Source organism: Xenopus tropicalis, chromosome 6, assembly GCF_000004195.4.
Source record: "Xenopus tropicalis strain Nigerian chromosome 6, UCB_Xtro_10.0, whole genome shotgun sequence".
Classification (NCBI taxonomy): Eukaryota; Metazoa; Chordata; class Amphibia; order Anura; family Pipidae; genus Xenopus; species Xenopus tropicalis.
Window position 1 is genome coordinate 114,250,499 of NC_030682.2, and position 72,089 is coordinate 114,322,587.

At 38.2% G+C, this 72,089-nt stretch overlaps 1 protein-coding gene across 1 annotated transcript; it reads right to left on the bottom strand.

Annotated features, from left to right (window-relative positions):
- Nucleotides 1–15,838: 15,838 nt before the first annotated feature.
- On the bottom strand, nucleotides 15,839–58,498 carry alkal1 (ALK and LTK ligand 1). The gene is made up of 6 exons (XM_031904549.1): nucleotides 58,413–58,498; nucleotides 57,210–57,478; nucleotides 24,595–24,648; nucleotides 18,337–18,417; nucleotides 17,544–17,620; nucleotides 15,839–16,410 (listed from the first exon to the last, which is right to left on the bottom strand). Exons 2-5 carry the CDS (start codon nucleotides 57,460–57,462, stop codon nucleotides 17,556–17,558), a joined length of 453 nt encoding a protein of 150 aa, XP_031760409.1. The 5' UTR covers nucleotides 57,463–57,478; nucleotides 58,413–58,498; the 3' UTR covers nucleotides 15,839–16,410; nucleotides 17,544–17,555.
- Between the last annotated feature and the right edge of the window lie 13,591 nt (nucleotides 58,499–72,089).

Below are 72,089 nucleotides of genomic sequence, written 5' to 3' on the forward strand. Positions count from 1 at the left end.
ATGAAAAGAACGTGGGTGAGTTTTTATGTATTGAGCTCTAAACTCACATATTGATACATCTGCTCCAAAGGGTTACTGTTTTTGGAACTGACCACATATTAAATTCTTTCAGATTCCGGACTGAATATGGGAACCAGGTAATTGAAAATCTGGTTAACAGTTCTTGCAGTGGTTGCAAAGAAATACTATTCTGCAAAAATGGCTCCACACTCACCTCCTACGTTAGCACTCTAAAAATATGGTGTTTTCAAATGTTTCTCTGCCCCCAGAAATATGCACTTTACTTTTACATTTGCCTAACATGTTTGCTACATAGTCATCTAACCATCAGCGGGAAACTTAATCTAGTTAACTAGATGATAAACTGACAACTGGGGTCAAAATTTTCAGCAGTCCTCTCTTCTCCTTTCTGGTATGGTCATGCAGCTCTTAGCCACAATTACAATACTTTAAAGTTGCTTTTATCCTAAAATACTTGTTAACAATTGAGTGCTGCTGCTGAGCTTTGCCGAGTACTGATACCTACAGAGAATGCATAGTAATGTAATTATGTCACATGACTTACTAAAACATGTGCTTTGTAAAAAATAATGCACCCCATAATGTAAAATATTAGGACTAATCCACTGAGGAGTTTCATGAGCTCCGGCCTCGTGCCTTTATACGGTCATGAAATTCCTTGGTGACCTGTTATATCCTTTTTTTATATTATACTTGAGAGTACATTATTCCATATATAAATAAGGAAATTATAATACATACATTAATGAACGCAAATAGTTTTGCATCTATTAAAGACATATGTGTTCTAGTGATAAAATGGTATGTTATTTAGATACAGCATATTGAATCCTATACTGATAATGTCAGATTCAAGAGGAAGCTAATGATTTATATCAAGAGGCTAAAGGGCAATTACTGGGGTCAAATTCAGTCTCCCTGTAAAAATGCAAAACATATGCACAAAGACAAGGCAATCCATTAATAGATATAGCAGCTAATACGCATATGCTATGTGAGGAATGTGTTCAAGAAAACAGTTATATAAAATAACCATTTAGCATTCCCCACCACGCATGTAGCCAGGTGCCTTAGCCCTTTGAGTCCAACCCTGTAGAATTACTGGCTGCTGTTACAAAATGACTGTTGAATTCTGTGTGTAGTACATGGTGGTTATTTGGTATTCCTACTCTGCTGCTACTATTATTACTACTACTACTACAGATATTGGACCTGTTATCCATAATGCTCTGGACATGAGGGTCTTTCTGTATTTTAGTTTTCCATACTTTAAGGGGAATTTATTAAGATTGAGATGTTCGTCTTTCAAAAAATCCAAATTGAAAAAGCGTGAACTAAAAATGCCAGTGTCAAACCCCCCTGAAAACCTCCAAAACCACAAAGCAAAGAAAGATCTTCCAGTTGTAAAGGGGACATCTACCATTGGCTTCTACATGATCTGGACAGGTTTTAGTTGGAGTATTTTAGCATTCAGAATTATCACAGTTTTTTTGCACAATAAATTATGCAAAGATTGTGGAGTTTTTGTCTGCATTAAAATCAGGTTTTCAGCATCAACAAACCCAAACTGAAAACAATAAGAAATAGTAAATGCCCCCCTAAGTCTACTAAAAAATCATTTAAACATTAAATAAACCCAATCGGATTGTGTAGCCACCAATGTAGATTAGTGCAGCTTAGTTTCCATCAAATACACAGTACTGTTTTATTATTACAGAGAAAAAGGAAATCCTTTTAAACATATAAATTACTTGATTAAATTGAGTCTATGGGAGATGGCTTTGCCGTAATTCCGAATTTTCTGGATAACAGATCCCATACTAATCCCGTACTATTACTACTGTTCTTCAGGAAGAGCATCTAAGCTCTAATAAGTGCAATAAAGGCATTTTAAAAGAACAAAAGCGGTGCTGGTCCAACCTGTTCTTGGTAGGATATACCGATGAGAAGTGGCCATTGGAGAACCTGCACTGTTCTAAAACAAATTCAAGTTGCTGTGCTGACTGCTATCTACATAAATGAGCATCTAAGTGAGACAAACTTAGGTTAAGTAGAACTTAACCCGAGAGAATCCTTTGAAAGCTTGCCATATTATCAGTACTAGAGCACTTAATCTAGAATGCACCCATGTATGACTGATGTTCCGGCTGTAGTTCATTTACAAACACAAGTGAGTATTGATGGTATTCTGAAAAGTATTAGTGCCCTTCATGCTCCTATGTGACTTGCAGTTAGGGTCAACGCACCATTTTTAGTGCACGTTTATGAATTATGTGCAAACACTGATGGAAGCTAATTCTGGACGTATCAGTAGTTTAGACCGTCTGATAATTCCAAGGTATCCTCAGTGGGTTGTATTAACAGCCTTGTGTCCTCGGATGCTAATGCCAGAAATAACATGATCCCAACACAAATGTAGAGAAAAGCATGGGCCACAACTTGCATGTAATTAAGAAAAAAATCATGCTAATTTGTAATTATACATTTTCATAATTTAAAGAAGACTTAGGGACCGATTCATTAAAACACGAGTTCGAATCCCGAATGGGAAAAATTCTGATTGGATATGATAATTTCTGAAGATCGCAAACATCACGAAAATGCTAAAATCGTATTAGTCACGATAATATCGTATTGGCGATCCGAAAGTCCCGAAATTTTCGTACGGAACGATTGTAAAAAGCGGCAGAACCTTTACGAATTTTTTGCGCAAGCGTCTGAAAAAGTCACGCGGGCGTACAAAAAAGAATAAATCGGCGAAAATACCCTCGAAGTGTTTGAATGAACGCTCCGAGTGTTCGTGTCTTAATAAATCTCCCCCTTAATCTCCCAACCAATGTGCTCTAGAAATAAAACTGTTTTTGTAACGGAGCCACACACACAGATATATGCAGTCGGGGAGCTTCCCCCCGAAACGTAGATCAAGGTGGTCACAATAAATGGGGTAAGCTCCCCGACTGCATATATCTGTGTGTGCGGCTCTGTTACAAAAACAGTTTTATTTCTAGAGCACATTGGTTGGGAGATTAAGGAGGAGATTTATTAAGACATGAACGCTCCGAGCGTATTTTCGCGCTTGCTCAACTTTTTCGTACTTCCGAAATAAAACCACAAATGATAATTAATAGACAAAGAAAGAGACCATCTAATGTCTATATTTCACTGTTAAGGTTCTGAATATAAATATAAATTAATGAACAACACATTTAACAGTAAAACATGGAAACATGATCTCCTCTAATGAAGCACCCAATTGTGCAAAAGGAGGGCGGAGTATAGGGACCATGTGGCACTGGGATGCACCTGTATGTCGTTTGGTATAGTATGGTTTGTTTTTTAAATTTTTGTAAATAATTAGAACCATTAAATGTTTGCATGTTTTACTCTAGAAATTAATGCTACATGGCCCATTAATGGAACTGTAGATAGCCTTTCTATATTTTCAAGTACAGTATGTTTGAAGCTCATATTCCAACTTCCCACCGCCAAACCATTTCAGAATTATTATTGCTCCTTGACTTTGTATATCATATTTTCAATGTGTTTTCTTCAATATCCTTTAATCCCCCGCCAAAACTTGACCTCTCAACATCAAAGGCCCCAAATCATGTGAGGTAAACTAAAGGAAAATGTTTTAGAAATCTGTAGTAAAGCTGCAAATCTCATTATATCATTACCTTGTTATTCAGACACTACTGAGCACTTCAATGATCCATAATACACAAAGTAATTAGCTTTCACTGCTCTGGATTCTATATTTAAGATCTAGGAGAAATATCTGCATGGTTGAGAACAGATTTGTGAGCATTTGAAAAAAAAAAAATTAGGAATTTAAGAAAAAAAACATTGGAAAAATGTTCAGATTCTGTACTCCACGTAAGATACCTTGGTTAACACTAGGGAAAAGAACAAACTACATGTAGGCAATAAAATATATTATACTTTGTCATGTTTCTACTATATCGATCAGATGGCTGCTTCATCTCGGGGGCAGGGTAGCCTAAGCAACCTAAGATGGTGCTGTTGGGGGTCAGAAGGGACTTAGCCCCATTCTCTAGCAGTCATCTTTCTAGGCTCCCCATACTAGCTCAAGACATCCTAAGTGATGTCAGCTGGCACAATTATTGGTGGGGAAGCAATAAGAATGTCCATGGGGTGGCTGCTGTGCCTGACGGATGCTGAGAGCACCATATGATGTCAGAAAAAGAAAGAAGACCCATAAGGAATTTGATCTTGGTACCCAAAATTGAGGGAGGGCTACAAGCTCCAACTGGCTGTAAGAATGTAGCATTGTCCTGGGTACTATGAGCTCTTGGGAAGTGGCTAAATAGCAGGACTGTTAGGGCCGTGACAGATGGGGAGATTAATTGCCCACGGGTGACTAATCTCCCTGATATGCCATCCCACCGGCATATGCGGCACGGAGATTTGCCACAATCACCAAAGTTGCCTCGAGAGGTAACTTCGGCGATCGTGGCACCGCGTTTGCCATCCCACCGGCGATTTATGGGATGGCATATTGGGGAGATTAGTCGCCCGCCACAAGAGAGATTTGTCGTGCAGCAACTAATCTAGAGTTTTGGTAAATCTGCCCCTATGTGTCGCTTCCCCTTATCAAGGTTATAACAGTAAGGGTAATACAGGTATAGCATCTGTTATATGAAATGCCTGGGGCCTGGGGTTTTCCAGATAAGGGATCTTTCCATAATTTTTAGTCTGCTAAAAATCATTTGAACATTAAATAAACCCAAGATAGTTCTACCATTGATATGGCTTCATTCAATTTAGTAAGGATTAAGTACAAGGTACTGTTTTATTAATACAGAAAAAAAATCATTTTTAAAAATTATTATTGTTGTTTAAAATGGACTCTATTGGAAATGGATTCCTATAATTCAAAGCTTTCTGGATAATGGTTCCGAAAAAAGGGATCCCATACCTGTATATTCATTGTATGTTTCGGAGATAATTTGGATCTCCATACCTTAAGTCTACTAAAAAATCAATAAAACATTAATTAAACCCAATAGGATTGTTTTGCATCCAATAAGGATTAATTATATCTTAGTTGGGATCAATTACAAGGTACTGTTTTATTACTACAGAGAAAAAGGAAATCAGTTTTAAAATTCTGAATTATTTGATGGAGTCTATGGGAGACGGGCTTTCCGTAATTCGGAACTTTCTGGATAATGGGTTTCCAGATAAGGGATCCCATACCTGTATTAAATAGTAAAACTTTGTTCCCATGTAACCTAAGAAACCACTGCCAAATTACTAAGATTATAATATGTTAGACATAATGAAATATTATAACTATAAATATAATAACTTATATTTATTTATAAACAAACCATGGTAACACAGTATGTGTGTGTTTCTAACAGACTACACTTTTTTTGGCTATACCTGATAATAAGATAGCTGAGGTTGCAGGGGAATTGGATTAATGAGGTGTCGTATGACGTGGATGAAACCAAAAGTTGTGGTAGGAGTGTCTGCTGTGCTGCTGTAGGAAAATCATACTGCAAGAACAGGATGTGATGCACTGGGAATACAAATGTGTAATGTATTTCCAGTGAGATTGAGATATACCATTGCAAAATGTGCATAAAAGGTCAAAAAAGCAAGAATGAATAACTGAGCAGGGGCTCGGTATTAATTATACAACTCGCTGACATTCTACCTGGAATGGTATGTTAATCACTTACCTTGGGGTAGGGGAAAATAGAAATAACTGCCATCATTTGTACAACATAGCAGTTAGTGATGCCAGGTAACAGGCTTTTTTAAGATAGCAGTACTTAGTTGTGTTTAATAGAAACAAAAGACCCTCTTGTCATTTGATTGGTTTCTGTAGTGCCATTCCAAGAAATCAAGTGAACTTATGTGTTTTTCCTTTTTGGCCTTTATATTTTATATAATTTATATGTTTGGTGGGCAAACATTGGCCATGTACTTCCGGAAAGTGGTAAGAACAGGACTGCATTGCGACTTAAAGCTACTGCCACTCCCTAACTTGTGTATCTGAATGATACTCGGGCAGAGGAGGGACACCTATATCTCTCTTCATGCATGCCTCTCATTAATCCTGCCGACTGCAGTCATTGTTGTATTCATGGGGGAAGCCAGAGGTCTGTGTTCTGCAAGTCTGTATGCTCCCAAGTGGACTACAGACAACTGCAGCAATTCATCAAGGAAAGAAGGCTGGGTGCAAAGTGGAAAAACTAGGATTGCCATTTTGCTTTGCACTTGCACCCTGCCTTCCCATTGGTAAATTACCTCTTCTACTTGCAGATCTTTGAAGTGTGTGTATATCAGGTTTCCTCAAGTTCTACAACAATGGCATCTGAACTGACTAACCAAATGTTTGACTTCATGAAATGTGATGGGATTGGCAACCGCAAATGTGTACAGTGTATGTTTCATTTATGTTGCACTATCCTGTCTTTAACCTATTGCGTGGTCTCTCTACATACTGTATGCAAGGCCACATGGGCACTCGATCCAGTACTGAGTCATGTATGTAATATTGTTCAGTTGGACTGCTGCTTCCGGTGTGGGGATGTGTAAAAGAAGCACTCCTTGTGATTTTATTACAATGCTCATAACAGACATAGAAATGTTTCCATTTTAGTGGCACTTGTGTATGGATTTCTTCTATGAACCAATGTTGCCTTCATCGAAAAATCTTTAAAGTTTTTGTTATGCTTATAGGCCACAAGTGGTGGCAATCTAAATTAATGTAATGCCTATTGTATCTACCAATGCTTCCCCAAGGAATCTTTACATGCACTGGCCCTAGAGCAGGGGTGGGCAAACTACGGCCCGCAGGCCACATCCGGCCCTTTGGCCTTTTTAATCTGGCTCGACGACGCCAAGTCTCATCACGTGAGACTTGGTGTCATTGACGGGCCGGAATTAAAGAGACGAAGGGGCATAACGCTGGCCTGGCCCTGCCCGCCCTGGCCCGGTCCGGCCCGGGGGTGAGTAAATGCAAAAGCAAACCTATTCCTTTTCCTCTGATCTCATTAATCTCTGGGTCTAAATTCCTCTATAGTAACATCTTTAACTTTCTCCAAACTTTCCTGAAGGCCCTTTTTCCCATACTTGCATTAAGGGCCTATACTGTATATAAGCATTTCACTTGCATGCGTTCATTTTACATATTTACAAAGGGATGTTTTATCTGACACTTTACATTCCCAATTTCATGATGCACTTCTGTTTCATAACAGAAATCTCATAAAATACTCTAGGAGAAAACCTGAGTTATTTTAAAAGCCTCATATATGTTATCCAGAAACCTGTTATCCAGAAAGCTCTGAATTACAGGTAGACCATCTTCCATACACTCCATTTTTAATCAAATAATTCAAATTTTTACAAAGTATTTCCTTTTTCTCTGTAATAATAAAACTGTACATTGAACTTGATCCCAGCTAAGCTACAAATAATCCTTTTTGATGGCAAACAATACTATTGGGGTTCATTGATGTTTAAATGATTTTTCAGTAGACTTAAGGTATGGAGATCCAAATTACAGAAAGACAACCTTATCAGGAAAACCCCAGGTCCCAAGCATTCTGCATAACAGATCCTCTATGTATTGGTATCAAGTGCTTTGCCCAAATACATGAGAAGGATCTCCATAAAAATTCAATTTACTTTTCAATAGATTTAAGCTAAACCTGGACCACACTATTTATTATGTTTTATCTCCAAACCACATTTGTAATAAAAGGCACTAAGTTTGCCCAGGTGCAGTAACCCATAGCAACCAATAATATATTTGCTTTTTAACAGATGACCAGTAAATTCTACCTGCTGATTGGTCACTATGGGTTACTGCTCCTGGGCAAACTCAGTGCCTTTTACTACATAACCCCTCAAATGTGCTAACTGCATGTTTGGTACATTTACCACAAAATATAATAAAAGGCACAAAGTTAGCCCTGGTGCAGTATCCCATAGCAACTGATACATTTTTGCTTTTATAAAAGTGACAACTAAATGCTAACTACTGATTGGTTTAGATGGCTAAACCTATAGAAAGCATGCCAGTTTTCATTACATATCCCCATTCTGTACCAGTATGGATGCCCTGTAGGTATTGAATACACCAAAGTGTTATGTGCTGTGCTGTAAGACTTTTGAAAAATCACCACCACCACTTCTAAATTGGGGGAGATTTCTCACCATAGTGGGTTAATATAAATCAACAAAAATGCACTGAGGATATAAACCCCTGTAACTATGTCAAAAAATCTACATTGGGCCCTGCCATTTGCTGTATTCATGTTTAAAAAAAATCATTTCTAGCTCTGTTTTTTCTTTGGTGTGCCTAGGATGAGTTGCAGACCCTTTTGTGCTGTTGACAGAGTAGCATCTGTATGCCAGAATTAAAATTATGGGGCTAATAAACATTGATTTACACTCAGCAAATTAACGGTTTTTATCCTCAACACAAGCAGAAATGGAGAAATGGGAAAGACAGGAAAATCGTGAGCATGGTGGAGATGCAGCAGCAGTATCGGCTTATGTTGCAATATTGTAATATCTTATTAAGAGTGTTTAATTGATCTGCTGTGATATAGAAAAAGGCAGATACAAAATTATTTGAAGATTAAATACACACAGAGTACATTTGAGATTGAACTGATGAATTATCATAAGTTTGAAATCAACAATCTTTGGAATGTGGGTTCCAAGCTAAAACAGAAGCATATGTTTTAAAAGAAGATAGATTAGATATCTGTGAATTATATAAATGTAAAAACTTGATACTGATATGCAATTTTTATGTAAGGTAGGGATATAGTTTTTCCCTCCAGAATTTTAGTTTCCATTTGGATAAAAAGCCTAGAAGAAGAAATGGTTTAAAAAGGCATATATATATATAAATATATACTACAGCAAAAAAAGGGAAAGTTGTGCTCAACCACTAAATTTTAAACCATTAGGCGGGGGTGCAATGAGGTTGTGACCACAAAATACATACAAACAACAACAAGAGATCCTCTGCACTCACCCATTATTAATATATATAGGACATTAAGACATTCGGTGCATTTAAGCTACTAAGAAATGCCCTTCCCTAAGCAAAACAGGGATTGTTTGTCCATATATTGCAATATACTTCAAGCTGGCCAACTACGTCAAAGTCATCCCCGGTCTGGCCAGTCCTACACTGACTTAAGCGATTCATTAAGAATTCTACTGCTTCAATATATATTTAGAAAAGATACTAAGTTTTACCTGCAACTTACTTGCTTTCAAGGTTAAAACCCCCATATGGTTCTCCTTTTATTGGCTCCACTGTGATCACCTGACTGCAGCAGTGGAGCCAATAAAAGGGCAACCATATGGGGGTTTTAACCTTGAAAGCAAGTAAGTTGCAGGTAAAACTTAGTATCTTTGCAAAAAAAGGCTTGGGAGCGGCTGTGGAAGTTAAGCACCCTTTGAGAACATGTATGTAAGTGGTGTGCTGAAGATTTTTGTTTAGGTAAAACTTAGTCCCTTTGCTAAATGTATATTGACGCAGTAGAATTCTTAATGAATCGCTTAAGTCAGTGTAGGATAGAGATGTAGCGAACTGTTCGCCGGCGAACTAATTCGCGCGAACATCGGGTGTTCGCAAGTCCACAAATTCGCGAACTTTTCGTGATGTTCGCAAGTTGGGTTCGCCGGCACCGAAAAAATCGCAAAACTTACGATAACGGTACGAATGCTCCGAAAAAATCGCAAAACTTACGATAACGTTACGAAAAAATCGCAAAACTTACGATAACGGTACGAATGCTCCGAAAAAGTCGCAAAACTTACGATAACGGTACGAATGATCCGAAAAAGTCGCAAAACTTACGATAACGTTACGAAAGCTCCGAAAAAGTCGCAAAACTTACGATAACGGTACGAATGATCCGAAAAAGTCGCAAAACTTACGATAACGTTACGAAAGCTCCGAAAAAGTCGCAAAACTTACGATAACGGTACGAATGATCCGAAAAAGTCGCAAAACTTACGATAACGTTACGAAAGCTCCGAAAAAGTCGCAAAACTTACGATAACGGTACGAAAGCTCCGAAAAAGTCGCAAAACTTACGATAACTTTACGAAAGCGCCGGAAAATACGAAAAAGTCGCAAAATTACCGATCATTTCGAAAAACGGCGTGTGTGTCAATTTTTCAGAGGTTTTTGCCCTTGATCCCCCTCCTGCATGCCACTGTCCAGGTCGTGGCACCCTTTAAACAACTTTAAAATCAGTTTTCTGGGCAGAAATGGCTTTTCTATTTTTTAAAGTTCGCCTTCCCATTGAAGTCTATGGGGTTCGCAAAGTTCGCGAATATTCACAATTTTCGGCGGAAGTTCGCGAACAGGTTCGCGAACTTTTTTTTTGAGGTTCGCTACATCCCTAGTGTAGGACTGGCCAGACCAGGGATGACTTTGACGTAGTTGGCCAGCTTGAAGTATATTGCAATGTATGGACAAACAATCCCTGTTTTGCTTAAAGGGGAGGGCATTTCTTAGTAGCTTAATGCACAGAATGTCTTAATGTCCTATATATATTGATAATGGGTGAGTGCAGAGGACCTCTTGTTGTTGTTTTTATATATATATATATATATATGTAGGGATCTCCAAAATTGGGCTCCCTAGTATGGTTCCCCTGGTACAGGCTCCCAAGGGTGTTTTGGGAGGTAGTTGGTTAATGGGGAGTATCCCTGCAGTTTTAGTTAGCAGCCACTGGGTGGTGCATTAGATTATATAAGGGAATTCAGCCATGCGCTGCCAGGTCTTTCTGCCTGGGACCCCCTCTGGACAGAGGTTAATGGCAGGCTGGTGCTTAGACAGCAGATTGAGGTAATAGCTCACTCTAGGAGTGGGAGATAGGTCATCTAGTTGGGCAGACGTCCCCCCTACAGGAGATTTAACGGGATTAAGATCCCCCAGCACTCATAGCTGGAGTCAGACCACTAAGTGTTAAGATCAGGAGGATCCTTATCTGGTGGGTGCTCGGGCGAGAGTACCGAGGTGAGGTCTCAAGGGAGTGTCTGCCTGGCGGGAGTACCAGGGAGAGCGCTAGAGAGGCTCTCCTGGCGTGAGTACCGGGGGGAGCTCCCAAGGAGGGTCACCTGGTGGGGAGTACCACGAGTAGGCCACAGGAGAGGGGATCTCCATAGGAACTGAGTGTCACCTGATTCACCATTGTAATCCTGTAGAGCCTGCCTGTCTGTCTGCAAATAAACATAATCACCTGGTTCATCATTATACCAGTGTGCTGTCTCTTACTCCAAGGAGGATCCTCACTGCCTGGTAAGCAGCTACCCCAAAGGGAAGGGGCAAGGTACCGGGAGTGTTGGGAGGCCCTAAGCAGAAGTACAATATCAAGTTTTCAGGGAGGGTTACAGTCTAATCTGTCCCTGTCCTGGGTGGAGGCACGCCAGTAAGCAAAGTAACATCTGTTCCCCAAAGTAAGCGGGGCTCAGGATCCCTGTTAGCGCCATAAGCTCTCAGCAGGTAGCAGCACTGACACTAAAGTGGGCTACATATATATATATTAGGGATGCACCGAACCCACTTTTATGGGTTCTGCCGAACCCCCGAACCTACCCTGATGGATTCTGCCGAATCCAGAACCGAATCCTAATTAGCATATGCTAATTAGGATCGTGAAGGGTTAAACCCCTAAATTTTAACCCTTTCCAAATGCTAATTAGCATTTGATAATTTATGCTAATTCGGATTCGGTTCGCCCGGGACCGTGGATTCGGCCAAAACCGAATCCATCAAAAAAGGCTGGATTTGGCCCAAATCCCGAACCGAATCCGGGAATCGGTGCATCCCTAATATATATATACTGTATATATTTATGGAGGAGCACTCATAAACAAAAACACAGCATGCCTGGGTACAGGTAAAATTTATATGCAGTACATAATTACATGATTGTAGTGCTAACCCTTAAGAACACTCTCCCTGTAAAAAAATGTTGCCAAAACATGGATCTCATTAATTATTATAGCAAAAAGAAGTGGATGTGAAAAGAAAGGAAACATTTTTGTTGCTCTCTCTCTCTAATATATATATAATATAATATACACAGTGGTAATATGTCAGTTGCCTTTACCTTGTTCATTTTTATCAGGCTATTATAAATATTATTATGCCCAATATCTTTAAATACTTGTCCAGAGGAGGCCACTTTTCCCACACCGTTTCCCCCTCTAGCCCCCACCCCCCACACGTGCACAAATGCTCGCACATGCGGGGATGCAGTAGAGGGGGGCGCACAGACACCGTGCAGGGAGGGAGTGCCAGAAAATAATCGGGGGGGGGGGCAAGAGATTCCAGACTAGGGGTTGCCAACAGTTACCCGCCTAGTGCCTCCTCACTGTTGCCCCTAGGCAGGTGCCTCTTCTGCCTACCCCTAGTTCCGGGCCTATACTTGTCCTAGAGGGTTCAATACCTTGTAGCACTGACATGGAATTATTATAAAGTGGCATTATACAAACCATATATGCACAGTGATTAGAAAAGCAATCATTCTTTTTTTTTTCTTGAAAATAAGAAATCAGTTCACCTTTACCAGCATCAAAACTATTCTTACATAATGAAGAAATGTATTTCTGTCCAAAACACTAAGTTATGATTGTAAAGGAAATATACAGGGCAAGTAAATGCAGGTACTTAAATATTACTGGGTTACTGGGCCTGGGTGCAGTCTACTTGTCAAGAAGTATCCAAAAAGAAGAGAGAACAGCATTTCCCATCACATTTAAAGATAAAATACATTTCAGTGCAAGGGCCAAGATCTTGGTTTTTCCACCAGCCACTCTAAGGGGGCCATTTACTAACTGTCTGCTTTTTTTTTTCAATTTAGATTTTTAGTGCTAAAAGTCCCATACAACAAACCAGTTAAACATCCAAATCCAACAATCACCAGCTTAAACTTGCTGAGATCATTTAGAAGTCAATGGCAGATGTTTCTTCCCTGGAGGATCCTTCTTTGCATCAAAAGTTTAAAGATTTTTGAAACTATATTTTTGTGTGATAATTCAAAAAATTAGAGGTTTTGGAATTAGAAAAAGTTGCACTTTTGTGACATTTCTGCAACTTTTTCCCACACAGACTTTTTGGTTCAGAGTTTTTTGTAAATGTGAGGCATTTGTGGGAATTAATTCATTAATTTTTTTAAAAAGAAAACTTTTCATAAATCTGCCCCTATGGGTATAAATGGTAAAGTACCCACAATTAACACCTTGGAGATCCATAATTTGTATGAATGCAACTGTTCTGTGACCTCTTTCTGTTATGTAGGGCTCTTGTATTTCTGTTATACAGGACACTTTGCTGACTTTTTATATCCTTATGAAAGGCAGTTTAATATGTGATGTGCTGTTTATATATTTATCAGATGTGTGTGTTTAAATAATGTTGCTAATTATATCGGCAGAGTCTATTAACGTAGAATCAAGATAGGCTGGTGGAGGTCGGATGGGGGAAGAAATCAAGCAGAGGCAAGGCAGAGCATTGAATTACAGAAAGAGAAAGCACAGGGCATATAAAATGGGAGAAGCTGCTTAATGAAAGAGAATTTCCAAGGAAAAAATGAATCTTGGAGCCACAGTAGAAGTAAGCAGGTAACTCAGCACTGCTTTTTAGGATTCATGATGAGACACTCTTTGGTATGAAAATGATTAACTGTGGTCAAGCGAAGCCATACTGTATAGAGCAGTTTGTTCCTTTATATGTTACAAGGAACAAACACCAAAAAATGCAATCTAGAAACCTAGAAAAGCCATTTCTGGATATTTCCCACTTCCTAGCAGTTCTCCCATTTTATTCTCACAGGTAATTGTTTCTTCTCATAAGCACCCCATCTCCAGATAAAACAAACCCAACCTTGATAGTCATTCATTATAGTTTATCTCTTCAGTTTCCATTAACATATCCCTTCTTTTTTTGCTCATTAATATTAATAAAACTACAGAGGATCTATAAAAATGCAAAACATTGCTTTCCTCTCTTGAGTCAGTGTCCTTAGAGCCTATAGTTTGCACAATTTAGTAAAAACAGACAGAATTTATCATGGCAACTTCAAAGTCATTTATGAATAAATTAGTTTGGATAACAATTTAAATAACTATATACAATTACATTTTACAATGTAGTAAGCCATGAACAGACAATACATACATATAAAGAATACATATTTTTGCAATGTTATATTCTTCATTTGGCTGCTATTACATTGGAATATTTATTGCCCTTGCTGTAGCAGGCATATAAGGTGTAGGCACACATATGATGACTTTTTCAGTAGGAAGTATTATTACATACACTGCCTACTGGTGCAAACCTCACTATTTGTTTCTAAAAGAGGATGCTAAATACTTTCCTGGGTTCATAAAAACTATATTCACAATTTTTTTTCAATTTTTTTCACTAACGAACTTACGTTCCCTCATTAGTGCTAAGTTTTAGGAGATAATAGGCAGGATGTCCCTGGCCATCAAACTTGTTATATAAGTGATTAAGAGAGTTGATGATTTATTTCTTTTTTTTTACACAAATTAGATAATGATTTTTTGATATACATATTGCAATATTTTAGCAGAATTTGGTACGATGACTGATATAGAGCATGACATATTAAGGTTCAATGTTCAATGTATGGATTAGTGAATATGCTCAGCATAATGTAAGAACCATTTGCTGAAGCTGATTGTATTTTATCTATTGCAAAAGACATATCAATAAAGAACAATACACATGACAACCATATGCAAGCTGATAAATGGAAAGTCAGTAAATGACAATCATATGGCCACGGTATAGTCTTAATTAAAGCATAAATGAACTCCGAAGTATAGGTTCTGCCATCAGCTAGTTTCATCTTAGTCCCTGTTATTTATCTAGTTTGCAAAGAGATGTAAAAAGGAAATAATGGAAAGCCCCGCTGGTGGCAACTACATAGCCACAGGAAACGCTTCCAATTTACCCCAAAGGAAAAGTTCTTGAGGACATTCTCTCTCAATGTTCCTGACATAACCCTTAAACCTCCGCAGCATTCACAATCACTTTATTGTGATGAAGACTTCAAAAGAACCCACAGATTGATAGGATAGATGGTTAGGATAAATGTTGACTTTATCCCATTTGGCATGCATCTTTTTTTGTAGAGTAGATCACCTGGAACATGTATGTTTTGTGAGCAGCTGATTTCACCCAGCAATAAAACCACGTGCATGTTCTTTTCTGTGTGGATAAACTGGGGGGATATTATTTCACTTTTTCTTCCTTTTAAAGAAGGAGTAAGTGGTTCTGGACAATCCTTCAGAAATTACAGATCAATTTTAGTTACAGTGCTGTAAAGTTCTAACATGAAAACTGAAGAACGTAAGACTGAGATCTTTGGCATTTTTTAATGGCACTTTTGTGTCCAGTAATACACAGGATTTTTTCCAAGAAGCAATGCTCAGCAGAACACCGTATTGGTACAGGCCATTTTCCCCTTCATTCCCAAATTATCCTAAATATCACTACAGTTCCAAAGTAATAATGTAGAATATGTCTGTATGTGTAACAGGATATCCATCAGTACTTGTGGTGTTGTGAATTTCTGTTGCATTTTCTATGTAAAAATGAACAATAAAGGAAAATAAAAAGACTTGCCGTATCTTTTTGTTGTCGCATGTAACAAAATCTGGATTTTGTATTTAAATTTATTAGTTTTTATATGGTTTTGGCATTGTCTGCTAATGTTAGATCAAATGTATTTCATTATTCATTAAGTAAAAATACAACTAGCGATACAATTTGACATGTTTTATTCCACTCAAACTGCATTGCAGTTTTCCAGTAATATATTTAAAACTTTATTTGCTTCTGTTACACATTTGCCAGTACAATGTGCATTTATTCTGATGTGCAATATTTAGATAAAGCTTTATAATACAATATCAGATATTTACATCTGAAAATAAAACATCTCCCTTAAAGCTTACTCAGAATTATTCAATTACATAGATTTTTTTTTTCTCCGTTTTAAGTTAGTGCAAATAAAAACATTTGAGCCTGAGCAACATATTTTAATTACAATGGAAAACAATGCAAGTGATTATGACATATATTTAGTGTATCATTAGTAAATATTATATACAATGTATTTAAATAAATAGTTGTATTTATCAGCTCTGGGCAATATATTCAAAAATGAAAAATGTTATATTCACATGACTATGGAATGTTCAACATAAAGTAAAAGATGCATTCAAGAAGAAAACAGTAACTCAGATCATCGTGGGATAAAACATCTGTACTCTCTCGGAGTAGAATCAAGGCACATTCTTGGCAGATCAGAGTTCTGTTTTAGTAAATGAGATCTGAAAATATAAAATTTTTTTTAGGACATTTCATTCAAAGTCTGCAATATCAGCCCTAGAAAACAATGCCAATTTTAACCATTTATGTGTTATTGATCATACAATCTATGTGGCCCTGGGGCCAAACGATCGAATTATATTGGCGGCAATGGGGCAGTCAGTTCGGGGACCACATCAACGATCCGATGCGGTCCCCGATCCGACTGAATTTTCTAAACTGGCCGATCCATATCTGGCCAATTTCAGGCCAGATATCGGTCAGCCAGGCCCCTCGTTTCTGCCCCTACATGGGCAGATAAGCTGCCGATATCGGCAGCTACAATCTGCCGTGTATGTTAAGTTCACTCTCCCTTGTCATTGCCACCACCGGTTGTCATTACGTGGTGGGGGTTATGGTGCAGGGACGAGGTGGCTGTCTAGGTTGCCTAGAGTGCCCGGTCGGCTTGGCCCGCCCCTGGTGCTGGCACTCGAAATACAAAGTATGTGCGCTGTAGATGCCATGTTTCCATGTCCTTGTTTTATTCCACAAGGGCTTGTGTGTTGCATTAAATTAACTGAAAAGGAAGGGTTAAACTACAGCAGTTGATTAGTGATGAGCGTCCCGTTTCGATGAAAAATTCGCAAATCTTTTAAAAGATGGCCAAAACATCACGTGTCAAAAAAAATCATCAATTTTATTTCATGTGCCTGACAATTTTTTTTTTTAACATGGTCAACAATTTTTGGTTGCGCTGTGAATTTTTCCACAGCAAATCTTGTTGACCGTTTTGCAAAAAAAAATCAGCAATGGCGAAACTCAGAAATTCGCAGCAAATCCTGGCGAAATATTTGGACCATTACTATAGTTGACAAGTTAATATTAATAAAAGTGGAGCCATTATGTAAAGTACCAGTTGCCCATAATTTGATTAAGTAAAGATACTTCATATTGCTTTCTCCTCATACAATTACACATTTATACAATGCATTTTGTACTACTACCCTCGTTCACATTACGTTCACATTCAGCACATTTAGCAGTTGGTAGGTGGATCTTTTCCACCAGCTTTCACCCACATTTCTGTAATGACTTAAATGAATATTTTTAAAAAACAATTTATGAAGCAAGAAAAACATTACAAGAATATACTTACACCAGTATCTTTTTATGGTCGTGAACACAATGAGCTCTTTGCTAACCGTGTCAGCAGCCTTGCACATCTTTTGTAATCTAGAACAGATGCAAGAATTTTCAAGAACAATGTTTTAAATCTACATAAATTTAAATAAATCCAAAACACACAAAATATGCATGTTCTTAATTTTGGAAGACATTTTAATAGTCAGATTTTATTGTTCAGATTAATAAATTAAACAAAACCCAATGACTTTTAGCCCTTAGGGGCCTTCTTCAGGAGAACATGAAAATAAAGGGGGAATTGCAGGCCTGCAATTCTAAGAAGTGCCCTGTTGAGTGTATTTATTCTTTATTAATATGGAGACATTTAAGTAGTCTCCTACAGTGAGCACCCTTGAACATTTTTGTTTTTTGGTGTGCCATCTTAAAATCTCTGTCTTTCCTAAGAGTTTGTAGTCTGTAGGAAAGCAAAAGCAAGGACAGGGCTGAGAGATCCATGGCCATTTGAAGTCATGAAACCCACATGTAACTTGCAAGACATTATATAGATATTATGGACCTAGTCCACAGTGACAAAGAAGTGCAAGTTAATTATGTGATTAAAACTAGACAATTTTATAAATAAAGATGTTTTTCAACTGAACTCAAACCTAATAGCAACACAATTTGTCATCATTCTCACACAGCCAGCTAAATATGCATTTCTCGGAAAGTAATAACGAGTGTGAAAAGCACAGGTCTACACTATTTACTAAATCCTACATGATATGTGTGCGTTAGATAATAAAGTTTTTTTAAATGCTACTTACAAAGTGGTGTTGAACAGTCCTTTGTGTTGTGATAAACCCGAATAAAATGTTTGTTGCATTCAGGTGAAAATGTCACTGGACCTAAACAAGAAAACATACATACAGATAAGAAAAAACATTCCCATAATCAAAATATTATTTGTATGCTTATTCTTCAACACTTCGGACTGGTACATGACACTTGAATGTGCTATTGCAAAGCTTTTCATCTAACCTACTGGCTGTTAATGCAGTTATTAAAAAAACTGACTTATAATTAAAGCCTGTACTAATATCCTTTTAGATTGTATATACAAGGCTTATTAGTAAATAATACAGATTATTTGTGCATGGTAGCTCTGAAACCAGTGCAATTAGCATCATTCTTTGTTTGATAATTTACGAAACCCCTAAGCTTAGCCGCTGCTCAGAGCACATTGAGCATGTGCAGTGTCACTGACACTCCTAACAGAATCCAAAATGGGGAGCACCTGTGACAACTTTGAAGGCCTGGATGATAGAGATGTTGAACCTTTAGTCTGATGCAATAAGTTAAGTACATAAAATATGGCATTTATACCTACACTCATTTTGTGGGTTCTAGTTCTTTAAGTTCCAACAAACTCTGTAGTGCTGTCCAGTAGAAGGACATGTGTCACACACGTGTATGCTTTCATACAAATGAAAGCTGGAATGGCACAACATATATACTGGTAGATCAGAGAGAAGTGTTTTGAGCAATAAATTAGGAAGTTAAAGATAGATAGAGATAACTTGTGAAGATAATAAAAGTAATTAATGTTTATTAGGATGGGTGATAAATAGTCCAGGGGTCTGGATACAGTCAGATCAGATAGTGTGGCATAAAAACCTTCACCAGTCTTTCACCAGTGTTTTGTTCTTCACATGGGATGGATGCTATATATTGCATAAAAGCCCAATCTTTTTCAGTCTGTTTATTCACTGACCAGACTTTTATGCAACATATTGTATAGCAACCCACAGTGAATCCATCCCATGTGAAGAACAAAGCACTGGTGAACATTTCTATTATTCATCTTACAAGGAGAGAATGTTATAAAAGGAGACAACATTTCTGTCCAAGCTAGTATGATCTGATTTTAAATAAAAACATTGTCCTGTGAGCTTGCCAGCATTTTGAAACATCTGCCATTAACAATGAATGTCAATAATTGTGTTAGAGCCAGTTAAATAAAGCTCATCTGTATATTATCTGATATTGAGTTGCTCAATATCCTTTAGAGCTAAGTACAATTACATTTTTTTCCTAAATATATTCCTTATGACACATATTTAACCCATTAGTTTATTTGCAGCCGTCAATAAAAAAAGCATGTTCTGAAAAATATGATTTAATTTGAAGCTTCCACTCGTGAAACTGGTCACCCTGCGCTATTTTTTTATAAAGTAAAAGTCTTCTGGTGACAATAATCTGCCATCTCTGGTTTAAAGGGGACAAATGTGAAAGAAAATACAAATTTTAACCTCTAGCTTTTTGGGAAACTTGTTACAAAAGAAGCCACGCAACAAGGACAACATTTCCAATTGCGCTACTTGCAATGTTCACTGCTTTTCCACTTTTATCCCAGATTCATATTGATGAGAAAAATTTATCTGCTAACTCAATTCCAGATTTTCCCATAGAGCCAGATGCAATTCAATGAGGAAAACTTAGCAAACTGTTTTTCACAGTTGAATGTAAGCTATACTGTAAGTTTTCATGTGATGGACCATAAAAATGTCATTTCCTCATGGAATTGAGATTGGCCCTTTATATTAGCATGAGATAGATGCAGATACCATGAGATACCCTTACACATTCACACATTGTCTGTTTGGAATCTGGCTTTGCAGATAAACATAAGAAATAGTCTGGTTATACCCAAATAATAAACATATTGGTCCCTTGTATAAATATGTAATTTTAATAGTGATATTGAAGGCCAAATCCCACTTTAGATGGTTCTTCATACTCCAATAAATGCTGCACAGCTGCCAAACCTCACCCAATGGAAATCCCCATGAAATACCAACATTAAAGAAGATTAATAAAATCACTAGATTAAAAAAATAAACTATCCACACATAGGTAAACCGTATGGGACCAGATGTTATGTGTTTCAGAATTATGTAAAAAATACCTATGGGCAGATATAATAAAAGTAAAGTCAAAAACCAATGGCGTTTTTGCCACAAATTGGGACAAAATCATAATATTGTGCACTATGAATGTATTTCTTTATAAATATGCACACTTTAATTGCAGCAGTCGTGATTTTTTTTCTGCAATTTTTGATAAACATGCCCCCTGTATACTACTGTGTCTTTCACTATGTTTCTTGATAAGAACGATGACTGACGGCCTGGTGATTCCCCTTCCCTTGCTTCCCAAACCACCCCATAATTGCCTCTTCCTTCCCCACTTATCACATGTGCTGTTGTGGTTTTGTTTTGATAGTGATACAAGGATTACTTGCTACCCTGAAAATACCTTGTATGGATGACAGTTTTTCCTATATAAGCAACTTGTGTCATATTAAAAAGGTTCAAAAATAAAAGCTGGTTGGTGCTATTTCTGGTGGATGCCTCATCAAAATTGTATTGTAGTCATAAACACCTGTTTGCTGAGAACCAATTCTTCCCATACTGGGTACATAACACTACCACCAAGAACTTGAATGAAGGGAATACATAAATAAATGCCAATGCCCTATTTTACTCAGCTTGAGGAGATGAAATAATTATTTTTATACAAAAAGTCCATTAAAGAACAGTATTTTGGGCAAAGCTACTGTACATAAAATGGAAAATAGTCAGGAGAGGGTCTACTACAAAAATATGTAAAATATTTAATAACTATAATCATTTTGGATTCCAGTCACTTTGCTATCTACAGGATAGGTCTCAGAGAAGGGAAACATGCACACAGATTATGAGAGCCAAAGTTTATAAAGTTATTGGGATAAAACATATGACTGCCATCTACAACATGCTAATAGATACTTGAAAGGAGATCTTCCTTGCTGAATTCCTTTCATTGAAATGATAAATTATAGATTGCCAGAGAAGGGAAACATGCAAAGAGCTTATAGGAGCCAAAGGTCATTGAGATATGGGATTAACCAGATAACTGCAATCTATGACACATGAGTGCAAACTGCACTCCACACAGATACAACAGTATTTTATCTTTTATCCCAAACTAACACCATGATTTATATCACTATTTTACCCTACCACAAACCAGGTGTAACTCAATAGAATCAATGAGACAAATTTAGTTTAAATTCTGGCATAAAAAGTTGTATTAAAAGTACCAATAACATGTTTATGTGACTTTTGTCAAACTAGCACTTATTTTTTACAACAAACATTTACATTCAGCTACATATACTCACAGCACACATAAATATATATAGGTACGGGACCTGTTATTCAGAATGCTCTGGACTGGGGGTTTCCAGATAAGGGGTTTGTGGATCTCTATACATTAAGGGGCACATTTACTTATCCACGAACGTCCGAAAAGCGCCCGAATGCGTTTTTTTCGTAATGATCGGTACTTTGCGACTTTTTCGCGAATTGTCGCCACTTTTTCGAGCTCTCAATACGAAAGTCGCGACAATTGACGAAAGTCATAATGGCAATGAAAAAGTCGCGACAATTCACGAAATTTGTAATGGCTATGAAAAAGTCGCGACAATTTACGGAAAAGTCGTAACGGCGACGAAAAAAATCGCAAAAAATACGTAAAAGTCGCAAAATGTTCGTTTTCCAATCTGAATTTTTCTCATTCGGATTCGGATTCGTGAATTAGTAAATCAGCCCCTAAGTCTGCTAAAAAATAATTTAAACATTGTATAAACCCAATAGGATTGTTTTACCTCCAATAAGGATTCATTATATCATTGCTGGGATTAAGTACAAGGTACTGTTTTATTATTAAAACAGGTTTCTGGATAACAAATCCTATAGGTGTATATGAATGTAAAAATACAGTGTACAGTGTGAACCAATATCGCAACTGGATTTTATGCACAAATCTTCCTAGTGTTGTCACGTTGTTTGAGATTCATACTTTCTGGGAAACAGAACTCAGACTCTTTGATGTCAGCTATGACTTGAGTTTGAAACACATTCATTCAAATGATTTACGTACACAGACGAAGCCACTTTGGTTTGTGTGTTTAACATAGAATAATTAAACTCATCTTATCCACTTAACACAGACTATTGCGTCACAGCATCTAATTTAATTAAGGAGTTTTTTTTCCCGAGGCCTTGTGTGAACAATGGTGGTACTGCATGCTCCTAGAAATGTTTAATGCGTTTAATGAGTCTACATTACATCTCAAGTCATGAAATGCATTTAACACATGAATCCAAGTGGCTTTATCTGTATGGGTAGGAATGCTGCCTATTCTACCCTGGTATATAACCTTGCTCTACAAAGAACTCATAGCTTTTCCTTTTTATTTGTTAGAATTACTTCAATATCCTCCTGTGCGCAAGGTTGAGATGGACAATAACAAAGCTCAATTTATGAGGTTGATGGAACAATGCTCCACAGTAGCCGAGATCAAAACAACGGGCTGGCAAGTCTTGCGTCTCACTGTCATCTCTGGATGTTATTATGAGTAATCCATGACCTATGACTGTCACCCAATAATTATTGTAGGCTGAAGGCTACTCACATTGATGTCAATGTTAAGCAACCTACAGTGATGTCAAAAGCCTTGTTTCCCATGGTTCTTAATAGCAAACATGCACAAATATTTGAAGCAATGCAGCAATGACATCCTTATATTTACACAGATAAATTTGTTTGCAAGGCAATCTTTAATCCTGGTATAATCATAACTTTACACCACCTCAGACCAAAGGGATAGATTTAGCTAAATATAGACAATTTCTGATTTGCTCACTACCAATTGTATGTGTTATTTTTTTTAAATATACAGCTTTATTAATAAATGTGATTTTGCAGAGTGTTAAGTGGTGTTATCAATTTTTGAATATGTGAATTTTTTTTATCAATTCAAATAAATTCGCCTTTTTATCAACATTTGCTTATTTATTGAAAACATTTAAATATATAAGACCCAAACTATGAAAACACTTAAATGCATCACAGTCAACTCATTATTTAAAATGGGTCTACAAACACTCTACAAAATTTGAAAAATGATTTTAAAAAAAATGCATCCATTTTGCCACGGATAATTCCCATTGACTTCTACGTGAACTCACAAGCTTTTAGATGGCAAAGTTTTACATTCAATTATTTTTTAAAAATCATTTCTCCTAAAAAAAATTTGAATTTGATTTCTGGAAAGAATAAATCGAATTTGGGAGTTTTTGCATGAAAAAATTCTAGTTGCAGAAAAAAATTTGAATTCCAACATTAAAATCAGTCCCTTAGGGGAAGATTTACTAATCTACGAACGGTCCGAAGGTGCCCGAATGTGTTTTTTCGTAATAATCGCATTTTTTCAACTTTTTCTTAGCCGTCGTGACTTTTTTGTATGTCCCGAAATTGTTTCGTCGCCGTCGCGACTTTTTTGTGTACTTTTTTGTCGCCGTCGCGAAAAAATCGGATTGGTTTTTCCACCGTTTACTATCGCTCAATACGAAAAAATTGCGACGGCGATGAAATAGTCGCGCAAAATACGATAAAGTCACGACGGCGACAAAAAAGTTGTGACAAATACGAAAAATTGCGGCGGCGATGAAAAAGTCGCAAAATTTGCGTTTCCAATACGATTTTTTCCCTTTCGGGATTCGGATTCATGGATTAGTAAATCTGCCCCTAAGTGTATTTCAACTCCTATGTTAATGATAACAACAACAAAATAATCAATGCTACTTCCAAATAGTATGTGTAATGTGTAATTACTGTACTGTTTCCAAGAGAAGCGCACATTGGCCATAAATCAACCAACTCCTGAGCTGATTTGTGTGTCTGTAATTGGCAGGGAAATTCATGTGGACATATTCCCTCATCCCTCCTGTTTGCTGGGTGGGTTACAAATCAGTCACATAGTTTTTTCAAATATCTGTGGTTATCATGTTAATCAGAAAAAAACATAACACGTGAGTCAAACTGAAGCATGAAGACATATTTTTCTTTGGCTTGCTACAGTGGCTCACAGCAGGCAGTTATGCACAACTGTGCTTCAGAATTCAGCAATTGTGATTTGCAATAATATAAATGCCTCACAGCAAAATGTAAACACTGATAGAAATCATTACTCCTACCTGTAAAATGGTTTATGAACTTGTCTTTTAGGCTGGGATCGCGAGAAAATATTTCTGTCAAAAACAAAGAGAACAAGAAAATAAATAACATAAGTATAACATTCATTAAGGTATCTAAAACTGGAAAAGTCTATGTCATACATATTTAGTCTTAATTGAAACTAATTGTTCCTATAGAAGAGAAAATATTTTAATATATAAAGTGATTTGTCTTGGAAAAAAAGAGGGTTGCAGTGTTACCCTCATACGCCAGCTTTTTTTTCTCTTTTTTTTTTCTTTAGTAAATCCTAACTATTCAAGATTTAAGAAAATACATGTGCAAATATTCAGGTTTTTTTGCTGCGCTTTCTTCCCTGATTCAAGATATTTTTTTTTCTTTTAGTCAGTTCTACAGGCAAGACTGTAACTCATTGGGGCCGATTTATGAAAATCGAGTTGGGGTTTTCTCTTTATTTGATAAAAATGTGAACGTGAATATACAAATAGTTTTTTTAACTATGCAAATAAAAAATACATGAATGTAATACACTACATGTAAAAGCTAGCAAGTTTCTATAGAAGCCCATGGGAGCTTTGTTCAGGAAAGGAACGTGACTGCGTGAAAAATAGTCACGCCTCTTTTTATGTGATCAACAAAATTAAGTAAATAGACCTCCTCATTTGCTGTTATGAAACAAACAGGGCCTTTGATAATAGTAAAAAAAAAATATTCAGATTTAGTAATTTAAAAACAGGCTATTGATACATCTATTGTACCAAGACAGAAGTTATTTTAGAGACAGTAGGGGGCGTAACCACGACAATTTCTGATGTGCGAAAATTGCGTGAAAATTCTTTTCTTTGTCGTATGAAAATATTGTGGTTGCGATGCGAAAGTCACAAAATTTTCGTATCGGAAATGGCGCGAAAACCTTTCTGGCTTTAAAACTTCAATGCATTTGGCAGCCCCCTTCCATAAGACTCAATGGCACTCTACAGGTCCAACCTGGCCAAAAGAAAGTCACGATACCAAAGCTTGAATGAATTCCAAAATGGTTGTCGTCCATAGTAGTAGTACGATTTTTTTGTGGAATTTAACGAAAACCATGAAAAAGTCATACAACATACAACATATTATCGTGGTCAATAAGAAAAGTTCTAAGAATTTGAAAAAATACACATTTTTCTTTAAAAAAACCCGTGGTTTAATGAATGGGCCCCTAGATATATTGAAGGGCAGAGGTCAGTCTCTAGTAGCAATGAGCACATTTTTTTGGCAGGCATGGAATTGCTGGGAAATTTAGTATTTTGGCATTGACATTTTTTTTTTGCAAAACTGATGAAAAATTAGCCGCAACAAAAATCTGGCGAGTGAGGAAAAAGTTGCGGTCGCGTCAAATAAGTCTTAGACCACGGGTTTGTGCTTATGACAAAGCAAGGGAGTTGCATATGTTGGGACTTACTACAGACAAACTCCTCCATTAGGCAGCCATCTGCACTCAATTATCCTCCCCCTCTTACTGGCTTCTCCACAACTTTTCTTCTTTCCTTGGCATTGCTTCCTCCCTCCAGGTCAATATATGCAAAATATTAGTGATAGAAACTACAAAAAGAAATTTTAAACTTCATATAGGGACAGAAAAGGCATAGAGTGGCGTTTACAATATTAACAACTGCCAAGGAGCAGGGAGGCTTGGCAGTCCCAGACATATATTACTATTATCTAGCGGCCCTGGTGAAATATGTGCTGGGGTGGTTATCCCTGACACCACTGACAAAGTGGGCTGAAATAGAAAGAAACTATACACACACCATCACCAGCCTACTGGCTCTGGTCCTTGAAACACCCCCAACTTAAGCACAAAATATCTGAACGCCATAGTGCATACACTCAGTATATGGCAGAGAGCAGTAAGGCTAACAGGTTGCAAACCCAGGCAATCCCTGCTGATACCTTACACAAACAACCCAGAGTTTTTGCCAGGATAGGAGCCTCAAATAACTAATGCTCTAAATATAGCAAACATAACTGATATGGGCTCATTATTCAACCCAAAAACAAAGAAAATCCTTTCCTATGAAGAACTCACCAAAGACCCCAAGAGACAGCACATCTCCCAATTTTAGTACCTCCAGCTCAGGCATTATGCCCTCAGGCTCTTTCCAAGTGGGACTATCCCAATTCTACACTCCTTAATAGAAGCTAGCAGTATAAAAATAACCCAGAGGCGCCTAATCAGCAGATTCTACACAATACTAAATACAGTAGATGTACAAAAAAAACAACATAAATATATGGTGAAATGGGCACAATTACACAACACTCACAATGACTCCGATGCATAGGAACGCATATGGAACAATGCAAGAAAGACCCCCATATGTGCGGTTCTGAAGGAATCTATATAATAAGATACTTCTCGGATGGTATCACACACCACTTGTTCTATCCCGGCTCTTCCAGAACACTATGTTACTGCTCTCAAACATGATACCATAGGGCACTTCAATAAAATATGGTCAAACTGGGACTCTGTGGATAGCCTAAGGTCACAGTAAGAGGAAGTGAACCACATGTAATACTTGTATTCCATACTCATAATATCACCTTTGTTATTTCCTTGATGTTATAACATTCTTTTTTTTTCCCTTTGCGCTATCCTTTTTTTGGCTTCTGTATTTCTCTTTATATAATTTAAATTCAATAAAAAGACAATTAAAAATAAATTGATATTAGAAAGTTGCTTAAAATTATGTTTTCTTTTATTAGGCAAAAACATATTTTTAGGGTTGACATGTCCTTTAATACAGAGCAATTAGATAATTACTTTAAACAAGTGACCAATAAATGTCAGTTGCTTATTGTTTGTTTTGGGTGTAAACTTTACACCTTTTTTAACTGAATGCTAAATACCGCCAGGTCTAGTTTTTCCACCATTGTGGAAAGAGAGAATTCCTGCTGTATCCATAATCTACACCTATATAGGTGTTTCCAACTTACAGCAATAATCATACTATACTGCTGCCCAGCAAAGAAATACAACTTTCATTCCAACAGATAAACTGACAGAAAAGCAAACAGTGTTTAATGGAACCTTGGGCACAACTTAGCATCTGCATGGATCAATGTAATTGAGTGGACGTGGGCAGTGGAGCGATGTGGTGTAGGCACGGAGGTTAAATCATGCCGATTGAGATGCTTGTGGCAGGTGTCACAAACAGGGCAAAAGAAAAGTATAAGACATATCCTAAAGTAATGAAATCATCTAAACAATTGTCTGCCAGTGTGTAATACCAAAAGAGAAAATAGTTTACCTTAGTTACTTAGATATTAAAATAAAGTATAGCTACTGATCCAAATTGTTATGTTTCAAATAAACTGTCAGTGTCACCTCATCAGCTAAAGTGTCATTTCAACACACTAATAAGGGGGTAATATAGTAATAAGTTGGCTTCATGTATATCCATGAGGCAATCAACTGATCTTTTTAAATAGCAGACCAGTAAACACTGCATTCTAAATGGCTGCTATGAGTTGCTGAAACTGGAGCAAACTTTGCACCTGTTGGCTGCCAGTTAGTGTACCAATTTCTCTACTGCAGTTTGATAATGATGAATCAGGATTTAAACATATTACAGGTAATTTACAACTGCCTTGTGGCTAATGGAAAGGGCAGGACTGGCTTGCGCCCTTTGATTCTGCACTGTAAATCCTGTAAATCTTATCCAGTGTAATGTGCCCAGTGCTGCCCTACCCCAGGCAAAAGTGCTGCCTTAATAAGTACTAAGGTGCCTGCTTTTGCACTTCTGCCTGGGGGATAGTAAATGACCCTATTTTACTGCATTAAGTAATGCATTGATATATTTTTGAGTTTGTGCTAAAAGTACTTGAACTTAAATACGCATGACACAGGAGCCAAAGGAGCTATGTTGAACGCTAGTCGTCTTGTGACTTTCTTGCAACAATAAATATCTGTCTTTCCCCAAAACATAATCAAAAGCTACATTTAGAATAAAAGTTCCAAATCCAGTTGTAATACAGCCCTCCACCCCAATTTTATGCATTCGTCTTCTAGTGTTATATGTCACGTTGTTTGAAATCTGTGCCTTCCTGAAAATAGAACACTCTTTGATGTCAGCTATGATTCCAATTTGAAATACATTCCTTACAATGATTCATACTTGTATGGCTAGGAATGTTGCCCATTTAACTCTTGGTAAATAACCTTGCTCTACAAAGATTTGTTTTTTTTTTTCTAATCCCTCGGTTGTCAGAATTATATTAGTTCTAAAAAACAGACTAAAAACCACAACACAGCTAAAAGCATGACGTGTATAGAACACTTCTATAGCATAGCAGATACCAAACACCAGGTTGCTTCTAATTCAGATATGTCTAACCAAATGTTTAAAGGAAAACTGTACCCCCAGGATGAATACATAACAATTTTTTTGGCAATTTTCTATTTAGGATTACTCAATGGCACATACTGCTAAGATGTTTTATGCACTATATTTTTATACACACCTACATTTTTTGTGGGTAACGTGTTCCTTTAAACTGAGTTGAGCTTTTTCCGTGCTGGTTATCAGGTCCTTTTTACCTGTGTAATTCTCAGATACAACAATAAGGTCCACTAAGAGAACTTAAAAAATTCTGATATTGTGAATTTATCAGAGAGATGTGGTGCACAACTTGTTCTCCCTGATTCCTACCTTAGGGAATAAGCATTTTAAAAAAATGTAATTTTGAAGTTCTTCTAGTAGACTTGCTTCTTATAATTAGGTTTAGATAGTATCATCGGTAGCTCTTGGTTGACCTATAACCGTAACCCTAAAATGTGATTACTGTGGGCTGAAAGCTACTCTCAGTATTTGCCATTGCAACCTGCAGTATTAGTTACCACTGTCTGGGCATGGGAAAGCAGGTTAGTAAAAGCTTAGAAAATCTTATTATAAGAATAGAAAATCTAAACTGGGTGTCTTTACTAAAAGAAAAAGTATATAAATTATACATTATTCTCTTATAAATGGCCTGTGTAACAACCTCTCAGTAGCTGTTTTAATGAATACCCCAATTACACAAGGCCATGACCTGGAAATTGTGTAAAGGCATTCTACTTTCATAAATGATTCGGCATTGTAAGAAGAGTAAGAATGAAATACACACTGCTGGAACAATTGACTTCTGAGACAACATGGATAAGTGTTCTTCTATAGCTATGCAGGGTTATAGAAATACAGTCTTTGAAATGCTGTTGATCCAAGGTAAGCCTGATACCAATCCCTTAAATTGAAACAAAACATGGACAGGCATTTACTGAGTGACCCCTTTCCTTTGTCTGATGGATATATCCCTTCTAATGGCCATACATGTATCTAATAGATGATAGAGAAAATATATTTATTCTGTGTTACTACAACAGGGAGAGCAAAAATTAACTCAATGCCCTTAGAAAATGCACATAGGAGTTCTACTTTTTGCTATGACCTCTTTCTCTGCTTTGTTTATTTAGTCTGACCCTTTCCCAGTACTTGTATTCTTTTAAATTTGCACGGCCAATAATGCATAGGAATTTACTTTTCATTTCATCATGTTAATCCTCAGGTGACCTACTTTATAGGCAGAAAAAGAAAGCGCACATTTGGAGATACCGGTTTTCTGTGAGCAGAGAAAATAGAGAGAGAAGGATTTTTGTTCTTCTATTATTCATTAGGTATTGTATATACAGAATAAGTATTGTTATTACTGTAGCATGGCTTGTCTATGCAGCCCTGTAATACAATCAGTACCTTAAACATCACTTTGGATATATTTCCTCTTGCAAAATTATATTGATTTTTAAGTAAAGACAATATTATCTGTATGCCTAGAAAACAGAAAGGATGAGCCCCTGCTGTTAAGTCAAATATCAGGCAGGGGAGATTATCAGACTCACTAGGTTCAAGCCAATGTTCCCTTTAAGCTGTGCACTCAAACACAAATTTTTGAGGCCAGCGCACACATCAAATTGTGGTGCTCACAAAGAATTCTATACGAAAACTCAATATTTTGTATTTACAGTCATATAAAAAAGTTTGGGAACCCCTCTTAATTCTTTGGAGTTTTGTTTATCAATGGCTGAGCTTTCAAAGTAGCAACTTCCTTTTAATATATAGCGTGCCTTATGTATGTATTATGTATGTATTTCAGCAGTGACATAAAGTTTAATGGATTAACAGAAAATATGCAATATGCATCATAACAAAATTAGAGAGGTGCATAAATTTGGGCACCCCAACAGAGATATTACATCAATACTTTGTTGAGCCTCATTTTGCAAATGTAACAGCCTCTAGATGCCTCCTATAGCCTTATGGGTGTCTGGAAGGTGGTATTTTTGACCATTCATCCATACAAAATCTCTTCAGTGACTGTTACGGCCATTCCAGAATATTGTACTTCTCCCTCTGCATAAATGCCTTTGTAGATTTCCAACTGTAGGGTCTTTGTCTTGCTGCAATATCCAACCCCTGTGTAACTTCAACTTTGTGACGGATGGTTGAACATTATTCACTAGCCACACAGCCCCACAGCATGTTGGAACCTCCACCAAATTTGACAGTAGGTAGCAGGTGTTTTATTTGGAATACAGTGTTCTTCTTCCACCAAGTAAAGCACTTTTTGTTATGACCAAATAACTCCATTTTTGTCTCATCAGTCCAAAGCAGTTTGTTCCAAAATGACTGTGGCTTGTCTAAATGAGCTTTTGCATACAACAAGCGACTCTGTTTGTGGCGTGAGTGCAGGAAGGACTTCTTCCTCTTCACCCTGCCATACAGATGTTCTTTGTACAAATTGCGCTGAATTGTAGAACAATGTATGGATACACCATTTGCAGCAAGGTTTTCTTGCAGATCTTTGGAGATGATCTTTGGGTTATCTGTAACCAGCCTCACAAGCCTCTGCATAAGCCGCTCCTGTATTTTTCTTGGCCTGACAGACCTGGGTTTTACAGCAACTATGCCTGTGGCTTTCCATTTCCTGATTACATTCTTTACAGTTGAAACTGTAGCCTTCCCCTAAACCATGATATTGAACAATCTTTGTTGTCAGATCTTTTGAGAGTTGCTTTGAGGATCCCATGCAGCCATTCTTCAGAGGAGAGCCAAACAGAAGTACAACTTGCAATTGGCCACCTTAAGTACCTTGTCTCATGATTGTACACACCTGCCTATGAAGTTCAAGACTTAACGAGCGAATCCAACCAATTTGGTGTTGCCAGTAATCATAATTGAGCAGTTACATGCGTTCAAATTAGCAAAATTACAAGGGCACCCAAATTTTTGCACAGTTTTTCACATTGATTTCATTTCATACAACTAAATACTGTTTCAAAGACAAAAATACATTCCACTGTTATCCTTTTTTGTTGAAAGTGGAGTAAATTATTATGTAGGCTGAGAGGGGTTCCCAAACTTTTTCATATGACCGTATTCTGACCTGAGCACACAGTTTTTAAAAATGAGCACACAAGCTTAAAATGTGCGCACAAAAGTAGTTTTCGCGCATATATCCAAAAAGCAACTAGAGGTAACATTGGTTCAAGCCCCATTGGTTCAAAGTTGTCGAGATTGTGTAATAGTCAATGACAAATGTGATATTGTAGAAATGAGTTTATTTTATTTTTTAAACAAAAGAAAAAAGAAAAAATAGAGTTTCAGTAAATCTGCCTCAACGCATCTGAAGTCATATGCAAGGCAGCAATAACTATTTCACCCTTGTTAGTTCTTAAGTCATCCATTCTTCTGGGCCCTTCTTAAGGACCTTGGCCTTAGGACATTAGCTCTGCAGCATCTGGTCTCCATATTGCCACTTATTTCTGCTGCCAGAATACCACTGACTGAGCATAATTTTATTCGCTAAGCAAGTCCTCTTCCAACAGAATATGCTTTAAGATACTCTTTAGTGGCACTTGAGGATACGTACGTTAACATATGTAATACACTTTAAGTACTACGGCAGCAGACCTATTGTCTGTAAGCTCTATTTGCAGGTAAATATTTATATACAGGTATGGGATCCCTTATCCGGAAACCCGTTATCCAGAAAGCTCCGAATTACGGAAAGCCCGTCTCCCATAGACTCCATTTTAATCAAATAATTCAGAATTTTAAAACTGATTTCCTTTTTCTCTGTAATAATAAAACAGCACCTTGTACTTGATCCCAACTAAGATATAAATAATCCTTATTGGATGCAGAACAATCTTTTTGGGTTTAATTAATGTTTTATTGATTATTTATCAGAGTTAAGGTATGGAGATCCAAATTACGGAAAGATCCCTTATCCGGAATACCCTTGGTCCCGAGCATTCTGGATAACGGGTCCTATACCGTACTAGAGAATTATAGCCTATGCTTATCAAAACTTGTCCAAGTGCCATTTTAACACCTTTCAATGGCCTTCTCGCAACAATTATGTATTTTCTATAATGGAGAATAGTAGCTTAACTTATTTAATTTTTCCTATATGCTTTGCCTAATTGAAATACTTATTTTTTTTATTTTTCCCAAGCTTGGCACTCAACAGACATGGCTAAAATTGTCACATAGATATCTTTTCATATCTGACTTTGACTGAAAACCAAACAAACCTAACAGATGCAAATACACCTAACATCACCATGTGCAATGGCAAAAGCTGTTTGGAATTTGAATTGGCCAAGAAAATCACATAATAAAAAAGTTAATAGAGCATAAAATACCATAGCCAACCCAGAACACGCCCCATTTTATATGAAAATGCATACCCTGTATTAAGAACTCTGCTTACTTTAATTGCATTCATTGACATAATTTATCATCGGCTCATATAAACCACTTTCTAACCAGATAATCTTCTAAGTACAGTCTGCATGACAGATGAAAAAAAAAAAATGCTTCTGAGTTATTCGAAAATGGTTTGAAAATTATGTCATGAGGTGACGGATGAAAAAAAAAAGAAAACATAAATATGGAATTAACTGTAAGCCGGGAAAATCATCTGAAAGAGCTTTCCAGGAAACACTAAGCTATTGTACATTTAGCTGCTTATATCATATAGAACGGCGGGACACATTGGAAAACTTTTTTTTTTTTTAAGGGGAAGTAAAATAATATTAGTTACAGTTATGTTTTTCCACGTGCATAAAATTAGACATTAGGAAATCTGGATATAAAGCCCTTTACTAATTATGCAAAACCATGATGTATATATATATATATAGTACACAGGGAGGAGCATGCCCTATACAAGTCCAAATGCCCTTGGTGCAGGTCAAAAACAAAAATATAATAGAAGGAGTGCCGCACACACAGGGGCTTGGTACAAAAGATAAAGTGTTTTTATTGAAAAGAATCTGAATTTTTTCAATAAAAACACTTTAATTTTTGTATCAAGCCCCTGTGTGTGCGGCACTCTTTCTATAATATAACCTATAATATATATAATATATATGTACTTCAAGCTTGTCACTAAACCTATCACTAGCTAACATGAACACTCTGAGGTCAGCCAGGTACACATTTTGGTCACATAGTGAGAAAGGTATGTTATACTGGGGGCTGTTTAGAGTATTTTTAGGGAATTTTAAAATAAAAGGCTTACTTTAAGTATTTAATGCTAATTCTTAAGTATTTACTTTTAGTTCCTAGTACATTACAATAGTAGTGGCAAGGCTGTTTGTTTTGCTATTAAAATTAATTATTATTATTATTATTAGGAAAACTATACCCAAACTATACCTGAACAATGTAGTTGTGTCTATAACATTGTTCATATGTTAAAACCTTGATTCATCTAAATAAACCATTTTCATAAAAAAATATTAGTAGTATGTGCCATTGGTTAATCCTAAATAGAAAATTGTAATATTAAACTAAGGGCCGCCTCCTGGGATCATAGGATTCTCAGTGCACACAAACAAGCCAAGGCACACATACATGCTAGGTCACATCAGCCATTTAATGGACAGAATTCTGTCTTTCTGGTGATCTCTGAGGGAGCACACAGCCCATCACTAAATGGAGGATCAAGGTAAAAGGTGTAAAAGGGAAATATTTACTGATTATATATATATATATATATATATATATATCCAAAAAAGACCAGCAACACCGAGTTATATTCCAAAAACAATCAATTGTGTATTAAAAACGCATGAACAGCCAACGTTACGTTTCCGTCCCCATCGGGACCTTTCTCAAGGCTCTATATATATATATATATATATATATATACCTACAAAAGGCAGTGAATGAGCAAAGGGGATTTTGTAGGCAGACTGAGTGCTAACGCTAAGGCTAATGCCAGACGCCTCCTACATGTGCCTGCACCTGAATGAATGGAATCCGCTCGGGTGCAGGCACATGTAGCTGAAATACGCATAACAACGCGAAACTTTCAAACTCTTGCATTTTGATGCGTATTTCCACTACATGTGCCTGCACCCGAGCGGATTCCATTCATTCAGGTGCAGGCACATGTAGGAGGCGTCTGGCATTAGCCTTAGCGTTAGCACTCAGTCTGCCTACAAAATCCCCTTTGCTCATTCACTGCCTTTTGTAGGTCAAGCTTGCTTGTTCTTCTGTGCTCCAATTGCTGAATTCCGGTTCCTGCTCCTGTCCCTTGTATTGTTTCCTGGTTCTGACCCCCAGCTTGTGTATTGTATTCATTCGGGTGCAGGCACAAGTAGGAGACGTAGGGCAGAATCGGAAGCATTTTTCCGCTTGCCGAAAATATCCGCCCTACGCCTTGTCTGGCATTACCCTAAGCGCCTGTGGCCAGATTAGTAACAGCTGAATTCACTATGCCTGCCTGGAAACTAAGGTGAACTCAGCATAAACCTAAGAGCCTCGCTGTCTGCTCTGGTAGAGTAATGATAATGCAGGCTGCATAGAAAACATCAGGTCACCGGCTTGAATCCAGGCAGGATGTTACAGATATGAACTATCTGGTTACATATTCTTTCTGGGGATAAAGTTTTCCTTTAACTTATCTGTAAAAAAAACAGTAAGGACGTATGTTCCAGTAAGTCATCCCAAGTATTTAGCAAAGCACCTGTTTAACTGTACTCATAAAAGAGAGATAGTTGTTAAAATGTCCCTCTAATTCCTGTTTACAACCTTGACAGCTTGTTTGGTCTACTTCTGTATTTAGTCCATCTCAAAGCTCTGCTTTCTCGCAAAGGAGCTATCACTAATCCAGAGTATTCCTTCATCTGTCCACTAGGACCACCAGCATTGTAGGCTTTCAGGATACCCTCCCATGAGAATAAATATCAAAAAAGGAAGCAGAACGTGTTAGGTTAATGAATAACATATTAAAACATAATATCCATTGATTCATTTGAACTGCACTGTTTTGGGAATACTTTGAAAAGCAATGGTGCTGGGCTTCCTCGATCAGATTTAACTGTCGATTTTTAGTATTCAACAGATCTAGAACATCTGTCACAAAAGCCCAGTTTTATCTCTTGTTTTAAAGAGAGAGATCTCTAGAAATATCACTATAATTCTTGTTGGCAATCTTGTCAGTTAGAGGTGGGTCTGCTTCTGTTAATTAGCCTTCTCAAAACTCTGCTTTCTTACAAAGCAACTAGGCATAAATACAGTTTTCGAACATCAAACCTTTGGGACCACCAACATTGCAAGTTTTCTTATATTGTCACATGAGAAAAGATGAAAGAGAGGACATTATATGACTTAACAGAGTATCATATCCAACAGTTTATTTAAACGTCCTCATTCAAAGTGGTATCGTAATTACAAACCGTCCCAAAGGGGAACAACCTTTATAAAAATATTGTTTGCCAAAAGAAAGTGTTCATGATTTATATATATATTAAGGTCTGTGTTTCTGAATAAAGGTCTCTATTTCTGAATGATATGAAGTACTTTTTCCCATAGATGGTTTTATGTACAAAAGGAATACCCGCAATATCTTCTCAACTTGTCCCAGGTTTGGACAACAACATATTATGTTGTATATATTAGGGATGCACCGAATCCTGGATTCGGTTTGGGATTCGGCCAATATGCAGCCTTTTTCAGCTGGATTCGGATTCGGCCGGATCCACGCTCCTGGCCAAACCAAATCTGATCCGAATCTTATACCCTTCTATATCCTAATTTGAATATGCAAATTAGGATTCTGATTCCGTTCGCTATTCAGCCGAATCTTTTACAAGGGTCAAATTCGAAAATTGCGGATTTGGTGCATCCCTAGAATATATACTTCACATTCTGTCTCAAGTAATATTTGTCGATAGCCTCTCCATGTGAATGTTCTAGTCCTGCCTTCTGCCATATCACCTTCACTTACTATCAGGGCTTTAGCATGGCAATGGTTTCCCTACATGATCTTCATAATAACAAGATGGACAAAATATGGTTACCTAATATTTATTTTCCATATTCATAGCAGTGTGGTGCACAGACACAAGAGTTATATAAGCAGAGCACACGCACTACATAAAAAGCATGAGTTATAAAAGTATTTTGGTTTCCAGGCTGTAGGCTATAACAAAAATAGGATATAATACAATATTGTTCTGTCACTATGATTATAATACCATTTTTATTTGATATAAATTATTAGCTCAGCAACTATCAGACAAATCATCAAATTACATGTTTGTTTTGCAATGTTTATGCTTAATAGTTTTCATTTTTAAGGATGTTTGAGTAATATTGCAACTGTTCTACTTGTAGATGAAATACATTTTCGAAATATAAAATTAGTAGTAGTAATGAGGGTTTCCTCCCAAAGGTATCCAAGCAACTGCACGTCTTTGGGTGTTCTAAGTAGCCTGAAGCACATAATAAATTGCACAAACTTTGCCCCAGTTTAGCAACCCATAGCAACTAATATGGAGTTATCATATACTGGTCAAAAGAAAAATAATAAATCACAGGAGCACTTACCGGTCACAGCTCTATATGTGCTACACATTATGCCGGAACCCAGACGGCATGCAACTCAATAAACTCAAAAAAATATATGGAGCACCCAACAAGAGCTGGAATAAAAGTCACCATTTATTTAGTCATTTAAAACAGCATGTGCATGTATAAGTGAACCATACGCTTGGTGTATATATACACCAACATATACTGGTCAATAGTTTGAAAACAAATATCACCAGAAGGAACTAAAAACTAAATCTGACACTCCAATCTGAAACCTAAGATCACCATCACCTGGTGCAACTGGCACCAAAATGCAGTAAGATGCTTTAGGGGCAAATAGATAGGTGCAAGAACTATGTGTATAGCATTTTAATACATACAATTTTCCACCTATTATTGTGTTTAGGGCTTGGGGCTAGCTATAGCAATGGAGCCATCACAACTCTGAATAAAAATATGCTGCACTGGTCATTTTATTGGGGAAAAGGCCAATCTAAACTCTAATAACTCAATAATTTTTTGTATAATTCATGCAAAGCATGGCCCCACACATCCTTATAATTTTCATATCGTTTTGGAGTTATTTAATACTTTAATGTTAAACTTGTGCCAGCAATTTGACCATGAAAGGTTTGATAAATAAAGATAGTTTCCATAGTTTCTGATGGTTCATGAGGGGGTTATATGGTCCTTCAAAATATGCTGCACCAGTCATCTTCTTGGGGAAAAAAGCTAATTAAACTTAATCAACTCAGTACTCTCTTTGTATGATTCTTGTATTGCATGGTCTCCCACACATCTGTGTTGTAAATCCTAAAGGATCAGTGCAATGGATCATGGGTAAACAAATGATGCAAATATTCAACCATTTGGCCAAAATACAAGCTACCTCTAGAGAGGAGGACAAGGCAACTTTATGTAAATAAGTGACACAAGAACACAAGGAGCACCCGCCATAAATGCAATAACAGTAAATGATAGGATTAGAGTGACAGCAGAATAGATTCCATTTGGCAAATTGGCAAATTGCAAACTTCTTGATCTCTGACAAATGCCCTAGTCTTGAAATAAAATCATCCTTCACTGAAACCTGCTCAGTTCTGGATAAAGGCTACAAGTGCACTACAGCCTACCTCAAGCCCCCGGCGCACCCAGGCTGTGTCTAATTCCAATGTTAAATCTAAAAAAGAGGTTGAATTAAAGAAATTAGTATTAAAGATTTTTCATTTATTTATTTTTTCATTTTATGTACCCTCTTCACAACTTCACCCACTGTCTTTATTTATTAAATCGTTAGAAACAAGTCCTGTTCCTGATGCAGTCCTCATTATTTTTATATAGAGTTATTCCATATTTTAGTGGTAAGACTTACAGATGGAGCAAACTGATCGCAGCATGTGCCGGCAATTTGGAATTCATAACTGCCAAGCAAAATGATCAATATTTTGTAAGAAATAGACTTATTAATTTGAAATTTTCCAGACTCATTGAAAATTACGGAATGAACTGCTCTAATAAACCAAATTAAATCCAAAAGCAAATAAAAATACAGTTAATAAGAACAGCTATATCTGTAATGTATTTATTTAACCTCCACTACAGCCCGAGTGCACTGATTGCCAGTATAGCAGCTTCCCTTCGAGGTCTGGGAAAACATTTCTATCTAGATAGTATGGAATTAAGGGAAATACTATAGAATGTTTTCTTTTATGATTGATAGCTGGAGGAAAGTTTACAACAATCTGCAACATCTTATTTTTTCTGAAGCTTTTGTCTGGTAGTTTTGTGGTTCTTATTGATGTATTTTACCCTCCTGATGGTTTCTCAATTTGTGGTTATATCTGAGACTCTTTAAGTCATCCTTAAACGCTGCTGGTGTAATCACATATCCAACTGCCCCCACAAGCAGGGACTACCTGGGGCTGTAGTTTCAGAACAGTTAGAGATCTAAAGCTTGTGCATCACTGTTTTTAAAGCTTTTATGCTAGTTTCTCTAGCTAACAGATGAAATATGATTTTGACCAGCAGTGCTGTTACCATGGAGGCAGTACTTAGTCTAGAGTTTTTATCTAGGCTTTCACTTGTGTTTCAGCTAAACACTTAATTTTTTATTCAGATTAAAACAATTTAAGCATAAATACCCCATGTCTTTCTCATAAATCATTTATTAAAGATAAAAATGAAGTGGTTGAAGACTGCTCCATGTAAAAGCACTTAATCATATGCTGCCCCTACAGAAGTTCACTTTGACCAGTAGAACCTGTGGGATATTGCTATTTAGACTATAGCTAATTTTCTTCACAAGTGGGAGACCTGGAGAAAAAAAATTCTGGTTAACCTGTCTTTTTAGAACCATTACAAGTTATTTCATTTGTTAGTCTTGCTACTGTTTTGAGGAAAGTTTTTGTTTTTTATTATCTAACCTCTGTTACCAAGCTGAAAAACATGTAACTAGAATTATCTACAGTATATATATGGGTATGAGTCTGTAAATAGAGGGGAGAAGCCAGGTCGGGTAGGGTTCGGGTTCAAAGCGGGCAGGTTAGGGATGTGTGCGGGTTGAGTTTTTCTTGAGACACACATCACTACTGTCCAACCCCTAGCTACATGCAGTCAAAAAGGGAGAGTACAATTAGCAGCATATTTGTACAGGTATGGGACCTGGTATCCAGAATGCTTGGGACTAGGGGTTTTCTGGATAAGGGATGTTTCCATAATTTGGATCTCCATACCTTAAGCCTTCTAAAATATAATTTAAACATTAAATAAACCCAATAGGATTGTTTTGCATCCAATATAAATTAATTATATCTTAGCTAGAATAAAGTACAAGGTTTTGTTTTATTATTTCAGAGAAATGTAATTCTGAGCTTTACTGGATAATGGTTTTCCGTATAACGGATGCCATACCTGTACATTTGCTCACATTCGTGGCTGGCTAAATTTCAAAATTTTCTAAGCTTTGCTTGACTGTGCTTAAGTACAAACCCATGCAGTTGTCCCAGTTTTTTATTGCAGTTGACCATCTGTGGTACAATCACGTAACAGTCTGATTGGTCGAATGTTCGACTTATCAAGTCAGTCATGCACCAGCTGTCATTCTGTTCATTCAGAAAGATGGCTAAATTGTATGTGTGGCCATGCAGAGGTACTAGACTATGTACTTTAAATTTGCTTAAATATTTCAACGTGTACACACTTTTCCCTTGTTACTATAATTTATTCCAGATCTGGTGCATATAAACTGTATGTAGGGATTAACTCCAGCTGTGGAACTGCTAACATCCAGCTTTATAGTGGCTACAGAAAACCTATTTTATGAAAGTGGTGCAGACATTGTGCCAGACTGCAACTTGTTCTGCCTGAAAGGTACTTCACGCAAATGTAACATGGCTTAAATGAGCATATTCTACTAATACCTTGATGACAGATAGTGCTTCCTACTGTGGGAAAGCTTACAGATGTGGGACAGCTGTGTACAGGGTAGGAAGCTTTAGTTTAAGGATATCTTGCCAAGGGATGATCATTTTTAAACCACTCCAGGGCTTTGTTTAACTATATCTGATACCTCCTTTCAGTTTTCTTCCTATTAACCATTAGCCCTTTTCTCAATCAGCATTCTACATAAAAAAAAAAAAAAAAATGTTATTGCTTACTATTTTATGTGTGCAGTACAGTGCATAGCTCAGCCATGGTGCCTTCATGCCAATTAGCTCCAGAAGTTTTTTGAGACTGTTTTGATGCCAGCTTGAGCTCACTCATCATGACCCTACAGCGTTTTGGCACATACACATTGTCCTTTTGAGGACACTCAGTTTCCCAATTCCTTGGAAAGTGATGTGAGCTAAATCCTCTGTGACTCCTGTGTTTATGACCTACTGTTATTGGCCATTTTACCTGTCTCCTGGACTAACAACCTATTCCACCTACCCTTGATTCATCCAGAACTTAACTCTGCCCTCATTTTATGATTTGATACTTTGAGGTGTAGGAGCAGCTTTTCTTAGAGATCTAAGAAACAAAAGCATATGACATTTTATGGTCTGCCACTTCAGGCTGACTGTGTAATCTTCCTTTGCTGAAAAGTGGGTTTCTGTGTCAGCTTTTTCATGGCTTTTCCAAAATATATTTACTTTAATGTAATACAGGTATCAGACCCCTTATCCAGAAACCCATTATCCAGAAAGTTCCGAATTACAGAAAGGTAATCTCCCATAGACTCCATTGTAATCAAATAATTAAAAATGTTAAAAATGATTTCCTTTTTCCCTGTAATAATAAAACAGTACATTTTATGTGATCCTAACTAAGATATAATGAATCCTTATTGGAGACAAAACAATCCTATTGGGTTTAATTACTGTTTAAATATTTTTTTTTAGTAGACTTAAGGTAGGAGATCCGAATTACAGAAAGACCCCTTATCCAGAAAACCCCAGGTCCCAAGCATTCTGGATAACGGGCCCCATACCTGTACTTCATTTGTCCAAAAAAGTGGTCAATCCCCTGATGATGGGGAAATGCCCCATAACTTTATACTTATCTCAAGTAGAATTGTTACTGTAAATGTGGTTGATGGGGATGTGTTTGGGGTTTTAGCTCAAGAGCCCACCAGGTCACTTATTACTGTAAAGATATTGATTTGATAAGGGGTATGTATAGCATAAACCAAAAGCAGGTCATTATGCCCTTTATAACAACTTCTTCAATTAATGCCTGCAATGAGTATTATGTTGTGGGGATGCATTACAAACATTACATAAAGCCATTGGAAAACAAAGGGGAACTGCACAATGCTTGTGTCTAACCTGAAGTACAAGTTTGGCCAAATGAGATAAAATAATTTCTGCTGTATAAAAAAATGTATTTCCTGCAGAGCTGATTACTGATCAGTTTGACCACACTTGTTTCTACAAAGCCATACAGTTACCCTTTGAAAATGAAAAGAAATGTATTGAACATGGAAACCAGAACCCTTGTTCTTTTACTCGTTGTTATGTAAATGTTACAGAATCTCTTCATTTAAGGCTTTGCCCCAGGGAAATAAACAGAGTAAAAGTTTAATCAAAACACATTCTGATAGTGTTTTCCAACATTTTCTGATGACTACTCTCATCTGACAAACATCATATAAGGACTTAGGAAAGATAAAACCGTTGAACTTTTGGAACTTATAAAGGCATCTTTGTAAATCCTGCTCTTCTGCTTCCTGTTATCGTAAGACCACAAGACCCCTGTATATTTGGAGAATCCATGTGGCTCTTACACAAGTTAATGAGAATACATGTTATAGTCTATAACTCTTAAGTGCTTTTTTCTGCTGTAATTAGTGGTGGTGGCAAACAAGCACCCACAGACTAAGGCTTTTAAGAGTGGATATTAAGTAGTGAGCCCATTGTAGAACTACAGTGGTTTATAGGAACCACATCATCCTAAAATAATGCCAAAGAATGATGATGTGATTGAGGCGCCTTCTCATTCTACTGTATTTGTTACTGTCCCAAAAACAAGTATATCACCTAATATCTCCAATGTCCCTCCTCTTGGTGCACTATTACACACATCAAGAATTCGAATCTACTCACTGCTTCTTATATATTTCCTATAGGATGTACTGTAGATGTGTTAATATTGAGAGTTTGTAGGCAACTTTCTAGAAGTCGGCAGTGCTAAGTCTGTTATTTCTTTTTTAAAGTTGTTTCTCATAAAGTGTCTTGAGTATTTAACTTTCCCACTGTCATCTCATCAGGAAGAAGCGGTGCATGATTATTCTATCAATTTAGCATTGCGGCCTCCAGCAGGCAAGTGATGAATCACACAACAACCATTCCTGGTAAAATGTCTAAGGAAATTGGCAAATGTTACAAAAACGATTTTACTGAAAAGACAACATTTTTGAAAGAGAAATAATGATAATGTGATGGGAAAGGGAAAAAAATTATTATGGAACTATATTGGCAAATTGTGAATGATAGACAGAAATGGCATTTCCACTAAAGCATATTTTAGTTGTAATAATAAAAGGAAAGAAGTAGGAATTAGTAGAAAACAGACCTGACTGTTGACAGCAAGTGCTGCCCTTGTTTATAAAATTGCAAAAACAAGATATTAGGGTTCATTTATGATGGTGCAGTTGTGGTTGCACTAATCTTCCTGTTGTGTCATATGCTTCAATCCAAAAGCGTTTTTTGCTATTTCACATAATTGCACTTGCAACCGTTTAGTCTGTGCTGCCTCTTTCTGAACTGAACGCAGTGTGCCTATTGACACAGAGGACATAGACATAGAGCGACCCCCACCTCTGAAGGTAGCAGAAGTTCCCTCAGTGGCCTGTGATAATCGCCTCTGCACATTTCCACCTAAAGAATTGGGTGTACATGGGCATCATTTTGGCGTCTTCCACCGGAAATGACATCATCCCGACTTGAAAATCTTCAGTGCAATTATGTCTAATTTGCATTAAAGTACATGCACAAGTGCACCTATTTTAGCACATTGGTCATAATGGTGTCAGGCACACGGCAACCACATTTATGGGAAAAATGCTGAATTGTGGTGAAAAAACAGCACATTGCATACAGCACTCATGGTCATAAATAACCCTTATATAGTTACTTACATCTTAAATTGGAAATATTCTCATTAACTTCTTTACATAAACTGTATAAGCAAAAGTATCCAAACATCTGCCTAAAACAAGGGTATTATTTGTTGGTCCTCCCTTTGCTACTGTTCTGGGAAGGCTTTTGGTTGTTGGTGGAATTTGCTTCCACTCATGCTAAATGTTGGGGATCAGGCCTGCCTCACGGTGTCTTTCCAATTTATTCCATAACCATATCAAGTTGGGTAGAGATCGTGGGTCAGTAAAGGCCAGTCAAGTTCCTCCACTCCAATCACTGCAAACACATTTTTCACGGACCTTGCTTGTGCAGTAGGTTATTATTCTGCTGAAACTGGAAAGGGCCAAGGCCAAATAGTAGGAAAGTAGGAACTATCAAGAATGTAATTGAGGGATGTTGTGGCACCTGTTCAGCAATGATGGCTGTGGCTTAAATTACCAATTAAAATAAAAAGAAGGCGGTAGCCATATAATGTATGAATGGCAGAATACAGGATAGTTAGAAGAGAGCCTGTAGAGTAAAGATGGCCATATATGTTACAATTATGGTTTTTCTGGAGTCACACAATTGTGTCTCTAAAGCATCCGGTAAGCTTGGCATTATTGTACAAACCACAAGCACTTCCGTTACTTGTGTTTTGTACACAAGCATGTCATATGTTGTGGTCATAATAAAAAAAGAAAAAATTGCAGGATCTCATCTAATGTGGTTTATACAGACTTGTAACTATTTTTGAAAAAATTAAAGCCTGTTTCCTACAAGCAAACACACATTTCATAGCATTTCGTTTGGTATCCAGCATTTCCTTTTTATTTCCCACTGGTTAGAGAACATCAGCTGGGTTTTATTTGTCTGACCTTGGCACAACAATATGAAGCCTCGGGGATCAGGGATGTGTCTGGCTGTAACTGGATATGGCTTCATTTGTTCCACTTTTTAATATGTTGATAGGAATGGTGTGATTATTATTATTAACATGTATTTCTAAAGCGTCAACATATTCTACAGCATATGTGGAAGAGAGTGGAGGAGAAGAGGGTGATCCACAGTGTCAAAAGCAGCTGAGAGATCAAGTAGTATTATTAGTGAGTAGTGGTTTTTGGCTTTAGCCAATAAGAGCACATTAGTTAGTAGGGTTAGAACAGTTTCTGTGGACTGTTGTTGGCTAAAACCAGATTGTAAGGGATCCAGCAGGTTATTGTCAGAGAGGAATTGAGTCAGTAGTTTTAAACTAGGTGTTCGAGTAGTTTGAACAGAGAGATAGGTCAAAGGTTCCCAAGATTGGAACGGATCAAGAGAGTTTTTTTAAGAATAGGGTTACAAGTGCATGTTTCAGTTGGGATGGAAAGATTACAGTAGAGAGTGAGAGATTGAAAAGATGAGGTAAGGATTTGATAAGACAGGGATTGGCACTGTATAGAAGTTTGGAAGGAATGGAATCAAGTGGGCAGGTAGTAAGGTGAGAGGAAGCCAAAAGTTTTGAGACTTCCTTTTTAGTCACCGGGGAGAAGGAGCAAGAAGAAACTGGGTAGTGTGAAGGGAGGGAGGTAAGAGGCTAGGGGATTAAGTTGTGCAATGTCATTCCTGATAGTGTCAATTTTGTTTTTAAAGTGCTCGGCAATATCTTGAGCAGTGACTGAAGCACACGGAGGGGGCGGGGAAGGGGACAGCAGAGAGTTAAAGGTAGAGTAAAGTTGCGCAGGTTTTTTAGAGAGGGAGTTAATTAGCACCGTAAAGTAGGTTTGTTTAGCTTGGCAGAGGGTAGTATTATAGGAGAGCAGATTTGTAGCTACTGAAGTCTGAATCAGACCAGGATTTGTACTGGCTACAATCAAGTGTACATGACCACCTTGAGGGCGTTGGTATGAGCATTGTGCCAAGGTTGGAGCTGTTCAGGTCCAATGCAAGCTCATTAAGGGCAGGTGGTGAATGTACTGTAGTAGCCAGATGTAGGACAGGAGATGGTTGATGTATTAGGTGAAGGGAGTCAAAGGAAGAAGAGAGATGTGACATGCCTAGGGATTGCAGGTCACAGGATGTGCATGTTCGAGGAACTGAAGAGGGTGTGGAGTTGGAGTGAGAGGGGGAATCACAGCACAGAGATAACCCAAAGGAGGATGTTAGTGAAAGGAGTTTAGAGGCAGCAGGAGCTTTAGGATTGTTAACAGGTATGTTAAAGTCACCTAGTACGATGGATGGGGAATCAGATGAAAGGAAGTAAGTAATCCAAGCACCAAAGTTGTCAAAAAATTGTGAGGTTCGTCCCAGAGGTCGGTATATGACGAGTGAAACAGGAGAAAACATTTTAATATAGTAAACCTCAAATGAGGAAAATAACAGAGAGGGAGCAGGTATAAGAACTTTAAGGGGTATACTTATCATGCTGTGTAAAAAGTGGAGTGAAACATTACCGGTGATGTTGCTCATAGAAGCAAATGAGATGCTTTGATTTGGTTTTCTAACTGTTGAAATCTAATTGCTGATTGGTCACATCACTGGTAATGCTTCACTCCACTTTTTACACTGCATGATAAATATACCCCTTAATGTACAGCAGGGAATGAGAAGGAATCCTACAGCTGCTTTGTTTCCAGGTTTGGGAGTGTGAGCAAGGTGTAAACCCCCATAGGAAAGGGAAGGCAGTGAGGCAGTGTCTGTAGAAGAAAGCCGGGTCTCAGTTATTGCAAGTAAGTTAGTGATGAAAAAGTCATGAATGGAGGGAAGTATGATCAACACATACTAGAGCTGTTAGTATGTATTACATTTGTGGCATGCAAAGAGAAAGAAAATTATTTCCAGAGCTCATGTTCGTCTGCTGTAAATAAATACATACAAATAATTGATACAAAATAAGAAGCAAAATGTGCAAATAACTGTATATCATTGGTAGCAGCTGGTCAACTCCTAATACTGTACATGTGACCATCATATTTACCTGCTTCAGCTGGGTCATGTGGTGATGCCAATGAAGTTGCCTTGTTAGAATATATCAGACCACTAGTGTATAGATTTTAAGAGGAATTTGACCAAAATGTGTGTTTTTTATTAGTATATTCACAGTGGTATGGGCAGGTTACAGAAGAAGATAAGGGTTTGGCAATACAGTAAGGTTGGAGCCCCACATTACCTTCTGCTGGAGGCTTGAAGGTTGGACATACCTGATGTATATTCTGTCCAACAAATGTTACACAATGTGCTTATCTTTTTTTTCTTTTACGCATTTTTTTTCTCCAAGGGGATCTGTTGTGCTGGAGCAAAAATTTACACACTGCCCTGAAACTTGTCCTGCATTGTTAATAATGTCCCTTCACCCTTTTATAACATATACAGTATAATATCCAGTCACACTTGTAAACACTTGGAACTTAAAGGGAAAAATATATACCACACTTGTATATGTTGTATGAAATACCCCTTAAAGGAGAAGGAAAGCCTAAGTCACTTGGGAGTGCCAAAATGTTAGGCACCCCCAAATGACAAATCCCTTACCTTGTACCCCGGGCTGGTGCCCCTGTTAGGAGAGAACAGCACCAGCCCGGGGTACCTGTAGCTCGCACATGCACGCGCAGTAGAGTGAAAAGCCGAACTTTAACAAGAAACTCAGCTTTTCACTCTAATGCGCATGCGCCGGCCCAGGGATTTCGCCACAGAAAAAAAACAGAAGTAGGAAGCGCTACAGGTACCCCGGACTGGTGCAGTTTTCTCCTAACAGGGGCACCAGCCCGGGGTACAAGGTAAGTGATTTAAGTCATGAAAGAATAGTCTTTGTTCTCATTCTCTACTGGCCAATTAAAGGAGAAGGAAAGGCTAAGTCACTTGGGGGTGCCAAAATGTTAGGCATCCCCAAGTGACTTAGCCTTTCCTTCTCCTTTAATTGGCCAGTAGAGAATGAGAACAAAGACTATTCTTTCGTCTCTAAAACATATATGAGACCTGGTATGTTACATAGTTACATAGTTACATAGTTACATAGGGTTGAAAAAAGACCATTGTCCATCAAGTTCAACCCATCCGAGTAAACCCAGCACACAACCTATACTAACCAATCTATACACTCACATACATAAACTATATATACAACCAGTAATACTAACTGTAGATATTAGTATAACAATAGCCTTGGATATTCTGCTTGTTCAAAAACTCATCCAGGCCCCTCTTAAAGGCATTAACAGAATCTGCCATTACCACATCACTAGGAAGGGCATTCCACAGCCTCACTGCCCTCACCGTGAAAAACCACCTACGCTGCTTCAAATGGAAACTCTGTTCCTCTAATCTATAGGGGTGACCTCTGGTGCGCTGATTGTTTTTATGGGAAAAAAGAACATCCCCCAACTGCCTATAATCCCCTCTAATGTACTTGTACAGAGTAATCATGTCCCCTCGCAAGCGCCTCTTTTCCAGAGAAAACAACCCCAACCTCGACAGTCTAACCTCATAGCTTAAATCTTCCATCAGGGACCTATAAAGAGGCAAAAATATGTTCTCATCCCTTGAGTCAATGCCCTTTTTTATACAAGACAGCACTTTATTTGCTTTAGTAGCCACAGAATGACACTGCCTGGAATTAGACAACTTGTGATCTACAAAAACCCCTAGATCCTTCTCCATTAAGGATACCCCCAACACATTACCATTCAGTAGATAGTTCGCGTTTATATTATTTCTACCAAAGTGCATAACTTTGCACTTATCAACATTGAACCTCATTTTCCAGTTTGCTGCCCAGTTTTCCAATTTTGTCAAATCGCTCTGCAAAGCGGCAGCATCCTGCATGGAACTTATAGTTTTGCACAATTTAGTGTCATCAGCAAAAATAGAAACAGTACTGTCTATGCCCACATCCAGGTCATTAATAAACAAGTTAAAAAGCAAAGGACCAAGGACTGACCCCTGCGGTACTCCACTAACCACACTGGCCCAATTAGAAAATGTTCCATTTACCACCACTCTTTGTAATCTATCCTTCAGCCAGTTCTCTATCCAATTACAAATATTATGTTCTAGGCCAATATTCCTCAATTTGATCATTAACCTTCTGTGAGGTACAGTCATACTCCATAAGACTGAATAATATTGTTAATATATTGGGCTAACTAATGCCAATTCTAATATATATACTGATATATTGTATATATATATATATATACAAGGAAGAGTGGAGCACACCCTATAAAAGTTCAAATGCCCTGGGTGCTGGCTAAAATGAAGCAATATATGAACAGAGAGCCGCACACACAAGGACTTAACAATAAAGTGAAAAAATTTTTATTAAAAAAAAAATCCAACGTTTCGAGTACTAACTGTACTCTTCCTCAGGGACAAAATTTTTTCACTTTATCGTTAAGTCCTTGTGTGTGCGGCTCTCTGTTCATATATATATATATATATATTTATAGTGGTTACTGGTAAATGTATTCAGATTCTGTATTAAGCAACTAATCATTTTGTGACTACAATACAAATCAAGTGTTTAAGATAATATAATAATATATTTAGCATTATTATATTAAGGGCTTGCTATTTAATGAAATTACATTGTGATTAGAAGCACTGGATGCTTCTAATATATAAATCAGTGGATATATACAAATAGGATGAACGTTAGGTAGGTAAACTAATTTTTGTCAATCTGACTCTCATTCTACTCTCTGTGTCCTGCTGATATATAAATATTAAATTATTATTATTATATTACTGAAGAGCTAATTGTAATAGTAAAGTAACAGTCACTCATTATATATGCAAAACTTTCTGGACTAGGGTCTGTGCAAGAAAGTATCTAACTATCATTATTATTCTATACAAAATGTTACTGATTCGACAAAGACATATTGCCCAGGGACATAATATTTGTACTTGGATAGAAAACTGAAGCATAGATTACAAAGAGTGGCGGTAAATGGAACATTTTTTAAGTGGACAAGTGTTAGTGGAGTACCGCAGGGGTCAGTCCTTGGGCCTTTGCTTTTTAACTTGTTTATTAATGACCTGGAGGTGGGCATAGAGAGTACTGTTTCTATTTTGGCTGACAGTACTAAATTGTGCAAAACAATAAGTTCCATGCAGGATGCTGCTGCTTTGCAGAGCGATTTTACAAAATTGGGAATAATGGAATAAGGTTTAGTGTTGGTAAGTGGAGTTATGCACTTTGGTAGAAGTAACATAATTGTTAGTTATACATTAAATAGTAGTGTGGTGGTGGTCTCCCTTATTAAGAAGGATTTCTGTGGATAAAAAACTGTAATTTTAGGCAATATCACTCTTTATAGGTCCCTGGTAAGGCCTCACCTTGAGTATGCGGTGCAGTTTTGGAGAGAGCTGGAGAGAGTGCAGAGACGTGCAACTAAACTGGGATGGAAGATTTAAGCTATGAGGTTAGACTGTCAAGGTTGGGGTTGTTTTCTCTGGAAAAGAGGCGCTTGCGAGGGGACATGATTACTCTGTACAAGTACATTAGAGGGGATTATAGATAGAGGAAGCCGGGAGACAGATTTTAGTAATGAGGTGGAGGGAAGAGATTTAAATGTGGGTGCGATCATGTGGGTAGCAGCAGTGAGGATTTAATGCGTTTGACACAAAAAATGCCCATTGACTACAGTGTACTTGGGGAATTTTTCAGTGAAATGGCCCAGTTTTCCCCTTTCACTATCAAGTACTATTAGATTTATCTCTAGAGCTGCCATATTAAAGGACATATAAACCCCCACACAAAAATCAGTGAACAGCCTCATTAAAATCTTTAAATATCCACCACTCCTGTTGTTCAAAGGTTAACAGTAAGGCTGCAGCATTGCCTTAATCACTTGGGATTCCTCCTGTAACCCACTCAGCCCCCCCTTAGGAATTGACATTTGCTCTTGGCTAACTGAGCATGCTCAGTTCTTTTCAACTCAGGTTTAAACACACCCTCCAGTCTAGCAGCCAATGAAGAGATTGCACTGCTGGTTTCCATAGAAACTCTGCTCTAGCTGTGCATTTTGGAGGAACATATTTTTTTTTCTCCTAACTTCCTTTCATGAGCTCAGTTTTAGCATTACAATACAATCAAAGCAAAACTTTTTATCACAGATAGTGATAAAAGTTCTGCCTGTGTAAAGGCCCCCATACACGGGCCGATAGAAGCTGCCGATATCGGTCCCTTGGACCGATTCGGCAGCTAATCGGCCCGTGTATGGGCAGAAACGAGCAGCCTGGCCGACCGATATCTGGCCTGAAATTGGCCAGATATCGATCGGCCAGGTTAGAAAATCCGGTCGGATCGGGGACTGCATCGGCTCGTTGATGCAGTCCCCGAACCGACTGCCCATGGCCGCAAATGTAATCAGATCGTTTGGCCTCAGGGCCAAACGATCGGATTATTTTTTTTTAAAGCAACTTCCTACCCGATATCGCCCACCCTTAGGTGGGGATATCGGGTAAAGATCCGCTCGCTTGACGACATCGCCAAGCGAGCGGATCTTATAGTGTATGGGGACCTTAAGCCTGCATTGTTCATTGCATGAACTTTACAGCATACATGTGCTGTTTACAAATGTAAATGTCACTGAAGATGTGTCAGTGGGAATATGGCCACCAGGTGAAAGCTGCTCACTCACTAGATAATAAATCACCAGCTACACTCAGTAACGCCCCCAATGCAGCACACCCCATTTAACCCTTAGTCTGCCCCCCACTGTCCTGCTTCCCTCATGTCCTGGCCAGTATGATATGCTGGGAAAGGTGGCAACTGCAAGTCAATGGGACAGTTTCAGGCAGTTTTTACACAGCCTTTTTTTTAGCTACCACCTCTAATTACACCAGTAATTTTCATGACAGAGATTTTTAGCTGATCACTTTTTTTAGAGTAAATGTAAACATACATTATATACACCACCAGAGACGCATTTCATTGATTAAAGCAGTCAGGCAAGCTTTGACATATTGGCACAGTTATCTGCATTGATGTCCCTATTATGGCAGCATTGGCACTGCAAGGAACTAACCCTCACTACTCTCCTTGTTGGAACCTTGGACTGCTCCTAGAGTGACGAGTGAACTACAGTAGAAAATGTTAGCACTTACTTTTCCTATACTGGAACCTGACTTTGTTCCAGGCACTCAAGCACCACTTGCTCTGGCAAGTGTGCAGACCAAAAAGAGGCCGAGCACACATAAACTTCTCTTTTTATACAATATAACAGTCAGAAGAAGACTTTCACACAGGAAAATGAAACAGCTTACCTACTATCACTGAGGACCCAATCTAGGTGACTAAGGTCCCAGGGGACCAAAGGACCAAAAGGTTGGCAAAACCTTTACCCTTCTAGACTAGTAACATCTTCTTGGTTGGTTCTACTTTTGTGCTAATTGTCCATGCAATATTTTGTCTTTCAATCTTATATATTTATTGAACTGGTTTCTTAATGATTTATTGCTTGGTGAAGAATGCATCCCGCCTTTCCCATTCCTGCGGTTTTATAAAATCCCAAATAACTGCTTCCAGAGAGACACAGGTGCTAAAATGCATGATCATGATATTCTTCAGCGATCATAAAAAACATCTTTCAGATAAAGCACTACCTTCTTCAACTTTTGTATTACTTACACTTTGATATACTCAGATACAGATCCATTATGTTATTTTTCACACAATGTAGGTGTATTTTTTTAATTTCAGCAAGTTTGAAATTTTGTAAAGCATGAACTTTTCCAAAGACGATGCCCCATTAGAGGCAACAAAGCTTTCTCCTCAAAAGCTTGAGGGCTAAAGCATGCATAGAATTTTGATCGCTGCTACTTACTAGGCATTCTCTGGAATTCGCTCCCACAAACTATCAGACTTTCTCCCAATCTCTCTGCCTTCCTAAAAACACATTTATTCAGAGAAGCTTACCCTAATCTAGTTTAGCAACACCCTGTGCCCCACCTCTCACAACTCTGGTCATGCCCATTCCCACACCTTGTGTCTCAATCCTTTCTCCTTGTAGATTGTAAGCTCTTTTGGGCAGGGCCCTCTTCACCTCTTGTATCGGTTATTGATTGCTTTATATGTTACTCTGTATGTCCATGTATGTAACCCACTTATTGTACAGCACTGCGGAATATGTTGGCGCTTTATAAATAAATGTTAATGTAATGTAATGCATAGAATTTTGATCGCTGCTACTTACTAGGCAGTGGAATGCCATAAATGGCAATGGGAAGCATAGAGAGTAGCCCACAGCAGGTGAATGCCAAATGTAAAATGTGCTAGTAAGTATTCTATTGAAATGGAATGTGCCTTTAAATATAACCTTTTGGCAGTTTTAATGTAAATGTATCCAGAAACCCAAATATCATCAGTGATTCCACTCCCATTAAATACATTCCCAGGGAGTTCCAGAGAGCCAGCAGCACCCAGCACTAAGGTAAGATGCCAGCCAATCAACATGTTGTGGGAGGTCAGCCATTAGCTTAGAGCAGGGGTCCCCAACCTTTCTTACTCGTGAGCAACACTCAGATGTAAAGAGACTTAAGGGAGCAACACAAGCACCATAAAAGTTCATGGAGGTGCAAAAATAAGGGCTAAGATTGGCTATTAGGCAGCCTCTATGCACACTATCAGCTTACAGGGGCTTTATTTGGTAGTAAATCTTGTTTTTATTCAACCAAAACTTGCCACCAAGTCAGGAATTCAAAAATAACTACCTGTTTGGGGGCACTGAGAGCAACATCCAAGGGGTTGGGGAGCAACATGTTGCCCCCGAGCCACTGGTTGGGGATCTCTGGCTTAGAGGGACTGATAGTAAAATGAAGTTCTAGCACAGACCAATAAGGCCAACAATTTAGATTCAATTTAACCCAGAACCCTTGTGCACCCGTAACTTGCAGAAGTGCTCGCTAGGGAGCGCCATGGGGTACAAACACTGCTTGAAAGTCAACTAACAATGGGAGAACAACAGACTGTAACAAATCTGTTACATTTATACTGAGCTCTAGTGGAAAGAAATGGATCGCTTCAGTCTATGAAAAAGACTTCTCACTTTGTTCCAAATTCCAGAACCATCAGGATAATATCCTTGTAATGCAGCATGGAACATGTTTAAATCCACATTATAGCATCACTTACTGTAGCTTAACGCTGTAATACTGAGCTGCATTAACTCTATTAACTGCCGTAACGGATGAAATGATAGCTATTCGACAATCACCAGGAGTGACTCTGATCTGTTCTGTTGTGTTCCATGCAATGTTAAAATCCTCCCGGCAATCTCTCAGTTTTAGATGAGTTTCTTATTTGACCACAGACAGAGACCTAAGGTTGGGCATCACTAGTGAATGTAAAGTGATATTTGCTAAAGAGAAACATGAGAGCTCACCACAGTTCAGCAGAGGAGAACCCTCTAGCTCTCTGTTCACTTGGACAAGACTTTTAGGTGTTTATTTATCAAAGGATTAAAATGGAGGGTTTTTTTCCTACCATTGATAAAATGCCCTTAAACGTCCAACAGAAGTGAATACAAAGATGTGAAATTTCCCTTTAGTGGACTGAGGTGAGCTTTTTTTTAATTGTTGATTAGTAAATCCCTTAGAATCCTAATAAGGCTGCCAGGATATTTTACCTTTCCGACACTCAGCGCAGACAACTAACGTACATATTATAGTAAGTGCTTCACTCATTTTCCCCAGTCCCCCCCCCCCCCATGCCGTTCAGATAAAAAATATTCTCCATGGCCCACAGATCAATTCACTCCTCGGCTGGAAGGATCATTAGTCCAGCCCAACTGATATCTGAATGGACTTTGATCAGACAGTGATCAGAAAGAGACCACACATATTGGCAAGTGAGCCCAAAATCAGTAGTTATCTAGTTAAATACTAATACCTTTCATAGACTGCGTCAAGAATTCTTAACACAAGGGCTGGGACCCCAAAATAGGTCCCTGTGCTGTTTAGGGTGTGTCTTTATAATCCCATTAACTATGAAATTTCTTAATTCCCCAAAGAAACAGGATAAGAAACACTGCATAAAGTAACTTGAAAAGATGGAACATTTGACAATCTGTCATTACAGTGCTTCATAGATCATGGTTCTTATTAAGTGACGTGCATAATGTGTATAAGTATTGTAATCATCATCATCTCAGTTAACTCGTTCACTAGCATCCCTTCAGCACTTAAGCCTTCTTCTAAATCTGGAGTCTAGGCAGTTCATAGTCTGGACACTGATACAGGGGACAGAGTTTTCCTACGTTATCCTGCATTAGGTTAAATTAAGAGGACCAGACAAAAATTGCGGGGAAGAAGTCCTCACTGAGTGGGGGGAGGGCTGTAATAATTGACTCGGCCTCCCCTGGAGTTTTAATGTGTTTCAAGGAGCAAGTGAGGCAGAAACATCTCAAACACTATTGTCGTTCGTTATACATGAAATCGCAGGGGGACAGCAGATGAACACAAAATAAGTGCCCGTTCCTCTCTTCTGAGTCACTCTGGATAAGTCCCCCCCAATGCCTTCTGAATGAATGAAGTCTAGCTATAGCTAATCCATACAATGAATAACATCACCTACTAGTGAGGCATTTGTCAAAGTGCAGTTCTGCAGTCCCCAGGGGGGTAATGACATGAACGTTTGATAGGAACCAGTAATTTGTCATTTTCCTTAGGATATTACCTAAATATTTATTGCGTGGCTGATTTCCAGGCAATTCACCACTGACAGGCCCATCAATAAAACTGCTAACAAGGAACCTCTTGCAGCCGAAGTACAAGTTTCGATTATATTATTGTGCCAATATACAGAAATACAGATTTTTTTCATCTTTTTGCTGCATTATTAGACCTAAGTCAATTCCCAACAGAATTAAAGGTAAAGAAGGACCTGAACAATGAACATATACATTTTTATATTTGGGGGGGCATATAAAGCATGCAAATGAGATAAATTAGTATAAGCAGTCTCAACCAGGCATATAAGTACATAAAAAACACTAATTATATGTCATCTTTTCATCTTTAGCACAATTTTATTGAGTTAGGATTCAATAAAGAGTTCCAGTGTGAGAAAGCTCTAACCCATAGCCATTGCCCCCATCTGCTGATGATCTGAATCAGCTTCCCTGATAACTTCATTGCAGGAGATGCTTCTGGGACAGGCAGGTAGGGGGGACCATACTAAGTATCAGACTTTGTATAACTTTCACTAATTACTCCCATATTTAACCAAACGCAAAATGTTCCCCCTAAAAATGCAAGCAGAGAATTATACCAACTAGCAGGTGATTCTCTGGCCTGTGCCTTGGGTGCCCAGGCAGGGTTGTGTCCAGGGCCGCTGCTGGCCAAATGGGTGCCCTAAGCAGAAATTTACTTTTGTGCCCCCTCCCCCAAATATTACGGAAGTAAAAATAAAATAATAAAAAAAAAACACCTACTATAGGGGCCCCACACACAGTGCCCCCAATTGCCCCCATAGACAATGCCCCATAGTAAGTGCCCCCAATAGCCCCCATAGATTGATTGAACTATCCGGGACAGCAGGATGCACTATAAAAACCGGCGGGACAGTGTTGGGGGGTATGTTATAATATAGAAAAATGTTTTTTTTTTGGAGCAGCTGGGATGGTGCCCCCCTGGGAGTTGGTGCCCTATGCAGACTGAGTACTCTGCTTATACAGAGCGGCGGCCCTGGTTGTGTCTATCAAAGGTGACAATAGATCTCACCACAGTTCAGCAAAGGGAACATTTTACAACTCTCTAGTCACTTGTTTTTAAGGGGCATTTATTATTAATGATGAAAATAGAGTTTGCAGTGTGCTGCCCAATACCAGACCTCTGTGTCCCTTACTGTGTCTCACAGCCTGCAGATACCCAGCCAATGGGGAGCAGGGGGGCTGCATGAATTAGAAAGGACAGAGCTGAGACAGGCAGGGGAGTAAGGGAAGCAGCAGCAGATCTGCTCATCTCTCCCATAAAGCGATTATCCCTGAGACCAGGCATCGGCAGCCCATTCCCCTGGGAGATACAACTATGGGATTAGAGGGAGCAAGTCACAGCCATGTGTAAAACCCCCTCAGGACTCCCAGGAACTCACGCCTATTGGCGAATATAACGGTAAGGGCCACTTACCTATTGGCCGCCTACTGCTGGCCCTGGGGGCAGACGCCGGATCGGCAGAGCGCAGAGCTGCCCTCTCACTGTAGCGCCGCGATAGGACTTTGGCACTTTCTCTGTGAGTGTTAGAGTCCCCAATAACCTGCACCAGGAGGTCCAGCAGCGCTTTCCTCTCGCCTGGCCGCACCTCACCGATGCCCTGAACTGTCCCGGTCACCAGCAGTAAGGAGATGGCTAGAAGAGCGTTCCATGCCCTTGCCCTGTGCATCTCTCCCTTTACAAACCTGGGGAAGAGAGAGGGAGGGGGAGAAGGGTTACACATTCTGCCTTCTGCCCATCACCTTCCTCGGCTTGGCATGGTCTGTCCAGCGCTGGGGCCGCTCTATCCCGGGGCAAACTTATAGTTGGCAACTGAGGGAAAAGTTATATATGGAGAGAAGCTGCGATGCCTTCAACTGTAACGGGAGCAAAGTGTCAGCTCTGTGTCCTGTGTCCCTGTATCCCTCCGAGAGTCAGGATCCAACATACAAGTGGCAGGCACTCCGCCCAGCAGGGCACATTCATAGCAAGGAGAAGCCTATCCTCCCTAATTGACTGGGCAGACTCTCCTCCCTCAGGGCTGCCTCTCCCCACATGTGCAGCATCCCCTCCAGGGCTCATTTCTAGCCACGGATTAGAGAAGCATTAACAGGCGGCACATAGGATACAAAGGCTGGGGGATTGCTTCTGAGTTTGCATCGCTGGGATCATAAAGAGCAAGTTCTGCCACCCCAGGCCCTGGCTAAACCCAATGTGCTGACTTACTGGCTATTCACTGTGGGACATGGGGTTCAACTATATCTAGGGTTTACATAATGAACATCAATTTCTAATAATAATAACACCCCCCCACTTCTATAGTGTTCAATATTTTTTTAATATAAGGATGAATGCATTTGAATATGCCTATGTATAGAGCAGAATACAGAGAGCCCTGCACTTACAGTGTCAGATATGGAACTGCCTGTGGGTTGGTTGCTGTGTCATTGAATATATATAATAATGAATAATAGCAGCAGCACAGTAATATCAATAAGTTGTAATGTCTAATTGTGTTTCTGCCATCTATCCACAATCTGTATTACATGTACAGTACAATAGGGCATTTGATATTAGACAAACTGCAAAGTAATACACACAAATCATCTGTAGTTATTCCAGATGTTCAAGAAAACTTACCCTTTGGATTCCTTCCAATCTGCTGTGTGTGTGTGGGTTGTGCCGGATGGGTCCAAGTGAAGGCAGGTTACACAGAGGAATCTTTTGATGTCCCTACACCTGTCCTCTATTTATATGTTTCCTGTGTGATTGTTCAGCCTAATATTATTGACATTAGGTGGGTGGCAGGTAATGAAAACATCTTTGGTCATTCATTCTTTGAGTCACCCAGGCTCTTCCTGGCATACAGTATAACCCTCCCCTTTTCCCAATGGAGGACAATTGAGAACCATCTATTAGACTGACTCAGATCTGTATGTGAATTAGATTCTCCCTCTAGATCAGAGCACAGTGGCTAATAAATCTGCCGGCTTCAGGAGGAATTTAAAACCTTTGTGGATTCTTTCAGAATAAAGCAAAAAGTCAAGATGCAATATATTTTAGCACCAAGTAATTACCTGGGCACATGTTACAATTATAATTCAGCAATATCAGTGTAGAGGGATTCCCTGTCTATTTCAGCAGGGTTCCATAATTAGCTATGCCATTAAATAACCCTACTTATCAGATAACACAGAGGTCTTCCTTCCAATCCATATATTAGCACTGAGGGATTCAGTCAGATGTTGCTGCTTCTGTTACACACACACAATTATCTATCCCCCACTGACTATTTTTCGTGGCTGTATCTGAGACAAGCAATGTTTTTGTTATTAGTGTATAGAAGCAACCAAGGTATGGGGTAACTTTGCTAATTTAGGGAGTGCGTGAAACTCAAAATATAAAATATTCTAAAAAAACTAAACAATGAACAGAATTTTTGAAGCATCTGGCACGTGCAGATACCCTTTTACTTCCAGCTGAATGAAACAAGATGCATGCACTCAATGTCTATGATACAGTAATAAAGTCTGCTCCATTTGTGCTTTTCAGATCATTAGTCCCATTAACATTATGTTTTTTGTGTCTGATTCAGTGCTAGGCTCAATGCAGATTGATGTGAGATTCCTAAATAGTTCAACATTATTTTAGAAAACCTTAAAGTCTTGATCTAAAGTGAGATGCATCTCAACACTGGCACAAAGGATTTTGGGGATTATACTTTGCTTGTGAAGCTTTCTGTACCTGGATGTTTTTGTACCAGCCTATATGGACCAAAGCTCTTTAGAAGTGAAAATCTCAATGTATGAAGATGCCCCAATAGCTCCCCATCTTTTTTTCTGCTGATCCCTGCACATGCTCTGTTCTGCTGTCACTTACCTGAGCTTAGGGACCAACCCATAATATACTATATTTTTAGGATATAAATGTCACAATACAAACTAATTAGTAATGAATTTAGATTTTAATTAAATAGCAACTCAGAAACCAGTGTAATTTGTATTACAATTTAATAATCAGGTCTGTAGAATCAGGTTCTGTTACCATGAGAACCTATTTTTCACTTTGATGATTTGCAAGGACTCCCCAATAACTTACAAACATATGCCCAGAACATACTGAGCATGTGCAGTGTCACTGACAAAAATCCAACAAAATCCAAGATGGTGACACAACATTGAATGCCTGAATCATTACTGTTATAGAGATTCTGAAACTTTAGACTAGTGCAGTAAGTTCACTATTCAAAATATGGCATTTCTACCCATATTTGCTTTGGATTTAGTTCTCCTTTAACCTGGATTTTTGTAGCTGCTGTGCTAGAGCCTTCTGACATCTTAGTCACACAAGTGTTAAATACTAGGGCCATTAACTCTAGAATCCATTACTTTCTGGACATGAATTTTGCCACAGCCACATATAGCACCATTGCACACAGGCTGTAAGGGCACAATTAGAAAAATGGGGGTGCCGCATCCTGATGGCCCAATAGTGTTGATAGAAGAGAACAAATGCTGTAGTTTTGGGCAGTCATTTTACAGAAGATTCCAAAGCAGAGTCGGATTGGGCCGCCCGGTGGGCCCCAGCTCTAGTGGGCCCCGGCGGCCCAGACCTGACTCTTGCTGCGCTCTCTCTGCCTGACCGCTCCTCCTGACGCGTTAAATTATGCACTCAGGGGGAGGACGTCGGGTGGGGGGCGCTGTGAGGGGGGTTAGGGGGGCCCCTGCGGAGGGGGGGGGAGAGACTTAGGGGACGTGGCCGGCAGGTGCACCTGCAGGGCCCCTGGGGCAGAAGCCCCAGTGGGCCTTTCACCCCCCAGTCTGACCCTGTTCCAAAGGATCAGCACTCCACCCAGTCTCCTTCTCCCTTATAGGTTTATGGCACACCATATGGACCAGTAGGGCAGATGCTTAATGTACTGGCCAGATTTTGCAGAGAGACTGGGACTTTCCAGGATTAGACCTGACAGCAGATGAGGAAGATCCCAACACATCAGTGGCTTCTCTGGAGTCTAACCTGAATTGGATGTCCTCTATTAATGAGACATCACAGTGCAGGAAAAATACAGTTGCGTGCAAATCCTAATTGGCCAAATGCTGTTTTGCCATAACAATAAGGTATAAGCATATAAACTTATCCTCTATGTGAGACTCAGCAGAAGTTTATATAAATAGTCACAACATAAAAATCTCCTTTTGAGATTTTTTCTTTGCAAAAAGGCTCTTGCAAGGGGACATGATTACTCTGTACAAGTACATTAGAGGGGATTATAGGCAGACAGGAGATGGGTTTTTCCCATAAAAAGGATCAGTGCACCAGTGGCCGCCCCTTTAGCTTATAACAGGGGAACCCATAGTGTTATTAGATCTATTAGATCTACTATCTTAAGAAATAATTATGTGTCTTGTAAACAGTAGGCAGGAAGAAGGACAACAGAGTTCTTATGTTATGTCACCACTGCAGCATTGTCTAAACTCTTAGTCATCCTTGTGTGGTAAGCTCTTTTTTAATAACGTGACTATGCCAGATCTGGTTAGTAAGGCAAGCTTAACTGCCAGCATCTTCCCAGGTGAGTCTTGCTCCAGACATAAAAAGCTATATATAACAGTCCTTTGCACATTAAACATGAAACCTACATTTTTTATTGAAACATTTATACCTGTTATAAATGTATTGAAAACTCAGAGCTGTCATTCCTATTTTGCTTGTGCAGGAGGGCAGGCAGTTATTTTCACAGTCAGTTCTGCACTTCCTAGATGTCACTGCACTCTTCTCATTTTGCTTCCCACTTCATGCTCCATAATTGTGTATCCTGTGCATGGGTATGGACACTAAGGGGCAGATTTATCAAAACACGAGTTCAAATCCCGAATGGGAAAAATTTGGATTGGAAACGAAAATTTCCGAAGATCGCAAATATCACGAAAATGCTTACAGAAAAATTGTATTAGTCATAATAATATCATATTGGCGATCCGAAAGTCACAAAATTTTGCAAACAGCGGCAAAACCCATCTGATTTTCTTTGCGCTAAAAATACGAAAAAGTCGTGCAAGTGTCGAAAAAGTCGAAAAAGTCATAAAAGTGTTGAAAAAGTCGCAGAAAATACGATTGGACCGTTTGAACGAACGCTCAGAGCGTTCGTGGATAAGTAAATGTGCCCGTAGGCCTCTCATTTTAGTACATACACAAGACTTTGGGGTGATACAAAACTTGCCTTAATAACAAAAATGGTGCCTCCCTGGTTGCTGTGATTGTGAATTCCAAGACTGAAGGGAACAAAATGGAATTCATTTTTACAGTGTAAGTAATGATAGAAAGGCATTTGGAATTACTTCTAAGGGTGACAGGTCCCCTTTAAACACTGGGGCTCAATTACAGACATGGGTGCTGAATTGCACAAGTACAGTTGCCCATAGCAAATAATTAGCAATTAGCTACCTGCTACCAGTTAAAAAATGAAAGCACCTATTTTAGTAAATTGGCCTTTATCATTTACAGGGTATAAGCAATATTCCTGTATTTGCTTAATATAATGTATTCCTATGAGTAGGAAATATGACCGTAGTAGCCTATATTGATATTAGTCCTGAGAAATAATATGTTTTAATGCACCGGTTATGGATTTCTCCAGCTATTACTAGCCAATGCTTGAGTGAAAATATAAGCAGTCGTCTAATATTGGGCAGCACTGGCATAACAATCAGGGGCCCCGCACAAGACAATATTGGATGGGCCCGGCACACCTGCGAACCCTTCCCTGTTCCCCACTCAAGACCCTGCTCCTGGCCACTGGAGCCTAGGTAGGAGCTACAGCTGGGGAGAAGGGTTTTTCTTAACTATAGAGGGAGCAGGTCCGGGTCACTGTAAGGCAGATTATAGCACTTGCTGCGCATACACTACACACAGAGATCTGAGGCTATGAAGTAGCTGCTCGCTGGCATTAGAAATTCAGTGGTTGAGAAAACCAGGCCAATTTGCAATTTTTAAAAACAGTTACTTTAGAGAGAGCTCTATTAGAAAAACCCTGCTCAGGCCTGGACATTTTTGTGTGGCTTGTACAGAATCCTCATCTTGTACTAGAATGAATTCCCAACAGCACCGGCTTGAAGTTATTGTTACTGTGTTATTTGTTATTAGGTTACTGTGGTGCACCTAGAATTGTTGCTGGAGCTTGAGAGGTGCAAACTGTCAGTCTGATTTAAACCCCTCGCCCTTTGAGATATATAGCCTGTTGATACCATGCCTTAAGCCATTGTGCAAAGATTAACTCAGCAGCTCATCCAAGGAGAAAATGCCCACATATGACATATATTGTTATCCAATATCGATTCATATTAGAGAGAGTGCTGTAAAACTGACGGAGCTGAAACATATGACACGATGAAGCTTTGTTTGGGAAGCAAATATTATATTCCATCTAACAATATTATTTTGTAATGGAGACACCACAATGACTAATTTAAAATGATGCATTAGTGTAGGCATCTCTGGAAGTGACGCATTGTGTTGATACAAAGGGACCCAGTGATATACACTCAGAAAATGGTTTTACTAGGATAGATGCCTGAAGGATGCTGCAATTAAATGTTTTAGCCCAGTAAATGCAGGACTGTGTTCTGGTATTTTCCCCGTGGAATGTGGCCACTTAAGGGCATTGTTTTGAAGGAGTCTAAAAGCGTAAGTTACAATTGCCCTGGGCAAGAGTGCGAGAGCGCTAAGGGGTGCAAGCACCTGATGAAGAATCCAGTCTGAGGTATACAGCACAGTGTCAGCGCCCCCTGCATTCTCCGCCACTCTCTAACATGCTCAACTAAATGAAGGGAGCAAGAGGGGGTACACCTACATGCCTCTCCTGCCCTAATTCAATTGAGTGCCCTTGAATGCAGGCAGTACTCTAATCAAGGGAGTAGCAGCAGGCCTTGCAATTCTGCATGGAGCAAAAGCAGTGTGCAAAGCATACAAAACTGGCATTTGCACTCTTACACTCTTCAGAGCAGCCATACGAATAACAGAAAAAAAATGGTGATAAAACAACCCAAACACAACCCTTGTTATACCTAACTCAATTATTGTTAATAAATTCAATTAAAAACAAACATTTACAAAATACGGAACCAGTAACCCAGAAAACAACACCACAGATCACAAAATGAAAGTGCTCGAGCTTAATCACTTTACATGTTACCCAAAGTATATTTTTAATTGAAACAGTAAACAGTGTCTGAGGTAGGCTCAATGAGGGTTGTCCTTGGGCCCTTTTAATACCATTTTTCTCTGTAAATGTATTACACCTTCTGTATATTTAACTAATGCATTATGGGTGAATAAGTGTTCACTTTTTCTTACAAGAAAGGGAAAATTGTGCTCACCGCCAAATTTCAAACCATAAGGGGGGGTGGTTCTGACCACAAAATTCATATAGACGGCAACAAGAGGTTCTCTGCACTCACCCATTATCAATATATATATATATATAAGACATTCTGTGCACTAAAGTACTAAGAATTGCCCTTCCCTTTAAACAAAACAAGGATTTTTTTGTCCATACCTTGCAATATATTCTAGCTGGCCAACCACGTCAAAGTCATTACCAGTCTGGCCAGTCCTACACTCACTTTTATCTGATTCATTAGAATTTTACTGCTTCAATATACATTGAACAAAGGGACTTTCAAGGTTAAAACCCCTAAGTGGTTTCCCTTTTATTGGCTCCACTGGGATCACCTGACTGTAGCTGGGTAGGGTGGGAACTAAAACATGGAGCTGGTCACTGCTCCTGTATAAACTATAGTAAAAAAGGGACCACTAAATTTTAAACCATTAGGTGGAGGTACAATGATGCCTTTTCTATGCAGTGAATCATATAAATAGAAATAATGGGAGGTAAATACTAAGTAGGGCATGTTTGACTAGATCAAGGTTGGGGATCGTTAACCCGAGAAACTGTAGAACTACTGACATTCCATCTGGCTTGTGAGAAGATGCTGTGGGCTGTAAATGTGTAACAGCTAGAGTGCTAATGTGCTTATTGATGTTATATACTAATCAGTGAATACATCCAACTACTAGATATTAATTTTAATATAGCAGCTGATCTTAAGATCCTGCGAGTTACATGAACATTTGCCATATGTGCATCATCTGTGCTCAGCGCCAAAGGGAACCAGGCAGCTTGCATAAGCTTAGTGTACTCCTCAGTCGATATTGATGGATAACAGAGTGGTTGGGAAATGGATAATGATACACTAATAAAGTAAGTCACTCAAGAGTTTCACTTGAATTGAATACTTGATTTCTGTTTGAATGAAATATCAATAGTGTCTTTGTTTTCGATGGAATCCCGGTGTTAGCACTTTATTTTTTTCATTTTGTCATACTTGTTATACCATCTTTGATATACTTTATATATATATATATATGATGAGCGCTGAAAAACTGAAAGAATAACTTTGGCACCTTCTTCTAAATGTGTTGCAGAAATGTATCCCCAATGGATTAGTAAAACATTTTGGAGGGTTTGGAAATTCTATAGATTTTAACATTTGAGGAGTTTAAGTCAGTTGTGGGTTTGGGGCTTTAGGGTAATGACCCTTGATGTCCCTGGCCATGGCAAAAGTGGGGAGTTTATACTCTCTAAGGACTCCCCACCCTTATTGTTATCAGGGGCACTCAATATCACATTAGTTTTTGCAAAGCGTTCTCAGAAAGAAACCATTAGGAGAAGTGAGGTTCAAGGCTACTAGCCCTTTAGGTTAGAAGGAGGTTGAGTTGACCTAAGTACGTTTGTTCATGTGTTCATGAAAATCTCAGTTGGAGGATTATACTGTAAGTCTCAAGACAGGAGAGAAACAGATATCGAGAATGATAAACAGTATGATATACATGTCTCACTTTTAGTAAGAAGGGCTCTTAAAGAGAAAAATTATGGGAGAAGAAGGGAAATACATATAATTTGCACTGAAGCTGAACAAATGATACATCTGACTATATATACTGTATATTTATATTATAAAAAGCTTTTCTTGCTTATCTGCTAAAAGTCCTATCGGATGCCATCTTCCCATCCTTCTTGTATGCTGGCATAAGCTTGGAGAGTTGGCAGTTATTGTTAAGGATGCTAGAAAATAGATGAGACAAATTTACTTTCTGATGGTTACATAGAAAATAAATGTTAGCCATATAATACATAAAGAATGTATAATACTAAGGAAGGGAATCACAGGCAGTTGCTCAGGTCTCTGCAACCCTTTATTTTGGGCATCCTACACATTTCAAACAAAGCCCTTTCTCACAAATAGCTAATAATAAGGTTGGCACAATGTTTGAGAGAACATGATCTTTCTCTTAACCACAGTGTAACAGTTATCCAGTCATCTGCATGTAAAGCATGAAATTGAAATATTTATCAAAGCAGATAAAAGTGTTATATTGTCAGGTTCACTGAAGTCAAGCATGTTCATTTTCAATGAGTATCAATACTCAGCCCTGAGCACTAACACCTGTCTGCGCCCTGGCTTCCCAATGTGAATCTTATGTTGGGAGAAGGGATTTGGACAATTTATTGCAAATATTAAATGATTGGTATCTATACTCATAAACAGCTGAATTACAATAAATCAACCATTGAGTATTCATTTACATGAAAATGTCCATATTTGTCCTCTGTGGGAAAGCTGGCATCAGTGCAGCCATGAATGCCTCACATCAGTGGCCTGGCCCAGACTGGGATTTAAACCAGACCCTGGCATTTCAAGTTCACAAAGGTCTAAATTGCCCTTCACCAGCCCACTAAATAATAACTATGTCTTTGTCACCTTACATAGACATTTTCCAGAACCCACAGATTGCCAGTCTGGGCCTGTCAGTGACCAACCTCACTAATTCTCTTCTGGTGGAATAAAAGCTAATCTCACTAATAAAGTTCCAACATCTAACAGAACAGGACAGAGCAATACATGCTATCCCTGTTGCCAAACAAAAAAATGTATGATTAGTAGGAAGATGACTGGGAACCTATTGTACTGTATTTAATTGAAAAGTCACAAGGGGCCAGAACACAATAAATGTGAGAACTTGGTTTATTATGTCAAAACTCCACTGAAGTCTATAGGTTCATTGAATCAATCTTTCACTACAACTTGGATGAATAAAGGAATCTCTTGCTTATAACACAAACTTGATGAATCTAATGGAGAGATTCATACATGGGAAACCCTTTCTTCAAAGTTCTCCTCAATAAATATTTCTAATATTTTTTAGCTAAAATATTATTATAAAACCTTACCCAATACAACACTGCTATCTTTAGAACAAACTCCTGATCAGCCAGATCAGCATGAGAACAGGGGGTGGAGTTTAGGTAACTGTTCCAAACCATATTATTACATTAAAAATCATGAAAATGCTGCACATTGTTAATCTATGTTTATTTCAAAGTTGCTTGAAATTATGTTTACTTTTCAAAAAGTTGTGTTTGGGTGGAGTTCCCCTTTAAGTCTACTAACTTCTTAGTAATAGAAAGCCTAAACTAATACAATTTCTATTGGCAGCGCTAAGAAAATAAACTTTAAAATATTAAATTAGGCTTGTTGATGTATTTAAATCTCACTTTGAGACCATTCAGTGGTACAGTAATACATTTAGGGACAAGATTATATAAAGAATGTGACATTTTTAGAGAAGAAAAGTACGAATCTTCTGGGTATGTTGTCACTTCTAAGATTTGTTTATGGTTTATTAATGTATTTCCTCATCCACCCTCAAACCATTCATCTAATACGTCTTATGGAATTATTGTTCCTTATTTATATTTATGGGCAGAGATTGTACCAAAAATTATATTTTTAATTGTCTTTTCGCATTCAGTACAAGTTTTAAGCCAGCTCTAAACTGCTAATTTGCTTACTAAATATAAGATGATACATCCTAATATTTTTAGAAATGAACTGCAATCTAAGTGATGGCAATATTTGTCATTACTTTATAAGAACTTGTCAATGAATAATTACAAGAGAATAAGTTTTGGTTTACTAATGTAATAGCCAAAGAGGAAAGAATTAGTGATGAGCGAAAATTTGCAAAACTGCGAAACATCCGGGAAATGCGTTTGTCACGCAACTTTTTTGTCGCCCGCATCTTTTTTTTTGTCAAATGTGTCTTTTTTTGCCATGACTGTGCCTATTGTGACATGACTGCGCCCATTTTTCCGTGACTGAGCCAAATTTGACTCGTACGCGTCCATGCGACTTTTTTTCATGTGCAACAAATTTTTCCTCTGCGAATTTTCGTGGAAACAATTTGCCAATGCCGAAATGCGGAAATTTGCTGCGAATCCATGCCTGCCGACAAAATTCGCTCATCACTAGAAACAATTGCAAAAACAATGAGATATACTTATAGACAATAAAAAATCCCAGTTGATATGGGCAGCTCATCTATGAGAGTAACAGGGGAGACTGGCCTAACTGCTCTGGGTTTGCCCAGTAATACCTGGATGCAGGACAGTGTCACAAGGCACAGTAACAGACATTACCACTGTTTCACAGTAGCCACAAATTGAATAAAGGACTTTTTTCTCATAATGAGAATGAGGGGTTTTCCCCCAAAAGTTGTGAAGATTTTTTTTGTTTTTAATCTCTAATTGAAGGGAAAAAAAGTTGTTTCTCTTTGTCAACATGTGATCAAGATAAACCTGTTTGAGAATTTTAATAAATATGGAAATAAGCAATCATGGGAAAAGAGTCAATGATCAGGTTTTGTTGTGATTAATTGATTTTTTTCCCCCTAAATATCTGTAGTAATAGGTCAAATCAACTGGACTTGCTGTGTTTTTCTTGAAGACATTTCACCAGTCATCCAACTGGCTTTCTCAAGTTTCTGAAGTCAGTTGGAAGACTGGTGAAATGTCTTCAAGAAAAAAAACAGCAAGTCCAGTTGATTTGACTTATAATACAGATATATAGTTGCCCTGGATGAAGGAGAATCTTCACAAACATATGTTTTCCCCGAAAATGTGACTACTTAATAATATACAAAGAAATTAGTGAATGAGCTCCTGTAATTGATTGCCACAGAGGTAAACTGTTAGGTAGGAACCTCTTACACCCAATGAATCCGTCTAGAAATGATCAGTACACAATGCCATAGGCACCTGCACTGAGCGTAAATGATCATGGGATATAAGACATGTAATGCTGAGAGTATCCTGGGTACGACAGTGCAGGGCAGAGCTTACTAAATCATTAAATACTTCTTTCTTACGTAAAACCAACCTTTATTTAATGGATGCTTCTGCTTTCACCTTTAAGGCCTTCTGGACAGGGTTTAATAAGCCAAGTCCACCATAAATGATGAATCCTCGTTTAAGAATTGCTGTTTGTCCAAAGTGGATGGAATCTTTTTGTGCATCTAAAGATGGCAGATTATGCTATTAAATGTTGATAAAAGAATCTCAGTACTTCCACAAAAACCTACTGCATGACTTGTTCATGTGTCTTAGGTGGAATGAAAAAAAAATTTCTAAAAGGAAAATGTAATATAATTGCAGTACGATCTCAAGGTCCTTGTATGCGCCAACAACTTGACCCTAGCAGGATGTCTTCAAGACCTTAGTAAATAATTATATTTCCTGTAAAGATGATTGAACGCTGTTGCTATTTGAAGTTAAATATTTCACTGGGGATATTCATGTCTATAGAAATATATATATATATATACACACAGTATATATATATATGGACAAGGGGAGGGCATGTCCTGGTAGTTTAATGCACAGAATGTCTTAATGTTATATATATATTAGTAACCGGTGAGTCAGAGGAGCTCTTGTTGCCCTCTATATGAATTTGTGGTCATGGACTTAATGGTTTCAAATTTAATGGTGAGCACAATTTACCCTTTTTTATAGTTTATACAGGAGCAGTGGCCAGCTCCATATTGTAGCTCTTACCCTTTCCAGCTACAGTCAGGTGATCCCAACGGGCCAATAAAAGGGCAACCATTTGGGGGTTTTAACCTTGAAAGCAAGCAAGTTGCAGGTAAAACTGAGTCCCTTTGTTAAATGTATATTGAAGCAGTAGAATTCTTAATGAATCAGATACAAGTGAGTGTAGGACTGGCCAGACCGGGGATGACTTTTACATAGTTGGCCAGCTTGAATTTACTGCAATCTATGGACAGAAAATCCCTGTTTTGCTTAAAGGGGAGGGCATATCTTGGTAGCTTAATGTACAGAATACCTCATATATAAATTGATAATGGGTGATTACAGAAGACCTCTTGTTGTTTTATATATATATATATATATATATATATATATATATAAATCCCTGAAAAATAAAACCATTGTCAATTTTCTGGTTGTCCAAGCTGGTCCCAGAGTGATATTCGTGGTTGTCATGATGTCACTACTGGGTTTTATAGAGTTGGGCGGAGCAAAGGACAGATCTCATAGAGACCTCCCTCAATTTAAGTAGCAGGCCCTTTGTGGCAAAAATGCTGATCCAAATAAGTTCAGAGGGTCCAGAGCAGTCATAGCTCTGCCCAACCATGGCTCTACCTTGCAGAGATCCATCAATAAAACATAAGTAATTTATGAATTACAGTGAGTCTAAGGTGGTACTACAGGGCCTCAAATTATTGTCATTGAGGCCTCCAACTTCATTGAGAACATATTGTGTACCAACCAGCATTAGCCCTCTACTGTTTAGCAAGACAGTATTAAAGGGATGGTCCAACATTACGCTAACTTTTAGTATGTTATAGAATGCACTGTTACTACCAATTTTGCAATTGATCTTCATTATTTATTTATTTATTTATAGTTTTTCAGTTATTTGCTCTTCTCTTCTACCTTGTTCCAGCTTTTAAATGGGGGTCACAGACCCCAGAAGTCAAAAACTATTGGTAAGTGAAGCTCCAGATTTACTGTATTATTATTGTTTCTTTTTATTGCTTATCATTCTATTCAGTCCCATTACTATACTTAATGCAGTCTCATATTCATACCACTTGTTGATAGGGAAAATAAGACCCTAATACTGTAGGTCTGTATTTTCAGTCTCCCTGGGTAGTTGTCCTCTCTGCAGTGTTTGGCTGAACAAGGTCGGCAAAGGAACAGCATGGCATTTCTTCTGCACTTTTTATATAATGACTGATTTGAGGGGCCATACATGTACCCTTAGTCTTTGAATGGGTGGCCAGGCAATGAGGCAACGAGTGGCTCACTCACCCACACAAGGCGCTTGGACTGGCACCAATAGCTGTTTTTTGGAGAACATAGTTGGGTTGCATACAGTATGTACTCTCATATTAACTGATTCATCTCTTTTACTTTGAAGCAACATGAGAGTTTTTCTTGAAGTATTTACCCTCTAACCAAATTAGGTCTTAATTTGTAATATCTGTCTGATCACAGTGTAGACAACCTCAAAGGGCAGCAGTGAAGTAATTTAGCAGGTAGAATGCATCTTTGCTAACAGTAAACCCATCATATGTTCCTGAGGCATGAGATATATAACAGAAAATCAGGTCAAGTGGTTATTTGTTTCCTTGGGGTGATGTATTTTTTTATTTTTTTTATATTTTAAGGTTTAATAAAAAGATTTTTTTGTAGCCACCAGACTGAAAGCACCTGCAATATACTAGATAGAACTGGCCTAAGTGGAATGCTGTACCATGGAGCTCATTTTAACTGATTATCTCAACTTACCTTCCCTACTTGACATTGGAGTTGATTATTTCGCATTCAACATGCACTGTACTGTATATGCTAGTTCAATGTACTGATAAATTAAGAGAGAAAGAACTCACCTTTTCAAGGTTACAGTTTTAATTCTACAGATAAAGGTACAGGCATCTATTATCTGGAATTCTTGGGGCCTGAGGTTTTCCATAATTTGGATCTCCATAATTTAAGGTTTCTAAAACATCTTAACATTAAATAAACCGATTAATACGCATTAATGCAGCTCTGTTACCATTAAGTGCAAGGTAATGTGTTATTATTACAGAGGATTACAAAGAAAATACAAAAAGAATTATTTGCTTGAAACTGACTCTATGGAAGATGGCCTGTATGAATTTTTATCAGGAAATACACTAGATATGATAATGAGTGAGAAAACATTGGTTTATTGGCCCAAAAAAGTATCAATAGTTATGGATTAGTCTTCTTTTTTGGCCTCCAACTAATCCAGTTGAATTTACATTTGCCACCACATTACTGCCCATAGTAATACCGTTATCACAATCATCCAGGGATGGACAAATGGTTTTTTTTGATAACCATCAAGCAACCTAAAGATTTGAAAAAAT

Excerpts from the sequence above, each read along its gene's own strand:
- alkal1 (XM_031904549.1), bottom strand. The coding sequence starts at position 57,462 with ATGCACAGGGCAAGGGCATGGAACGCTCTTCTAGCCATCTCCTTACTG. Across the intron at positions 18,418-24,594 it reads GTTCATAAACCATTTTACAG|GTCCAGTGACATTTTCACCT; the intron begins GTAGGAGTAATG and ends TTTCTTGTTTAG. Across the intron at positions 17,621-18,336 it reads GGACTGTTCAACACCACTTT|ATTACAAAAGATGTGCAAGG; the intron begins GTAAGTAGCATT and ends CATCTGTTCTAG.